Raw genomic sequence first — 72,089 nt, 5'->3', positions numbered from 1 at the left:
CTCCCAAAGCCAAAGGTAGAAAGGGCAAAAAGTTGCCCCCTACCCAACACTCCAGTGAGGATTTTCCCTTTGAGGAGGAGGAGTCCACTCCCTTGGCAGAACCCACACCTGAGGAGCTGAAAGCTGACACAGCTGAGCTCTTAGGTGTAGGGGGTCCTGGGAGGGAAGAATTCAGTATGGCTCAGAAAAACTGTCCCACACTGGAAGGGTTAAGACAGCAAGCTGTCCTTCAGGAAGCCGGGGATGTCAGTGGCACCCACAAGGTGTATTGAGAAGACAACCTCTTATACTCGGAACCAAGGGTAACCAAACCTCGTAAAAAAGGCCACTAAAAACCTTCAGGCCAGCCAAGAACTGCAGAAGCAGTGGCATGACCAGAAGACTGTCCTAACTGTTTACCAGCCAGGGCAGAAATTGTGGGTCCTGGAGCCTGTGGCTCCCAGGGTGCTCCAGCACAAGTGGAGTGGTCCCCGCACTATAGTGGAGAAAAAGGGTGAGGTCACCTATTTAGTTGACCTAGGTACTCCTAGAAGTCCCATCAGGTTGCTTCATGTGAATCACCTTAAGCCCTACTATAACAGGGCTGATATGACCCTGCTCATGGCCACTGATGAGGGACAGAAACAGGGGAGTGGCCCTCTCCCTGACCTCTTCTCCAACACTGCAGCTGATGGATCAGTGGATGGGGTTGTCCTAGCAGATTGCCTTTCTTAATCTCAGAAAGAAGACTGCCGGAACCTCCTAGGGCAGTTCTCAGAACTGCTTTCTCTGACACCTGGTCAGACAATATGGTGTGAACACACCATTAATACAGGGGACAGTTTGCCTATTAAAAGTCAAATTTGCAGGCAACCTGACTATGTTAGAGACTGCATCAAAGCAGGGGTGAACAAGATGCTAGACCTGGGAATCATAGAGCACTCTGACAGCTCCTGGGCTAGCCCACTGGTGCTGGTTCCAAAACCTCACTCTCAAAATGGGAAAAGAGAGATGAGGTTCTGTGTTCATTACAGACGGCTCAACACTGTCACAAAAATCAATGCTCACCCTATTCCTAGGGCAGATGACCTAATAGATACACTGGCATCTGCCAAGTATCTAAGCACATTTGACTTGACTGCAGGATATTGGCAGTTCAAATTGTCAGATGATGCAAAACCAAAGACTGCATTTTCAACCATTGGAGGGCATTATCAATTCACTGTTAAGCCCTTTGGTTTTAAAAATGCACCTGCCACCTTTCAGAGGGTGGTTAAGACAGTCCTCCAATGAATGGAAGCCTATAGTGCAGCCTATCTCAATGACATAGCTGTCTTTAGCTCCACCTGGGTTGACCACCTGGTCCACCTCTGGAATGTTTTGGAAGCCCTGCAAAAAACAGATCTCACTATCAGGACCTCTAAGTGCCAGATAGGGCAGGAGAAGGTTGTGTATCTGGGCCACCTGGTAGGTGGAGGCCAGATTCAACCACTGCAGTGGAAGATCCAAACTCTTTTACATTGGACTCCCCCCACTACACAGACCCAGGTAAGAGCCTTCTTAGGTCTCACTGGGTACTACAGGAGGTTCATCATGAATTATAGCTCCATTGTAGCCCCCTTAATGACCTCACATCTAAAAGAATGCCTACAAAAAGTCTGTGGACAGCTGTCAAAAAGCTTTTGAGGACCTCAAACAGGCCATGTGCTCAGCACCTGTATTGAAAAGCCCTGACTACTTCAAGAATTTTATAGTTCAGACTGATGCTTCAGAGGTAGGGGTTGGGGCAGTTCTTGCACAACTTAACACTGGGGGCCAGGATCAACCAATTGCTTTCATAAGCAGAAGGTTGACCCCCAGAGAGAGGCGCTGGTCAGCTATATAAAGGGAGGCCTTTGCTGTGGTCTAGGCCTTGAAGAAGCTGAGGCCATACCTGTTTGGAACTCACTTCATTTTTCAGACAGACCTCAAGCCCCTTCTATGGTTCAAACAGATAAAGCGAGAACAACCCAAGTTGTTGAGGTGGTCCATATCCCTAGAGGGAATGGACTATACAGTGGAACATAGACCTGGGAGTTACCACTCCAATGCAGATGGACTCCCCAGCTATTTCCACTCAGACAATGAAGACTCATCTGGGCAAGGTTGGTCTTCTTGTCCTTCATTTCTGGGGGTTGCGTAGGAAAGTGCCCTGTTTCTTGGCATGGTTACCCCAATTTTCTGCCTGTTGTCAGTGTGTTTGACTTTGTTCACTGGGATCCTGCTAACCAATCAATCAGTACTTGTATAGTGCGCCTACTCACCCGTGAGTGTCTCAAAGCATTCGGGGTGGGGAGGGACCTCATCTGAAAAGCCACGTCTTGAGGTTCTTCCTGATGATGGTGCGCAACGGGTTGTGTCTGAGGTGCGGGGGAGGTTGTTACAGCTCATTGCTGCAGTGTAGGTGAAGGATCCTCCTCTGGCAGTGGTTTTGCGGATGCGAGGGATGGTGGCCATGCCCATATGGGAGGAGAGGAGGGATCTGGCAGGGTGTGGAAGGAGATGCAGTGGTTTAGGTAGGCCGGTCCTGCATTGTGTATGGCCTTGTATGTGTGGGTGAGAAGCTTGAAGGTGATTCCAGGACCCCAGTGATTATGCTCTCTCCCTTCTAACTTGGTAACTGTACCTTTTTCTTCCCACAATTGGCATACTGTAAGTCCCTAGTATATTGTACCTAGGTACCGATGGCATTGGGGTACCAGAGGATCCCTCTAGGTTGCAGCAGTTACTCTGCCACCCATAGGGAGCCCATGCAAAGGGTTCTGCAGGCCTGCCATTGCAGTCTGCGTGAAACAGGTGCATGCACCTGTTTTCACTACAGGTCACTGCACCAGGTCACTGTGATTCACCCCTATGGAAGGCCCTCTCAGCCTAGAGGGCAGGGTACAGGTACCTGTGTGTGAGGGCACCCAGGTACTAACAAAGGTTTCCCCACAAACTCCAGATCCATTTTCTTGGACTTTGTGAGTGCGGGATGCCATTTTACACGTGTACTGGACATAGGTCACTGCCGCAATAATATTGCAAGTATTGGAATTATGATTCCATGCACTCTTGGGGGTCCTTAGAGGAGCCCCAGCATTGCTACCAAAGGGTGTACAGGGTTTTCCGGGCAGCCCATGCTGCTGCCACCACTCAGAAAGGTTTCGGCCCTCCTGCTGCTTAATCTAATCAAACCCAGGAAGGCAGAGGAAAGGATTTCCTTTGAGGGAGGGAGGTAACACTCTCTCCCTTTGGAAATAGGATAGGATAGGTGTGATTGACTTGGGAGGGGTAGCCTCCCCAAGCCACTGGCATGTATGTGCCCTCTGTGCATAAACCAGTCCACACTGGTACAGGGACCCCCCCAGTCACTGCTCTGGCATGAAACTGGACAATAAAAAGGGGAATGACCACTCCCCTGTCTATCATCACTCCAGGGGTGGCGCTCAGAGCTCCTCCAGAGGGTCCCTGGGTTCTCCCATCTTGTCTCCAAGGTTTACAGGGAGCTCTGGGACCATCTGAGTGGCCAGGCAGGTAACGTCAGAGCCCCCTACTGATACATGCTTAGCTAGCTAGGTGACCAATCCCCCTTTCAGGGCTATTTAGGGTCTCTCTCATGGGTGGGTCCTCAGATTTAGCTTACAAGATTCCAGCAGGACTGCTCTGCAACCTCCACTTCGACTTCTGGCCACTGGAACCGCAACTGGACCCTCCAGGAACTGACAACGCTGCAATCCACGAAGAAGACTCTTCTGCAACTTTGTTTCCACGGCTCCTGTCAGTTTTGAAACATTTCCCCGGCCGTGCATCCTCAGAAGACAGCCTGCACAAGAAGAAGAAGGAATACGCAGGCACCTGCTGCAATGACAATCGGCTGCATGGATCTCTCCTCATCTTGAGCTGTGTGGATCCTGCATCATGTGTTGTGGTCCGGAGTAGTCCTCTTGGTCCTCTCTGCCAGCTCTCCAACTTTGGTGGAGGTAAGCCCTTGCCTATCCACGCAGGACAGTACCCAGTGCACTGCGTCTCTTGCAGCTGCCAAGGCTTGTTTGCATCTCCTCCAAGGGATCTTCAGGCAACGTGTAGCTCCAGTCCTCAGCACTCCTTCCTGCGATGCACAGCCCTCTGTGTGGTTCTCCTGTGGCGTGGGATCCCTTTCTGTAGTGCTGCGCTGGGTCCTTCTGCAACTTCTGTGTCCCCATCTTGTGGAACTCCTGTGGGTGCTGCCTCTGCTCCTGTGGACTCTCTGCAACGCTGAGGGTCCCCTGTGACTTCCCCTCCTGGGTTGAGTCCTCCTGGGCCCACTTTTCCACTAACTGTGAGTTTGCCTTTGGCAAGGTTTGTTGGTGTAATTCCTGCACCGATACCTTTCTGCAATCTTCACTCCTGCATGGCACACACATCTTCTGTATCCATTCAGAACTCTTTTCTGGATCCAGGGCTGCAGTGCTGAACTGTTCTTCATCACTGTCAACCAACTCCTGCAAGTACTGCTGGGTGGGTAGTAGCTCATACTCCTCCTGGACTCCATTGTGACTTTAGGACTTGGTCCCCTCTCTCCACAGGTCTTCTCCAGACATCCACTGCTGGTTTCTTGCAGTTTTGTCTGGGTGTCTTCTTTTCTTCTTTTTTCTCCTTTTGGGTGGTTTGGGGAAATTCCAGTGACTTACTCCTGCTTTCCTGCTCGCTAGGGGGACTGTGTTAATTACCGTTGTGGTTTTCTACTACTCCCAGCTCCCCTCTACACATTTCACTTACCTAGGTGAGGATCCTGTGTTTGCATTCAATTTTTTTAGTATATGGTTTGGGCTCCCCTAGGATCACTATTGGTTATTGCTATTTGCATTGTTTTCTAATATTTTCTATGCCTATTTCTGATTACTAGTGTATATATTTAGAGTATTACTTACCTCCTAAGGGTGGGTCATCTTTCTAGTATTTTGTGGTGATTTGTTCCAAAAATAAAGGTCCTCATTATGAGCTTGGCATTGACAGGCCCGCCATGCCAGCAGTGGCAATCTGACCGCCAACAGGCTATTGCGACTGTAGCAATGAACAAGCTGGAACACACCCAGGTCACCGCCTGTACCGCCGGTGCGGGCCTACTGACGCCGACGGCGGTTTCCATCTTCAGGCCAGCAAATAGGACCTTACCACCCACCGTATTACGGCTCAGCACACCGCCACGATTTCCGGGGCTAACCAACCTCCACCCAAAGCCTGGCGTAAAGGAACAGTACATAAGGAAACACTCACAGTAGGGACACAGAGGAGGCTGCCGACGACATGTAGTGTGAACTGCGGATCTTCCCAATGCTAGTACTTGCAATCCACCTACAGGGCTTGCAGTGCCGACGAAGACAACAGTGAGTACCCCGCCTAACATGTAAGGGAGGAAAGGGGACAATAACACACCCACATGCCACATACACTGCCATCACCGACTGCCACGCCCACACACAAACACACACACAACAACAGCCCTACTAATATACACACCAACGTAAGGTTACCCCCTGTCCAAGCAAGGACCTTCACTCTTAGTCAGGGTAAGTCACACACAATCCAAATTATCCTGTGCCCACCCTCTGGTAGCTTGGCACTGAGCAGTCAGGCTTAACATAGAAGGCAATGTGTAAAGTATTTGTGCAATAACTCATGCAATAACACAGAATAACACAACACAAATACACCACAGTGTTTAGAAAAATATATAATATTTTCTGGTTAAATGCAGGTCAAAACGATCAAGATTCAATAAGTACACTTTGAAATATCACTTAGAAAATGATAAAAAGAGTCTTTAGTCTTTTAAAAGCAACAAGTGTCTCTTGCAAGCACAAAGTACCTGGTTTGCGTTCAAATTCTCTGCAAGGAACCACAGAGGAGGAGGTGCGTGGAAAATGAGGAGGTGTGGGTCGGTTTCTCCAGGCGCACACAGAAGACGCATCGATGATTTTCCACGCAGGAAGGGCTTTACATCGATTTCCAGCACGCTGACTTGGATCCTCTTCGGGTTGTGGGGTTTTTGGATGCCCCAGGGGTGATTCAGAGAAATCCTGGGCGTGCAGGACAAAGTCACAGGAGCTGCGTCAATCTGGTGGGCGATGCGTGGAAATTTCTGTTGCATGGCAGGTGCTACATCAATTCTTCTCACAGGAACTCAGGCTGCATCGTTCCGGCTCAGCTTTGCGTCCATCCAGTGGGCCGTGCATCAAAGTTTCGATCGCAGTGCTAGTACTGTATCGATCTCCTCTTGGGCTTTGTCACTTCGGTTCGGCGTGCGGTGATTTTCTCACCGCGATGCAGGCTTTGCGTCGTTTCTGGCAGGCTGTGTGTCAAATTTTCGCAACACAAGGAGTTCTTTGCTGGATGAGTCGTTTTGGTCTTGAGACTTCAAGGAACAGGAGGCAAGCTCTATCCAAGCTCTTGGAGAGCCCTTCTCAGCAGAGCCAGAGGGAAGCCAGGGAGCAGAGCAACAGCAGGGCAGCAGTCCTTTGCAGAAAAGCAGTCAGGTGAGTCCTTTGGGCAGCCAGGCAGTTCCTCTTGGCAGGTTGCAGGGTCTGGTTCAGAGTTTCTTCACCAGTGATATCTTGTCCAGAAGTGTCTAAGTTGGTAGGGTCAGAGGCCCTGTTTAAAGAACCAAATGTGCCTTTGAAGTGGGGGAGACCTCAAAGAGTGGCTAAGAAGTGCACCAGGTCCCCTTTCAGTTCCATCCTGTCTGCCAGGGTCCCAGTAGGGGGTTTGGCAGTCCATTGTGTGAGGGCAGGCCACTGTCCTTTCAAATGTAAGTGTCAGGCCTTCCACCCTCCCAGCCTAGGAAGACCCATTCAGTATGCAGATGTGTGCAGGTGTGACTGAACATCCTGTGTTTGCGGTTGTCTGAGTGAAATGCATAAGGGAGCTGTCAAGTAACCTAGCCAGATGTGGATTGTAAGGCACAGAAGGATTTAAGTGCAGAGAAATCCTCACTTTCTAAAAAGGGCATTTCTAAAATAGTAATATTAAATCCAACATCACCAGTCAGCAGGACTTTGTATTACCATTCTGGCTGTACTAAATATGACCTTGTTACTCCATTCAGATGATAATCTACCACCCAAACAATATATGAGGGTAGCCCTAATGCTAGCCAAGGAAAGGATCAGGCCTCACAGCAGCGTAAAAACAAATTTAGGAGTTTTACACTAGCAAGACATATAAACTGCACAGGTACATGTCCTGCCTTTTATCTACAGAGTACCCTACCCTAAGGGTTACCAAGGGCCTACCTTAGGGGTGATTTATATGTAGAAAAATGGGAGTTTAAGGCTTGGCAAGTACTTTTAAATGCCAAGTGAAAGTGGCAGTGAAACTGCACACACAGGCCTTGCAATGGCAGGCCTGAGGCATGGTTAAGAGGCTACTTATGTGGGTGGCACAATTAGTGCTGCAGGCCCACTAGTAGCATTTAATCTACAGGCCCTGAGCACATGTAGTGCACTTTACTGGTGTCTTACAAGTAGATTAAATAAGCCAATTGGGTATGAACCAATGTCACCATGTTTTAAGGGAGACAGCATATGCACTTTAGCACTGGTTAGCAGGGGTAAAGTGCGCAGAGTCCTAAAACCAGCAAAAACAGTGTCCAAAAAGTGGAGGGAGGGAGCCAAAAAGTTAGGGGTGACCACCCTAAGGCTGTCAGGTCTAACATGTGTCCCCCCCAGCTGAAAATGGTGAGTGCTACCCAACCTCCTGGAACGTCTCACCACTAAGGCGGAAGTATATGAAGAGACCATCAGCGTTGGCGTGGTCCATCCCCGAGCGATGCTCACCGTAAAGTCCATCCCCTGTAGAGAAATGGACCACTTCAAGAGTTTGGTATTTTCGCCCCTCATCTGATTGAGCCATCTGAGGGGCCTGTGGTCTGTCTGAACCTGGAAGTGAGTCCCAAAAAGGTATGGTCTCAGCTTCTTCAGTGCCCAGACCACAGCAAATGCTTCTCTCTCAATAGCACTCCACCTCTGTTTCCCTGGTAATAGTCTTCTACTAATAGAGACTACTGGTTGTTCTAGGCCCTCCTCATTTAGCTGTGCTAGAACTGCCCCTATGCCATGCTCTGAAGCGTCCGCATGCACAATATATTCCTTGGAGTAGTCAGGTGCCTTGAGCATGGGGGCCGTGCACATGGCTTCCTTCAGGGAGTCAAAGGCTTTCTGACAAGCCTCTGTCCAATTCACCAATCTAGGTTGCTTTTTGGATTCCAGTCCTGTCAAGGGTGATGCAAAGGTTCCATAGCTGTTGACTAACCTAAGGAAATAACCAGTGAGGCCCAAGAAGGCCCTCACCTCAGTTTGGGTTCTAGGTGGTTGCCAGGCCTTGATAGTATCGATCTTGGCCTGGAGGGACTGCACCTTGCCACCAGCTACTAGGTGTCCCAAGTACACCACAGAACCCTGCCCAATCTGGCACTTACTGGCTTTGATGGTCAGGCCTGCCTGTTGCAGGGCCTAAAGTATCTCCTTGAGGTGGAGCAGGTGTTCCCCCCAGCTGGAACTATAGACGGCAATGTCGTCTAGTTAGGCTGCGCGAAAGGTATCCTTGCCAGCTAGGACCCCGTTAACCAACTGTTGGAATGTAGTGGGGTCATTTTTCAATCCAAAGGGCATTACTCTGAACTAGCAATGGCCCTCAGGAGTAAAAAAAGCGGATGTCTCTTGAGCCCCTTTAGTCAAGGCGATCTGTCAGTACACTGACGTGAGGTCAAAAGTACTAAGGAATTTGGCACTGCTGAGCCTGTCTACGAGTTCATCAGTTCTGGGGATAGGGTGAGCATCTGTCTTCGTGACAGAGGTGAGACCTCGATATTCCACGCAGAACCTAAGTTCTGGCTTGGCACCAGGGGCAGCAGCCTTGGGAACAAACACCACAGGACTGGACCAGGGACTGCTGGACTTCTCTATCACCACAAGAGCCAGCATCTTGGAAACTTCATCCTTGATGCTAGACCTCACTTTGTCTGACACCCTGTAAATGTTATTCTTTACAGGTGGACTGTCTCCTGTGTCTATGTCATGGACACACAAGTGTGTGAGTCCAGGAGTGAGGGAGATCAGGGAAGAGAACTGCTCCAACAACTCGTAGCAGTCTCCCCTCTGATCTAGAGTCAGGGAGTCAGAGAGATTAACGCCCTCCACTGACCTATCACCTTCTTTAGTAGAGAGGAGGTCGGGGAGAGGATCACTCCTCCTTTTCCATGCCCTCATCTGTCACAAGGAGCACACTGACATCAGTCCTCTCAAAATAAGGCTTCAGTCTGTTGTGGTGGAGAACCCTCAGGGGGTTTCTAGGGGTCTTGAGGTCCACTTGGTAAGTGGCCTTCCCCTTTCACTCCTTGATTTAAAATGGCCAGTCCAGCGGTCCTGGAGAGCTCTAGGCTCTACTGGCTCCATTACCCATACCTTGTCTCCAGGTGAGAATCCTACCAGAGTTGCCTTCCGGTCATACCACTCCTTCATCACCTCTTGACTGCCCTCGAGGTTGCTCTTGGCCTGTTTCCAGAAACACTGTGTCTGGTTGTGGAGGGCCAGCATGTAAATTACCACATCCTGGGGAAGTTTCTCAGGAGCTTTTTTCCACCCCTCCTTTACTATGCTTAGTGGTCTCTTGACAGGGTGACCATTGAGAAGTTCAAAGGGGCTGAACCCCACCCCTTTCTAGGGCACCTCCCTATAAGCAAAGAGAAGGCATGGCAAGAGGACATCCCACTTATGCCTCATGGCCTCAGGCAGGCGAGTGATAATGCCTTTCAGGGTCTTGTTGAATCTTTCAACAAGCCCATTGGATTGAGGATGGTAAGGGGTGGTAAACCGGTAAGTTACCCCATACTCATCCCACATGGACTTCATGTACGGTGTCATGCAGTTTGTGCCTTTGTAGGGCACAACCTCCTTTGGGAACCCCACACTGGTAAATATCCTCATCAGAGCTCTGGTCACCACTGGTACAGTCACTGTCCTCAGAGGGATTGCTTCTGGGTAGCGGGTGGCATGGTTCACCAAAAGCCAGGATAAACCTATTGCCTAGGGTGGTTTTAGGGTCCATGGGACCAATTACGTTGATGCCCACCCTTTCAATGGGGGTGCCATCAACGGGGAGTGGGATCAGGAGGGCCTTAAGCCATTTCCCTGTCTTCCCACTATCCTGGCAGGTTGGGCAGGCCCTGCAGAACTTATCTGAGGCTACCCACCTTCTAGGTCAATGGAAGTGGGTGACAAGCCTGGCAAAGGTCTTGTCTTGCTCCAAATGTCCTACCGGGGGATGTTGTGAGTCAGGCCCAGGAGGAAGGCCCGGAAACACTGGGGGACCACCAGCACACATACTGCCCAGCAGCCGGTACCTTAGGCTCACTGTAGAGGAGATCATTCTCTCAATATATGTGGTGATCGTCAGAGGTTTCACCTGCTTCTTGGGCTGAGGCCTGTTGCCTCAGACCCTCAAGAGTGGGGCACTCCTTCTGCGCTTTGCAGAACTCCTCCCTGGTTGGCCGCCCTCCACTTGCCAGCCAGCAAGCTCAGGCAGGTTACCCAGGTCGGCAATATCCTCCCCAGTTGGCTTAGGAGCCTCCTCCTCTGGGACCCAGTCAACCACCGCGGGAATATCTGGGGCTGGTTTCCCGCGCCCCTTGCCCTTCTTCTGTGCAGCTGTCTGGGCCGTTGTTCCAGGCTCTAGATGCCCTTGACTACCTTCCCGGGCCGCCATGGACCATGTGGTCATGCAGACCCATTCTGGCAAACCTAACATCTCCAGGTGGGATCTGAGCTCTACCTCTTTCCAGCCAGTGTGCTCAAGATCATTGCCTAACAGACAATCTACAGGCGTGGCAGGACTCACAACTACTTTTAGAGTACCAGAGACCCCCCCCACTCAAAGGGAACCAGTGCTACCGGTAGATGGCTCTCGTGATTGTCAGTGACTATGACCCAGTGGAATGTATTGGGGATGACCTGCTCTGCTGACACCAGCTGACCCCTGACAGTAGTCATACTAGCTCCTATGTCACGGAGAGCCTCCACCCTTTGCCCATCAATGGTGACCCACTGCCTATACTTGGAAGTATTGGCAGGCATGTGGGCTTTGGGCACCATTTCCTTATCTCACAGAGATACTAGCGACACCTCTAGCTGCTCCATAAAAACAAACTGGGACCACCTCCACCTCGAGCGCTACATTAGCCAACCCAGGTGTCTGCCCTCCAGTGGGGTCTGTGCCCTCTTGGGGCACTGGGAGTCACCCTCATAGTGTCCAAACTTGAAGCGCTCTAAGCATTTGGAGATAAACTTCCCTTTCTTCTTGTGAAATTACCCTGGCTTCCTGCCAGATTCAGGTGGGGACTGGTTACCACCCCCCCTTCGGAATTGTTTTGGGGGCCTTTTGAGAACCCGTTATTTTTAAGTTTTTCTTCCCCCTCTTTCTTCTGGTGGGAACCCTTACCACCTTTGTGGGTGTCCCCCCAGGTACCTTTTTGGACATTTTGGTGCTAACCCAGAGGTCCGCCTCCTCAGCAAGCTCTCTAGGATCAGTCAGCTTACTGTCAACTAGGTGCTGGCGCAACTCTGTAAAGCAAACACTGAACATATGCTCTTTCAGGATCAAATTATATAACCCCAAATAGTCATCTACTTTAACGCCCTGCACCCATCCATTCAGTGTCTTACTGGAGAAATCAAAAAAGACTACCTAGTTTTGTGTGGAGAGTTTGGTGCTGTCCCTGAACCTCTGACGGTACTTCTCAGGTGTCAGCCCAAACTTGGCCAGCCAAGCAGTTTTCATGGGTGTGCATGGGTTGGGATCCAATGCAAGGAGTGTGTCCCTCCCCACTGCTGGCACGTAAAACCACAAGGGCGCCCCCCATTGCTCCTCAGAGACCCCATTAGCCTGTAGTGGAACTTCATAAGCAGCCAACCACTTGTCAGTGTCATCTCCCACCATATAACTTGGCACTATATTTTTGGGTATACAAACCTTCCTTTCCCCAGCAGGTCCTGCATGTATGCTGCCACCATCACTGCTGGACTCAGACTGCCTCACCTTGATATCCAGCTCTTTGAGACTCAGTTCATGAGCCAGAAGAATCTTCTCAGCCAAAGCCCTTTCAGCCTCAGCTTGTTTGGCTTCTCTCTCTGCTTTCCTTTCCTATGCTTCTATGTTTATCTTTGCCATTTGTAGTTGAAATTATCTCTTCTGCTCTCTGATTTAGCAGGGGGCACAACTCCAGGGGTAACATCCTCCACTACTGGCAAGAAATCTTCTGAGAGCCCATCCTCTGGACCCTCCTCCTCAACATTTTCATCTGAATGGGCTTCTGCCCAGGCCCTCAGCACCTTTAGGTATTCCTCCTTTCTGGAGGCACCCTGGGTAGGTACTCCCATCCCCATGCAGAACCCCTTCAGCTGTTTAACAGTATATGTCTCCAACTTGGCAAGGTCAAAATCATCATCTCCTGCTTGAGACCCAGCCAGAGACATGTTGAATGAGGATTTAGTTAGAAAATGTCAGGCAGAAAACGAAATTGCAGAAAAAGATTAAAAAAAATAAGTTGACCTTCAACTGTGGGTAGGTAGTGTACACTTAGCTATTGTATGTCACTGCACAAATACAAGTCCTATCCTCGCCACTGTAGGAGGCTGGCCTGGCTTGTAGTGGGTACCTTGGGTACTTACACCTTATACCAGGTCCAGTTATCCCTTAGTAGTGAAATGTAGTAGTGTTCTAGCAGCTTAGGCTGTTAGAGGTAGCTGTAGCAGAGCAGCTTAGGCTGAACTAGGAGACATGCAAAGCTCCTGCAATACCACTATAGTTACACAGTACTTATACACAATTAAAGCCAATACTCAGTGTTACCAAAAATAAAGGTACTTTATTTTAGTGTCACAAGGCCAAAAATATCTTAGAGGCAATACTCCTTCTGGAGGTAAGTATTTTACACAATATATACACTAGAGACCAAAATCAGGTAAGTTAATGGTCACAGGATAGTGCAAACAATAGAAAATACCATAGAATGCAATAGTAAGAAATAGGCCTAGGGGCAACACAAACCATATACTAAGAAAATAAAATGTGAATCACAAATTCCCCCCTAGGCACTTGTAGTGTGTAGAGGGGTGCTGGAAGTGTAAGAAAACCACAAAGGTGAGTAAAATACCCCACCCCAGAGCCCAGGAAAGCATGAGTAAAGTACTTCAAGTTTCCTCAGGACACACTACAGGTCGTGATAAGAGCTATTTTTAGAACCAAGCAAGACTGCAAACAACAAATGGTGGATTCTTGGACCTGAAGACCTATAAAGAGAGGAGACCAAGTCCAGAAGTTGCAGAAGATTCCAGGAAGGACAGGATCCCCTGCCAACCTAGAATATGGTGCAGAAGAGGATTCTCCGGTTGGAAGAAGTCTGCAGAAAATCACCAGAGACGATGGCTCACGAGTTCCCGCATGATGCAAAGGATGTCCCACGTCGAGATGTTGGATGCAGGCAAGTTGCAGCGCTGGCTTCATCCAACAAGCCTTGGTTCAAGCAGTGTCATGGATTGCGTCAAAATGGCGCTTCCTGGACCCAGGAGGAGCCTGGGGCCCTCAACTCGGACTGAGGAGGCAGAGGGGCTCCCAACACTGGAGGGAACCCACAGATGACCAGGCACCGCCCACGGAGGTCCCAGGACACAGGGACAAAGAAGGTGCAAATTGCGGTTGCTGCAGCACTACAAAAGAAGGTCCCACGCCGCCGGAGAACAACTCAGCGAGTTGTGCATCAGAGGATAGAGTGCTGGAGGCCTGGGCCAGGCTGTGCACAAAGGATTCTTGCAAATAGTGCACAGAGGCCTCAGGAGGTAGAGATGACGCGGTGCACAGGGGTACTGTTGCAAACGGGGAAGGCAAGCTCTTATCTCCTCCAAATATGGACAGCTGGACCCTAGGACAGTCTGTGTTGAAAGCAGTCGAGGAACAGACTGGCCAACAAATGTTTGCAGATAAATTCATTAATAACATGCAAAAGGACCTCTGTGACTATTTAAAATATTGAAAATACACGGCCAGCTAAGAGCCCGTCAGAATTCCTATTTATGGCCACATATTAGGAAAATGTGTTCAAAAACAAGAAAGAGGTTTGTGATATGAAAGCAAGGATTTGAAAAAAAAGAGTTAATGCCACAGGCGTTCCTAATCAGGCCCAAGGTACAGGACGAATGGAAAGGGCAAGAGGATGTGGACAGTGGGTTGGCAGAGGACAAACAAATACGCCTGCGCAACAGGGAATGAGAGTCATAGGATATAATACCTGTGATTATTGTAAACAAGAAGCGCATTGGAAAGACACTTGTCCAGAACTACAAAATTCTGGCCAAGGAATGCAGAGAGGAATGGGAAATAGGAGAAAACAGGGAGAAAGAGATGGACTATCTAGACAAGATTTTGCTGTACATTCTCAACAAAAGATGCCCTGGAATTACTTTGATACAACACACATGGACAGATCATATGTGGTAGATAACCAAATAGACAATATGGACTATGGATGCCCACCAGAGGGAGAAGGGAGATTGGCAATTCCAGTAGATCAGCGGGGACTGTATACTGACATACAGGTGTGTGGTGAAGAGCAGCCTTTTTGTTAGACATTCACAGCCATCTTCCTGGGGCTCCCCTATCTGGGTCTATTAATACTTTACTTGGATTTGCTGGAATGCCCGTACCAAGCCCCATATCAAAGCTTTTGGCTGTTACTATTGGACCTTACAGTTTTCCCCATTCATTCATCCTCACTGAAGACTGTGACGAAAATTTGTTAGGGTTGGATTTGTTAAAAAAAGTGCATGCTCATATTCATTGTTCCCCTGATGGAGTATATGTGACAATTGCTAATCCTTCCATTTCAAAAAGTTACCCTGTTCTTTCTGCATCTAATATGCCCCAGGAGTTGTCACATATAGATCCGTCTCTTTGGACTACAGGTAAAAACGATGTGGGTTTCATAAACATGAAACCAGTCAGGATAAGTGTTAAAAAAGGTGCATCCTTACCCCGCATACCACTGGACTGTAGCAGTAGTGGTGACAGCAGTAAAACATAGTGAAGGATATGTGCTTGGACATCCACTAACAGTATTGGTACCCCATGCTGTAGATGTCCTACTGAATAAAACACAGACACAACATTTGACAAATGCTAGGTTGACAGGCTACGAACTCACTTTGTTTTCTCTGCATATCTCGATACGGAGATGTAATGTTTTGAACCCGGCAACTATGTTACCTTTACCTAATGAAGAGTTACCAGAAGAAATACATGGCTGTATTATCAGAACAGAACAAGAGACCAAAGGTAGTGTGGACCTCACTGACAGGCCATTGGAAGAGTGGGATGGCGAATTATATGTTGATGGTTCCTGCTCCAAATTATCTGATGGTGTCGCGTTGGCTCTCATTATCCTAAATGAGACTACTGGATTTCTAGGTAGCAGAGTCGTTCCTGGTGTGGGGGACTAAGTCTGACCCACTAAGAAGGACCCCTGTCACCGTCAAATCCGGTTTTGCTCCAGCTAACTAGCAGTGCCTCATCTCTCCCAAGGGGAAGGGATGATTAGGCAGCCGAGCGCATGGCATCTTTAGAACTTCTCAGGGAAGTCATGGTCGCTCAGATCCCAACCCTCTCTCTCATATACAGTATGATCTCATATACAAATGACAAAGGCAGTGTAAGTTTTATAGATTGGTTTAATAAAACAACTGCATTTTAGATAATAAGGCATGAGCCGCAATAACCAGAACCATACAACACAGTAGGATTGAAATAGTCACGAGGAGAGTGAAACATAAGAATAACGCTATCATAGTGTTAATAGATTACGTTCCCTCTAAGTAAGTTCTATTTCGAGCACAGCATGTTAAGCTCTAAGCTTGCCTTTCAGATTCCCTGGGAAGACACCAACCCTCATACCTGAGCAAAGGCCTGTGATCTGGGTCAGCATCTGCAACAGGGCAGTCAGCGTCTAGTTGTGGTTCCCTGGTCGGAATCTCCCTCTAACTTGTATTAGGACAAGGAAGTGTTTTTATAACTAACATGGCGATGAAGTAACAAAACGTCCCTGCGCAAGAATGTGTATTGTCTACATCCCAAAGACTAAACTCCTACCACGTCTATCGGCAATGTACCAGACTGTATCCTTGACTGAAGCACAGAGTGAGCGAGATTGAGACCTCCAGTGCCGAACTAGGCTAAACAGTGTGATATAAAAAATAAAACAAGACCGTAGAACTGGCTATTGAAAAAATAACAGTACGAAGCTGAATAAAATGCATCTAGAGCAAAGTGCACAGAGACCCAATGCTGCGAGCAAAGGAATAAAATGCATCCAGGGCAAAGTGCACAAAGGCCTAACGCCTGAAGCAAACGCGCAAAGGCTACATAGAAATGGCTACACTACACCCTCCCCTTGTCGGTAGAAAGTGGTTCTAAGCGAAGCCTAAAAAAAAATGCCCTATATATAAAAATCTACAAAACACACATTTCGACAAGTCCAGAGGACACTAAAACACAAAACTGTAAATTTAAAAATAAGCATGTGACTTGAAAGCCAAATTCAAATAACAATGTCAATCTAGAACAAATCCAATTCAAATGGAAGTCACGGAAAGCAGGATATTCTCCACTTCGGCAGATGACAAGACCGGAAAATCCATACCAAACACTATCATGGAGCAGGTGTGTTCTAAAGCCCCAGAACCATCCAAGGCGGCATCCCGTGCAGGGCCTATGAACGAGTCAATACCATCTTCCTCCAGGAAGGGAATCTCGTAAACTGCCTCACGAAGCAAACGCAGTCACAGTGCGCATGCCTGAGAATGAGCCCTGACCGGGAACATCAACAGATCAGCATCAACCACTGAGGAGAGCTGCAGTGAGAGACAGAGAGCTAGTGCATGTTCAAACGAGCACCAAAGGCACCGAAACACGGGCTGCACACAATCCAAAACTGGTCTGAATGACAGGGACCAGTCACACTCCAAATGTCCAAGGAGTGTCGCTCCAAAATGCTGCATCATGCGTTCACGACACAGCTGCACCGATGGGAGCACCCACATTCGCTCTTGTTGCGGCGGGACAGCCATTGCGGAAGAATAACAGCAACAGCAAAACACCAGCCAATAAAGCCAAAGTTATCGGAAATCCTCCAAAAATGCTTCAGAAAATAGAATGAATAGCCGAAGGTATCAAACTGAATATGGAGGAGAAGGTATGAGCAAAACCGACACCAACGGCTTTGAAAAAATGTGCTAGTCCGGTAGTACTGGACGCATTAAATATACGTTCCACGAGTTCACCAAAGTGGCTCGGAAAGTTAGTATTTAACAGGGACTGTATCTCTGCTGATGACCTCGCCACCTGAAGTGCGTAGGTCTCGCGTGCAGATGTAAGGGCCACATGCTTTTGAAACAATAGAGCCTTTAGTCGACTCAACTTGCTGAAATTGACCTTGGAAGTAGCAATGTGAGGCCAGATATCTGCCACCTCCCTTAATTTAGTGGCGGGAAATAACACATTCCCGCAGCAAGTAACGACCTTGGTGACCAAAACCACGTAAACTATTCCGGAACGAATGCCACAACAGTCTTCACTGTTAAGGAGGATGTAGCTGCCGTTTGAAAGCACCTGGAATGTGTTTTTAATCACGGGGACTGGAACTCCCTTCAGATATTAAGCCAAGTTCGCAACCGAGGCATTACATGCCCCATGCAAGGACAGCTGCTTACAAACCATCGAATGGTTGACAGAAGTTTTGCATTCACTACCGCTAAGAAAAACCTCTCTCAGGCCATTAAGACATTTGTATAAAAAGGGAAGCTCCCACACCTCATGTATATAACTGTCACCCAATCTCTCATATCTGCCCACCGGAACATGTTTCAAACAAGAAGTGAAGTGTAATGTGGAAATAGGTAGATTAATAACCCCGTGTATTAACCATTCAGCTAAGGGAATCTCGGCCACGGTAAAAGGCAACCTCTCCAATTTTTCAATATTCAACATAACATATGTCGCTTCCTTTTTCACCATAAGCTGTTGTTGACGTGTCAAATTAAAGGAAAAAAATATATCCCTGGCTCTGATGTGCTGCCACGGAACGCGACCCGCCTTCAGTGTCTGAAGTGTCCAACCCAACTGCATAATGGACCGCGTCTGACTCTGTCCATGATATAAAGAAGATATATCTGATCTAATAATGTCTATAGCAGAGGAAACAATGTTGTCAGTCGTATATATCCGGTCGGACAGGGTGTGTATTCCATTATACACAACAGATAATGCCTGTTTCAAATTTTCCTGATCTATTTGCCTCAACCGGGCCGCTGCCTCCTGTTGTGAAAGTTTCCATATCTCATTGTACACTTCGTACAAAAAACGTTTTTTCCGGGGCACTCTCGGGCCTGACAAAAAATCTTGCAAGTCAGTATAATTAGACAGAAGCGTGAGATGTGTTTTAACTGCATCTAGCGTGGATGATTTTAACCATTGTTTACATAGTTTCCCTACGCTATATGTAGTAATGATATCAGTATGTTCAGGTGATATGTAGCGAGGGTCTACCCTACTTGTCCTGAAACCCCCTGAAGAGGTGACAAAATGGTTATGACACCCATTAGTGTCTATGGGCCACAATAACCAACCTCCTGGACGTGTCAATGAAGTGTTAAACGTACCATTCTGGAGCCACTCTGTAAGCTCACTAAAAGTGGCATTGATATATTGCTGCCAATCTTTCATTTTGGAAGGGACAGGTATGCCAGGCATATTCAATTCTCTAATAGTTGCTAAGCCCAAACAGCTAGTCTGTTGTACAGTGTCATTTAAGAAAATAATTTGGACAGGAATGAGACATGCTCTAAACAATGTTTCTCTACCCTGCGTCTGCCAATGTTTAGTGCCCAAAACACTTTTCAAATCAACATTTTTAGACCAATATTCATACCCCTAAATAGACAGTTGGGAAACAAACGAATTTGAATACAGGAATTTAGTATCAGTCAACAGTATTTGCTTATTTGCATGCGGTGTTAATTTAAAATAATATGACTTAGCACTTGTTTGATGATGCCCAGAAAAATATGCAAATTTGTCGGAATATGTTTTAGAACTCCCTTGCGGAGGATTAGGGCAATGCTCCCATTGCGTATAGTCAAATATCGTTTTAGGACTACTGGCCTTGTGAATAAAGTGGTGCCCATAATAATTGTAACAAAACATGTCACCAGAATTATCCCTAAACTGGTAAGCATCTTCATTTTCACAGACAGTACAATATTGCAACTCTGTTAACATAGAATCAACTGTCTTCCCGTCTCATTCATCAGATACAATGCCCGGTATTACATTATCATTCATTGATAACTTTAGAACATACGGTATCTGTATCATCTCAGTGGGACCATATATATCAAACATTACTCTATCCCACACAATCCCATCCGGAATCGGCACAGCGGATTATGTTCACAAAGGACAAGTCTCTTCGAACCTTATGTGATGAAAAATGTGGCTTCAACACCACTTCCACCTGTTCAACCTCTGATTTCTCAGGAAGAAAATGACCATGTATCACAAGAAAAAAGGTAACGACAAACCCTATCCACAGAAAAAAAGCCATCAGAGTCATGAAAAGCTACGGATAGTTCCAAGGAAAGACAAAATACGTATCTTTAATCCAATACATCAGCTTACGTGGACCCGGGTCAGGTGTTGAAGAGGACAAAGAGTCTGTTAGACCATCGCCAGTGGTATTAAAGCATCCGGTGGCAGTTCTCACAAAACGTGCCACCGAAAACAAAGGAGTAGCAGGTGTCTCTCGACGTGGTACACTGTAGACAACACCTTCAGCAACATCAGCAGTCACAGCGACGTGATCAAAAGATTCCAAATTATTAGTCGTCAGTGGAACAATCGTAAGATCATCTTCCACCCTTCCCAAGCTTGGAGAGGAAACAGCGTTGGTGCAAATCACCTGCAGCGGAACATCTTCCCCAGTAGTGAGAGGGATTCGGGAACTACTGGGCGTTCCTCTTGGTCTGCTGTGCAGAATCGGCCACATGTTGTAACTTGACATTGTCAAAGGATTCCCAGTACAGGGACTGGCGCTCGATACGAGGGGCCAAATTCTTTTTTCACTGTGACCTTTTCACGCACAAGATCCCCAACCCTGGGAATCCAACCAGTAGTCGTTACTGGCTCATCCTTAATTCCAGTGGAGGCAGCATTTGCGGAAGAGTTATCCTCACGGAATTGTTGTAAATCCTGCAAAACAGTGACACGATCATTTATGTAAAAAGGCGTTTCCGCCGCCTCCACACCAGGACCATCTAGATCTGGAACAAACATTCATGTTCCAAACAGGCACTCATATGAAGTACGACCCCCCAGGGACCTTCTAGGCAAGTTATTCAGTGCTCTCTGTACCTCATACAGGTGGGCTAGGCAACTACGACCCGTACCTATAACTCTAGCCGTTATGGATTGCTTTAAATCGCAATTTAAACGCTCCACGACAGAATTTCCCTCTGGATGAAATGGAGACGAGAACTGGAGCTGGACCCCCAACGAAGCCATGGCGTCCCTGAATGCCTTAGAGGCAAAAGCAGGGCCTTGGTCCGCATGGAAAGCCACAACTGCATATATATCGACAAAGATACGCAAATCTTTAATAACAGTTCGAGCATCAGCCGAGCGCTGTGGCCACACCCACACAAATCTGGAGCAAGAATCTACAGCCACCAGAATATATTTGTATGCACTATCTGGTGTTAGCGGACCACAATGGTCCAAGTACACACACTGTAATGGTTTATTTGATATTAGAAGGGGCGTCTGCTGCGGGCGTTTAGCCGTCGAAACTTTAATTTGTTGACGGACGTCACAACAAAGGACATACTGCTTTGTCTCTTTATAGAGACCAGGCCACCAGTAGCGGGCCTGCAACAGTGAAATTGTGGCGGCCATGCCAGCATGAGCAGATGCCACCCCCTCATGCGATGCAGTAATTAATTGAGGTCGCACTATTCTATTGGGCATTTCGCGTACACCTACGCCTGGAATCTTAACCACAGCGTTCAGCATACCACCCAATGAGTAATGATATTTAGATGGAAATCCCCTAGGATAAGGTGTGCCATCAGCCGTAGCTTTTATGGCTGCCAAAATCTCTGTGTCTGGTTTGGAACGTGAACGAGTAACTGCGGCCACAGTGGCATCTGCCACTGCCGATTTCGCGGCTTTCATCAGCTAAAGTATTTCCAGCAACGTGTATTCGAACGCGCTGGTGTCCAAGAGTATGTACAACATGGACTTTAGGAAGCGTCTCTTTCAGATCCACTACCTTCCCCCACAGTAATCTGTGTTTTATGGTGTTACCCTTGGAATCTCTGAACCCATTTAACCTCCAGTAATGCAAATATTCATTGAAAGACTGAACACAGTAATAGGAATCACAAACAAGCAGTGTAAACTGTGCCAGATCCGTATGTACCAAGGCCAACAATAGAGCTTTCAGCTCAGCCAACTGTGCCGTACAGCCCCCCAATGTCTATGTGTAAGTTTGTTGGGGGCAGAACATCTCCCCCTCCATATAGCCGCTCACCACCGCACATGCAGCAGAATATTGGTGCTTCGTTCCCACCACAGGTTGTGCAGAGCCATCGGTGTACATGACTACTTGATATTGATCAATAGGCAACGTGCCAGCAGGAACAGGGTATTCAATTTCATACTGGAGAAATTCCTGTGTCTGTGGCTTTGGGTCAAAAACGTAATCTACATCAGTGGCTGTCAAAGACGTAGCCCATTGTATCCATCGCGGTGTAATGCTTTCGCATTAGGAACACTCGCCTTCGTGACAGCCTCAAGGGCCGGAATCGGGGAAACGACTATGATGCGTTTGCCCTGGGCAAGAAGTCTTTCTTTAATAACAGCCATCTGTACAGCAGTGAGAATCTTCTCTGTTGGTGCAAATCGTTGTTCTGCAGTAGAATACAAGTGAGACTTGTACCCTATCGGGACTGTTTCACCTTCATTAAAGGTGACATACGTAAACCCAACGGACCCAGCTACAACCCTGATGACCAGATGTGTTTTATTGTCCTGTGTATGTAAATGCTTTGCAGCTAAGAGATCAGTTTGCAAGTTTTGAAGAGTATGTGTATGCTCAATCGTCCAAACCCTACTCGAGAAATCCGGACGAATCAAGTCGTACATTGGTTTTATACGTGTAGCATAATCAGGAATGTAAGTTCTGCCAAAATTTAGAAATCCCAACAATGACTGGAGTTTCTTAATCGTATTAGGAGGTTGCAATTGTGCAAATTTTTCTAAGAAGTGTGGCGTTAGGCTCTTACCCTCATTCGACAGCTCATATCCCAAGAAAATGACGCTGAGAAAGGCAATTTTCGATTTTTTGAAGTTACATTTGTAGCCAATATCTGCAAATCCCACAACAATGCGGGCTACCCGCCTTAAATGTTGTAGTAACTCATCATCTGTGAGATATATATCATCAACATATGACAATGCTTCAGGGTCCAGCTCGTGCAATATTTCAGTCACACGAGCCGAAAACAGTCCTGGGCTATTCTTGTACCCCTGAGGCAAACGACAAAAAATGTTCTGAGAGCCAAACGCACTGAAGCTTGTAAAATCCCTGCTTTCGATCGCTATCTTCTGGCAGAAGAAACCATGCGAGATATCTAAAGTGGTTTTGTTACATAGAAATGGCTACACTACAATGGGACCACAGTTGCAGCCTATGCTGTTACTACGTGACAGACTAAAGTTGAGAACAATAAGATACTTTACAACTCTGTGCAGGCAGCAGAATTGATAGCCTTGATGCAAGCAGGTGAATTGAGTGATGGTTTAAAGGTTAATGTGTACACTGACAGTATGCTTTTGGCGTAGTACATTCTTTTGGCAGATTGTGAAAGAAGAGAGGGTTAATGACATTTCATGGAACACAAATACGTCATGGTTAACGCATTTTAAGGTTGTTAAATGCTTTAGCGCTACCTGAGAAATTGTGTCTGTAAAATGTTCAGTGCACAAGAAAATTGAGAATGATGTAGAAAAAGGAAATGCATTTGCAGACAGGACAGCGGAAAATACTGCACAAGCTGAGTACATTATCATGTATATGACAGGGACAGTTAGATGGTTACCAGAAGTAGGCATGATGAACTAGACAAGAGATTGCATAAAGGATATTCAGGACGCAGCTACTCCAGAGGAAATATAGTGAAGGATGTTGGATAGACAAGACAAAGAAAAGGAGATGGATGTTACCTAATGCACATGTACATGCACACATTAGCTCTCAAGGAATAGTGGATACATTGGATCAAGTATGGCATAACAAGAACATACCAAAATATGCACATTCTCATGTACAAAGGTGCATCATATGCCAAGACATACAGGGGGTCATTCTGACCCTGGCGGTCAGTGTTAAAGCGGCGGCCAACCAGCCAACAGGCTGGCGGTCCAAAAAATGGAATTCTGACCCTGGCGGGAACCGCCAACTCAGGCCGCCGCTTTAACACTCCGACCGCCACGGCGGCACAAACAAACAGCGCGGCGGTCACTGCCAACAGCCAGGTGGCAGACAATGTACCGCCCACCCTATCACAACTCACCAATCCGCCACCTTTTCCGGGGCGGGAGCCCCGCCGATAAAAACACGGCGGAAACAGACATTTCCAATGGAAAACGCTCACCTCGACACACTCCACGCGGAATCGGGACAGCATGGAACCGGAACTCCACATCCTCCCAGCCATTGCCTTCCTGCTCTTCTTCCAGGATCACGAACGTCGCCGCAGACGACAACGGTGAGTACTGCACCTACGACACAGGGGAGGGGGGAGGAGGAAAGGTTACGGGCACACACATACGCCACACACCCACTCCCACCCTCACCCCCACCGAAATACCTACACACCAATGCAGATTGAAAAGTCAGAGTGACACCCCCCAACCCCCAAAACAAAAATGCAAAGACAAAAGGCAATGATTGTAAAAATAGAACTATATTATATCAATAATTAAGTATAGCGAACTTACCAATATATAAAGAATTAATACACATCTAGAACTATATATATACAAGTAGCAAAAGTCCGGCACAGTTTTGCAAAGTCCAAATGTCCGTGGGCCAATGTGCAGCAACACATGGGCAAAGCCCACACACGAGATCGAGTCCATTGGAGAGAACACTGCTGGGGCATCACAAAAATAAAATACTGGCACCTCAGGGGGAAGGGAAGGGGGGGCACCTCAGCCACATGAGTCCACGACGCCAGATCCACGAAGGGCCTCCATGCCCACTGTGCCATCCTGGGGAGTGCAAAGCCACAGTCTCTCAAGTCTCTACAGTGGGTGGATTGCCCACTGGGCCATCCTGGGGGGTGCAAAGACACAGTCCATCAGGTGGATTACAGAGTCCACTGGTCATGGAGGAGGCATGGTGGGCAGAGTGCCTCATGAAGCCCTGCCCGACACAGAACCGGGCCTGCCAATGGGCCAGCGGTGCTTGACAGGAGGGCCCAGCGGAGCGATGCTTGACAGGAGGGCCCAGCGGAGCGATGCTTGACAGGAGGGCCCAGCGGAGCGATGCTTGACAGGAGGGCCCAGCGGAGCGGTGCTTGACAGGAGGGCCCAGCGGAGTGGTGCTTGAGATGAGGGCCCAGCGGAGCGGTGCTTGAGATGATGGCCCAGCGGAGCGGTGCTTGACAGGAGGGCCCAGCGGAGCGGTGCTTGACAGGAGGGCCCAGCGGAGCGGTGCTTGAGATGATGGCCCAGCGGAGCGGTGCTTGACAGGAGGGCCCAGCGGAGCGGTGCTTGACAGGAGGGCCCAGCAGAGCGGTGCTTGACAGGAGGGCCCAGCGGAGCGGTGCTTGAGATGAGGGCCCAGCGGAGCGGTGCTTGAGATGAGGGCCCAGCGGAGCGGTGCTTGACAGGAGGGCCCAGCGGAGCGGTGCTTGACAGGAGGGCCCAGCGGAGCGGTGCTTGACAGGAGGGCCCTGTTCAGCGGTGCCTGTCTTGGCGGGGCCCTGTTCAGCGGTGCTTCTCACGGCGGGGCCCTGTTCAGCGGTGCTCCTCACGGCGGGGCCCTGTTCAGCGGTGCTCCTCACGGCGGGGCCCTGTTCAGCGGTGCTCCTCACGGCGGGGCCCTGTTCAGCGGTGCTTCTCACGGCGGGGCCCTGTTCAGCGGGGCCCTGTTCAGCGGTGCTCCTCACGGCGGGGCCCTGTTCAGCGGTGCTCCTCACGGCGGGGCCCTGTTCAGCGGTGCTTCTCACGGCGGGGCCCTGTTCAGCGGTGCCCTTCACGGCGGGGCCCTGTTCAGCGGAGCAGTGCTTGACAGGAAGGCCCAGCGGAGCGGTGCTTGACAGGAGGGCCCAGCGGAGCGGTGCTTGACAGGAGGGCCCTGTTCAGCGGTGCCTGTCTTGGCGGGGCCCTGTTCAGCGGTGCTTCTCACGGCGGTGAACGATCACTGATGGGCAGCCTGACCCGAATGAAGGCCCTCCAGGTATGCATTGCTTTGATGCACCTCCCTCTCCACACCCTGGATGGCATTCAAAAGGGTAGACTGCCCAACAATGATGGTCCTCAGGAGGTCAATGACCTCCTCACTGAGGGCAGCAGGGGTGACTGGGGCAGGGCCTGAGGTGCCTGGGGCGAAGGAGATGGCCGCCTTCCTGGCCGTGCGGGCACGGGCCGAAGGCCGAGGGGCTGCTGGGAGGGCGGAGCTGGTGCGCTGGGTGGCGGCTGTACCTGTAGTATCGGTGGGCACGGATGTTGCCGCCACCGCAAGGGAGCTCCCATCCGAGGACGTGTCGGTGTCACTGATGTCTGCACGGGTCCCCGTGGTAGAGCCCCCCTCGCCCTCCGTCTCACTGGTCATGCCGGAGTCCGTTGCATGGCCCTCCGGGGCCATGTGAGATGCAGCTCCCTCTTGCGCCGATGCCACTTCTCCTCCGCCTGATGATGCTAATGCACACATTCACCAAAAAACAAAGAAAATAGGGGGGGATGGAGAAATAAAGACAAGTTGAGTGCATGCATTGGGGACACCGTTGGCGGAGAGGACAGACACAGAAGCCCCCTGCACTACGCTGCGCACTTGGGGTACACTACTCATTCCCTGGGACATGCCCTACAAGCCTATGGGCGACAACTGCCCACACAGAATACACAGGTCCATGAATAGCGTTACTAGGCACCCTACAGAGGTGGGGGGCGGGGGCACAGGACCATACCTCACGGAGGGGCCTAGCCTACAGAAATCAGCCAGGCCTAGGGATACCCACAGCCCTCCTCCCCCACCCAGGCACCTCCACTGCGCGCATATTTAGCTGAATGTGCTGGTACTCACCCCCTTGTGTCTGCTGTGATGTCCTCAAGCGCCCATCTAAATCGGGGTAGGCCACCGCCAGGATCCGGGACATCAGGGGGGTCAAGGTACGACTGGCACCCCTCCTAGGTTGGGAGGCCATCCCCAGCAGAGCCTCGGCGGTCTTCCTGCTCCCGCGGCGGATGTCCTCCCACCTCTTGCGGCAGTGGGTGCCCCGTCTGTTGTGGACCCCCAGGGCCCGGACGTCCTTGGCGATGGCACGCCAAATATCGATCTTTTGATGGGCGCTGACCTATGTGACATGTACAGGGGGGGAAAAGAAACATCATCACTTTTCTGCATGCTCGATGTGAGTGGCCCCCCTCCCCAAACTTGCCAGGTGGCACATGCTCTCATCTGTCGTGCCATGCATTCGTAATTCGCTCCCCTCCCCTCCATCGTACATCCACCCCACTCATCACAGGCATTGCCCACTATGCATTGGCCCCCGTGTACTCACCTGTTGGTCTGGAGGACCGTAGAGTAGCGCATACTGGGGGAGGACCCCGTCCACGAGCTTCTCCAACTCTTCGGAACTGAAGGCGGGGGCCCTTCCCCGGTCGCAGCAGCCATTGTCACTTCCAGACTGAGGTCACAGCAGCACTTGCAGTATAGGTCCTCTCCTGTGGATGGTCAGGTCTCGTGTGATTAAGCAGAGAGAAAATGGCGGTCACGGCCGCGGCGGTGCGTACCGCGGCGGTGCGTACCGCGACCGCCGGCGCACATCGTCATTGGCTCCTGAAACCCATAGGGTTCAATGTTAACCAATGCTGCTTTGCGCCGCGGTCTTCGACCGCCTACCGCCACGGCGTGCCACGCCAGCGCAATGACCTCACTTCACATTGTCACACTTCACAGGTCAGGCAGCCACCATTTCAAGGGCCCACATGGCTTAATTCCTACTGCGTCACACATGGCTAGGCCTTGCATCAACACTCATACAAACTATTCAATCCAGAGAGATTCGTGTACTGTGCAGGCTGTGGGAACTTACCTGTGGGTTGATTGACTCTGTGCTCCATGTTGTCCTTCCTAGGCACCGTCCGCTGGGACTTGCGAGTAGACGGAGGAATGTTCCCGTGTACAGACCGCTGGTGGACCTGTCGACAATGGAAGAACGACATGTCATACTCACCTACAGACTCAACAGTGCCACTATACAGGAACTGTTTGCCCAGCTGGAGCCAGACCTGATGTCACCCATCCGCCAACCCACAGGGATTCCGCCTCTAGTGCAGGTGCTGTCAGTACTCCATTTTTTGGCTTGTGGATCATTTCAAACTACAGTGGCCATTTCATCTGGGATGTCTCAGCCTATGTTTTCAAGGGTGTTGTCCAGAGTGTTGTCTGCCCCGTGAAATACATGCGGAGCTACATCATTTTCCCTGAGGTGGGTGACTTGCCTACAGTGAAGGGTGATTTCTATGCCCTTGGACACATTCCCAATATCATTGGTGCCATTGATGGTACCCATGTGGCTTTGGTCCCCCCAAAAGACAATGAACAGGTGTACAGGAACCGAAAAAGTTATCATTCCATGAATGTCCAGGTGGTCTGTTTGGCTGACCAGTACATCTCCCATGTAAATGCCAAGTTCCCAGGGTCAGTGCATGACGCGTACGTCATGCGAAATAGCAGCATCCCTTATGTGATGGAACAGCTACAGAGACAGCGTGTGTGGCTAATTGGTGACTCTGGTTACCCCAACCTGCCTTGGCTATTGACCCCAGTGAGGAATCCCAGGACAAGGGCAGAGGAACGGTACAATGAGGCCCATGGGCGAACTAGGAGGATTATAGAAAGAACCTTCGGCCTCCTGAAGGCCAGGTTTAGGTGCCTGCATATGACAGGTGGATCCCTAATGTACTCACTAAAGAAGGTGTGTCATATCATCGTGGCCTGCTGCATGCTTCACAACCTGGCGTTGTGACGCCAGGTGCCTTTCCTGCAGGAGGATGGTCCAGATGGTGGTGTTGTGGCCGCTGTGGAGCCTGCGGAGAGTGAAGAGGAGGAAGACAAAGAGGACGACACAGACAACAGGGACAGAGTGATACTGCAGTATTTCCAGTAACACACAGGTAAGAATCTACTCCTGCATTTTATTATATCTGTAACAGTACTGGCTCTCTACTATCTGACCTTTCACCCCAATGTATGGTAACTTAGTTGTGAATTTGCCTTCCTATTTCAGTGATGTGGTCCCCACGGAGTGCCCTCTGGTTTATTTCCCCATGGACTACCGCTGTGTGACACTGGTATGTTGTCATCACAATGTATTTGGACATTTTTGGTTGGTTATATCGAATACATTTGGTTTAAAAAAATAAATAGCAGACTCCAGATGGTTTTTGTGCAATAATTGTGTTTATTGAAGTGCAAAAATTGGTGTATAGTTCAAAAAGGGTGATGGGTGATGGTGGAGGCATGTCCATGGCAGAGTCCAGACTCACGTTCGCACAGGTGCATTGTCCATATGCCTGTGGAAGGTGGAGCAGGGGCAGTTCAAGGTTGGACAGGGTGAACAAGTGAGACAGTGGGATGACATCCGGGGGGATCCGTGCATGGCGGGGGTCTTGACATCCTACTCTGTCTTCTTCCTCGATCTCAGGCCTTTCTTGCAGGGTGGTTCATGTTCTGCAGGGGGTGGGGTCCGGGTGGGCCGTTGCTGTTGTGTCGGGGCCTCCTGACCACTAGCGCCGGTGGAGGTGGTGGGCTGTTCTTCCTCCATGCTAGTGGCAGGGGCCCTTTGGGGGGCCACATGGTCCCGCAAAGTTGTGACAATCTGGTTGAGTGCCACCACGATTGTACCCATTGCGGAACTGATGCTGCGCAGTTCTTCCCGGAACCCCATGTACTGGCCCTCCTGCATGGCCTGGATCTCCTGGAACCTGGCCAGGACCGTCGCCATCGTCTCTTGGGAGTGGTGGTACGCTCCCATGATGGTGGTGAGGGCCTCTTGGACAGTGGGTTCCCCAGGCCTGTCCTCCCTCTGTCGCACAGCAGCCCTCCCAGTTCCCCTTTGTTCCTGGGCCTCTGTCCCCTGGACGGTGTGCCCACTACCACTGCCCCCAGGTCCCTGTTGTTGTTGGGGTGGTGGGTTGCCATGGGTGCCCTGTAGTGGTAGACACACCGCTGCTTGACCTGTCCTGGAGACAGAGGCATGGGCCCGCTGGGTGGGTGCTGTGCTGGGGTTTCCAGAGGGGGGTAGGTCTGCTGGGGCCTGTGGCTGCCTGAGGGGAACCGACTGTCTAGAGGTCCCCGATGGTCCGGGCTGGTCATCAGGTTCTAGGTCAACAGAGCTGCTGTCATCACTGGGGGCCTGTTCTGGGGGTGGGATGGACATTTCTGGACCCTCCGGGCCGGTGTCTTGGCATTCGGGCCCTGCAGGGTTAAAAGAGTATGGTTATTGCTTCTGTGTGTGCCATGGCGTGCGAATTGTGGGTGCCCTTGTCCCCCAGTGCTGGCATTCCCTTGTGGGAGGAGTTGTGAGGGTGGTTTGGGGGGGGGGGATGGGTATGTGCAGTGGTCATGCTTAGGTGATGGGTGTCCATGGTTTGCGTTGGCATTCAGGGGTTGGTGTTGGTTTGGGTGGGTTGTGCTGGTGAGACATTAGCAGGGAGGATATGTGCTGGGGGGTTGCGGGTGAGGGTGGGGGTGTGGGTTGGCATGCTGGTGGTTGGGGGGGTGAAGTAGTTGAGATTAGACTTACCAGAGTACATTCCTCCGCCTACTCCAGCGAGGCCCTCAGGATGCAGGATGTTCAAGACCTCTTGCTCCCATGCTGTGAATTCAGGTGGAGTGGGTGGGGGTCTGCCGCCAGTCTTCTTCACAGCGATGTTGTGTCTTGACACCATCACCCGCACCTTCCCCCGTAGGTCGTTCCAGCGCTTTTGGATGTCTTCCCGATTTCTGGGATGCTGTCCCACAGCGTTGACCCTGTCGACGATCCTTTGCCATAGCTCCGCCTTCCTGGCTATTGTGGTGTGCTGCACCTGTGTGCCGAAGAGCTGGGGCTCTACCCTAATTATTTCCTCCACCATGACCCTGAGTTCTTGGTCCGAGAACCTGGGGTGTCTTTGGGGTGCCATGGGGTGGTGTGGATGAGGTGTGGGGTGGTGTTTGTGGTGATGAGTGTAGTGGTGTGTGTGGTGTTTTGTGCGTAGATGTAGTGTGGGGGATGATGTTGGGTTCCTGTGTGTGTTGTGGTCTGCGTTCCCTGTGCTCTCTCTCTGTGTATTGCGCCTTGTCTCTGAATTTCGATTTGTGGGGGTTTGTGGGTGATGTGGGTGTGTGTTTTATATCGTATTGATTGTATGGGAGTGGTGTTTGTATGTGTATCAGGTGTGTGTATTTTGAATTATCAAATGTGGCTGTGTTTTGTAAAGGTGTGTGTATTTTGACCGCGGCGGTGTGTACCGCCAATGGGATACCGCGGTTGAAAGACCGCCACGAGGATTGGTGGGTCGTAATGGCATGGGCGTATTTCTGTTGGCGTGACGGTGGAGGTTTGGTCATCTCCAGTTTATCGCTGACCGCTGATGTGGCGGCCTTCAGTGGAGGTCGGGTTTTTGGCGGTTTGCAGTTGTGGGTCAGAATGACCGTGGTGGGATACCGCGGCCGCGGCGGTGTTATGGCGGTCTTCTGACTGGCGGTAACTGCCTTTTACCGTCAGGGTCAGAATGACCCCCACAATGTAGGAAAAGGCACTCTGGTCCCTAAAGGAAATTTTGCACCACTGGACTTGCCATTCGAAGTCCTGTGAATGGATTTTGTAGAAATGGAACCAGTGAACAAGAAAAGTTATATTCTGGCGGTAACATGTACCTTGTGTAGTTAATTGAACAATTGGGTTCTATCCATGAACAGGTCAAAGAGACACTCCCCAGGAGACTTGAGGGCTCTGGACACTCCATCAAGGCAGGAGATTGGATCTTTGTAAGGAATGTCCAAAAGAAAAGAAGCCTTGAACCCAGGTGGGAGGGGCCCCTGCAAGTTCTCCTGGTCACCCAGATTGCTGTGAAATGTGATGGGAAGATGAACTGGATTCATGACTGGGTGAAGACAGGGAGTCCCCAGAGCAAGCACACTTTGGAAACTGTTGCAGTCGCTGGCTGGAGCTGAGGTCACAGTAGCCTTTCTGGATACTTTGTTGAAGTTACAGCGGTTCCTGGAGCAGTCTGCGGATGATCAGACGGTCAGAGGATGAAGCAGGAGTTGCAGAGGATTTCTGGTAGAAACTTGCAAGCTGAATCTGAAGAGCAACCAACAGGAGAGACCCTAAATAGCCCTGAGAGGGGCATTGGCTACCTAAACAGGTATGCACCTATCAGGAGGGTTCTCTGATGTCACCTGCTGGCACTGGCCACTCAGAGATCTCCAGAGTGTCCCCAAACCTTGGAAAACAAGATGGCTAACACCAGGGACATACTGGAGGAGCTCTGGGCACCACCCCTGGGGTGCTGATGGACAGGGGAGTGGGCACTCCCCTTTCCTTTATCCAGTTTCATGCCAGAGCAGAGACTGGGGGTCCCTGAACCGGTGTAGACTGGCTTATGCAAGGAGGGCACCATCTGTACCCTTCAAAGCATTTCCAGAGGCTCTGGGAGGCTACTCCTCCCAAGCCTGTAACACCTATATCCAAAGGGAGAGGGTGTAACACCCTCCTCTCAAAGGATATGCTTTGTTCTGCCTTCCTGGGACTGAGCTGCTTGGACCCCAGGAGGGCAGAACCCTGTCTGTGAGGTGGCAGCAGCTGTAGCTGCAGTGCAAGCCTCAGAGAGCTGTTTTGGCAGTACTGGGGGTCCACAGTGGAGCTCCCAGGATGCATGGGATTGCCCCCCCAATACCAATACCAGATTTGGAATGGGGGGACAATGCCATGATCTTAGACACCTTACATGGCCATATTCGGAGTTACCATTGTGACGCTACATATAGGTATTGACCTATATATAGTGCACACGTGTGATGGTGTCCCCCACACTCACAAAGTCTGGATAATTGGCCCTAGACAGCATGGGGGCACCTTTGCTAGTGCAAGGGAGCCCTCACACTTAGTAACTTTGCACCTAGCCTTCAGTAAATGAAGGTTAGACACATAGATGACTTACAAGTTACTTAAGTGCAGTGAAAATGGCTGTTAAATAGTGTGTACACTATTTCACACAGGCTGCAATGGCAGTCCTGTGAAAGGGTTTGTCTGAGCTCCTTATGGGTGGCAAAAGAAATGCTGCAGCCCATAAGGATCTCCTGGAACCCCAATACCCTGAGTACCTAGGTACCATATACTAGGGACGTATAAGGGGGGGTCCAGTGTGTCAATTGGAATTGGTATATGAAGTCACTAAACTATAGTGACTAATTTGGAAGCAGAGAGAGCATAAGCACTGCAGTTCTGGTTAGCAGAACTTCAGTGACACAGTTAAGCACTACTGACAACACACAAATTAGGCCACAAACTATGAGCACTGGGGTCCTGGCCAGCAGGGTCCCAGTGAGACAGGGAAAACACACTGACAAATAGGGTTTTCAGTATGAGCACTGGGTCCTGGCTAGCAGGATCCCAGTTAGACAGTAAAAACACACTGACACACACTCACGAACAGGCCAAAAGCGAGGGTAACCATGCTAGAAAGAGGCTACTTTCTCACAACCGCTGATCACCAATGTTAGAAATGGGGTCTTTGGTTGGCAGTCAGGTTACCCCCAAGTCCAAGCAAGGACCCTCACTCTTAGTCAGGGTAAGTCACACACAATTCAAATTATCCTGTGTCCACCCTCTGGTACCTTGGCACTGAGCAGTCAGGTTTAACTTAGAAGGCAATGTGTAAAGTATTTGTGCAATAACTCATGCAATAACACAGTATAACAATAACAAAAATACACCACACAGTGTTTAGAAAAATATATAATATTTATCTGGTTAAATGCAGGTCAAAACGATCAAGATTCAATAAGTACATGTTGAAATATCACTTAGAAAATGATAAAAAAGAGTCTTTAGTCTTTAAAAAGCAACAAGTGCCTCTTGCAAGCACAAAGTACCTGGTTTGCGTTCAAATTCTCCGCAAGGGACCGCGAGGAGGAGATGCGTGGAAAATGGGGAGGTGTGCCTCGGTTTCTCCGGGTGCACGCAGATGATGCGTCAATAATTTTCCACGCAGGGAAGGCTTTGCGTCGACTTCCGGCACGCTGACTTGGATCCTCTTCGGGTTGTGAGGTTTTTGGACACCCTGGGGACGATGCAGAGAAATCCTGGGTGTGCAGGACAAAGTCACAGGAGCTGCGTCGATCCTGTGGGCGATGAGTGGAAATTTCTGTCGCACGGCAGGTGCTACGTCTATTCTTCTAGCAGGAAGTCAGGCTGCGTCGTTCCGGCTCAGCTTTGTGTCGATCCAGTAGGCCATGCGTCAAAGTTATGGTCGCAATGCTGGTGCTGCAGTGATCTCCTCTCGGGGAGCCGGGCTGTGTCGTTCCAGTTCGGCGTGCAGTGATTTTCTCACCGTGATGCGGGCTGTGTGTCATTTCTGGCCAGCTGTGCATCTAATTTACGCTGCACAAGGAGTTCAGGAGGAACAGGAGGAAAGATCTATCCAAGCCCTTGGAGAGCACTTCTCAGGAGAGCCAGAGGGCAGCCAGGCAGCAGAGCAACAGCAGGGCAGCAGTCCTTTGCAGAAAAGCAGTCAGATGAGTCCTTTTGGGAGCCAGGCAGTTCCTCTTGGCAGATTGCAGGGAATGGTTCAGAGTTTCTTCATCAGTGGTATCTTGTCCAGACGTGTCTGAGTTGGTAGGGTCAGAGGCCCTGTTGAAATACCCAAATGTGCCTTTGAAGTGGGGGAGACTTCAAAGAGTGGCTTAGAAGTGCTCCAGGTCCCTTTTCAATTCCATCCTGTCTGCCAGGGTCAAAGTAGGGGGTTTGACAGTCCATTGTGTGAGGGCAGGCCACTGTCCTTTCAAATGTAAGTTTCAGGCCCTTGAGGAAATTCGATTTTTAATACGATCGTATCGACCCGCCATTTTGTGGCCCGCCGCCATTTTATGTTGCCTTCACTCAGGCAGCACAGCGAACGAAGTCCATTCTGCCTTTTCTGCTTATTCTGCAACATGGTGTTCAAAACAGTCTTCTGCCTCTATCTTTACAAGGCTGGTATTAAGGTCTGACCGAGTACACTAATCCCTGTCTGGTTTTCTAATCCTTGTTTCAACTATCTGTAGGCTCACACTATTCTCCGCCGATCTTATCTTATCGTCTGGCCTTCGCTGTCCTTTGCTAGTATTCTCTCATTTCACAACTGTCCTCCAAACGCACACAAACTTATCGCACCACATGCAACTTCGTTGTGGATCGGTTAATGAATTAGTTCAAGGGAGGGGTGACAAACACAGCTGGAGGGGAGGCAACCTTAAGTCACTTGATACTTTGTTTTCCAATTCCTTCTATTGGTGCTGTCTTGTTTTCCGACATTTCTATTGGCTCTGTTCTATCTTTACGTTATTCTTACTAGCTCCTTTCTATGTGTTCTGGGAGTGTATGTAGTTAATAAATGGTTTTTATACGGTATATAAGATTGTGCGCCACAAAGTAAAGTGGCAGTCTCCTGAGAACATACCTTGTGTACTTCTTGGACAACTGTACTAGCTGCAGCTAATAAAATCTGATCTTTTACGCCTGACAGAGTGTCCCGTGTCTCTGTTAGTTGAGGCAGGTGAATCCAAGGAGATTTCAGGCGTACCCTGCGCCGCCAGGCCCATAAGGTTCTGGTTCTTCAACTGGCGCCCAACGTGGGGCGGCTTCAGCGGTACCGGTTCTGCCTGAAGGTCGTGAGGAACCCCGCAAGAAAATTCTGGAGGAATCGCGAGCCACGTCAAGCGACCCCTGTATGTCGAAGTGGTCCGAAGGTCTTTTTCAGCGCGGTTACTCCTTCCTGACGGCTACTGACGACTGCTGCCCTGACTGCCGCCCTGCCTTGGCCCTTTCTTTGATGATGTATGGTAAAGCGAGACGATAGACGGGCCTCTGTTGGTGTAAGAAGACATCCTTAGTTAAGTATTTGGTGGGTCGCGCCCACAAATTTTGGTCTTTGTTTTGTCCTTAGGTCCTTAGATTTGGCCATTGCAGTGGCCAAAGCCGAGGGGTAAGTGCATTTGTGCTGTGTAAACTGAAAGTTTTACCCCCTTGATGTTTGTGAACAGCCAGTAAAATCGTGAGATGTCTGGTCTGACTAAGTTTGGAAAACTTTGTTGCTTTGGTTGTAATAGGGACTCCCAGCTTGAGGACTCCTGTCCGATTCCTTCGGTTGGAACTCCCACATATGAGCTCTATTCTAAACATGGTGTTGGTCCTATTGCCTTTAATAAGACATGGACCCGATATACAAAGAAAGATGGTGTTTTAAAATGGCCAAAAAATGGTAGTTTCGAAACTGATGTGCTAGACAATTTAGAAGCAACGTTATTTAAAAGAAAAGCCCGGCCGGCAATGTTTGACTCTTTTCGCCTTTGGCGTAAGGAAGCCAAACAGAGAGAAATTAAACAAGCGAAACGAGATAGGAAAACACAGGGAATGACGATTATACAGGCTGCTCAGCAATTCAAAGATGATGAAATAGATAATGCAATGGAAATTTCAGACAGACAGCATCGAATGGCAATAGATAAATGCTATCCGACGTTGCCTATCTCTTCCCTTGATAAAAGAAAAGATTTTGAGGAAGATTCCTTAATGTCCCACTTATTGAAATTGCCTTCGCCCTATGTACAAGGTGCTAATGCACCCCCGATGTTACAGCCTGTTCAGCCGCCAGTTGTGCTTCCGGCTGCTCCAGCTTTTCCACATTTGCCTCCTCAAGTATTGCCTATGCCAGCTTTGCCTTTAACTCCTTTGCCTTCTGCTCCTTTGGCAATTCCTAATGCTCCTTTAGTTAATTCACCTAATACCTTGTCCCCTATCCTTATGTCAAATTCTCCATCTATGCGTAAGCGATTTACCGATACTGTCTCTGGTCTCTTATCACCTTTCTTTGAAGCTTTAAATGTGTCTCCAGCTTTTTCTCGAAGACAGTCTCGTAGTCAATTCCCAGACTCCGAAGAGCGAGAAAAATTGGACTCACTTGCTTGTAGATGGATCAAGAAGGGTCCTCAATATAGTACGTCTGATATTATGTCCACCTTTCTGCAATGGAATGCACCTACGCAGAGATATGTTTTTAAAGTTATGTGCGATACTCTCGCTAAAGAATGGGAGGATATGAATTTGGGTTCGGTCCCACAGGATCTGTTAGATGTTCAGGCTGACTTTGACAAAGGACTTATTGTGGGTCCTAAGGTTGAAAACGCTGTCAGAACACTTATTTCTTTCAGATCCCTATTGTTCTCACAGACTTTTCCTGATTCTGATCCTTCAGTTAGGACAGCACTGAAAAACTATCCCATGAGAGAGGTTTCTCCAATTTGGAAGGAAGAAGTTGCAGCAGCAGGTGCTAATCCAGCTATTCCTGCGCATTTTCAGCGCATATGGATACATGTCCCCTGGAAAAGGTCTGAAGTTTTAGCACTTAAACAGTCACTACCAGATCCACGCAAAAATCCTGCTGGTTACTATAAAGAGTTGTCGCAAACAGTTGATGCATGTACTATGAATCTAGCAGATATTGACATGTTGATGGGAAATGTAGTTCCACAGACAATATGGGCTAAAATTCGTAGAGAGGATCACGCTCAAGAATTAGGCGGCGAATGGAACGCTATTATTGCCGCAGATAGAGGTCAAGTAGGTGGTGCAAAGCCCGATGCTTTGATCTCAGAACTCCCTGGTAGGATTATTACATTAATGAAAACAATGATGCCTGCTTTGAGAGTTAATTGGGATAAGCTAGCAGCATGTAAACAAAAGAAAGATGAAAGTGTTTCCGATTTCTTTACCCGATTCGAGGAGACATTCATTGATCACAGTGGTCAAGATATGGCTACAGAAGGGGGACAGCGATTATTTGTGGATAAGTTCGTATATAACTTGCTTTCTGAACTATCACACAAGCTAAAAGACTCCGAGAGTTCATGGGCAGTTTCTTCTTCCGCCCAGATATTGGCTACTGCACAATATTATGAAAATAGAGACAAAGAAGAAAGGGAAAAACAAGAGAAAAAGACGAAAGAATTAAAAACTAAAGTTCTCTTGCAACAGGCTTATCCTCCTCGTTATGTTCAGCCTCAGTTTCAACAGCCTCCGCAGTTTCAGAGGTTGTATCAAAAGCCTGAACCATTCATTCCAAGACCTTTGCTAGGTCCCAATCAATGTGCTTATTGTAGGGAGGAAGGTCATTTTAAGAACAGTTGTCCGGCATTGTTGCAGCGTAATGGAGCAACATCTGCTTCACGAGGTCGTGGTGGTCTTCAGTCAGCAAATAGAGGTAGAGGTCGAGGTGTGTTAACCCAAGAGCAGCGTTCTTTTGTTCCTCCAAATTCCGGAAATTACTTTGACCAGCAAAATGTTAGGTCTACACAGTATTACAGTGAGGATCAGTATATTGAAGGAGGGAATGAAAGTCTTCATTTTGAATAGGACAGCCATGGACAAAGTAAGGGGGTTACGTCAATTCCAGTGGATCAGAATGGACCTTATGTTAATGTCACTACAATGGGTGTTTCAGAGCCATTTCTTTTAGATACTGGTGCCATGAGAAGCTCTATCATTCATTCTAAACTCCCTGGCGCACCTTTGTCTGGCTTAACGAATGTATCTGTAGGATTTTCTGGCGCCCCTGTTCGCAATCCAGTTTCTTGCCCTTTGCCTGTTTCAATAGGCCCTTATGATTTAGAAGCTTCGCTTCTTCTGACGAATGGTTGTGGTGAAAATCTGTTGGGTTTAGATCTATTAAAAAGAATGCATGCTACGATATATTGTTCACCTTCTGGTGTATACCTCACTCTAGGACAGAAAATGACTAGTCCAATGTACTTATCAAAAGATCAATTCCCACCTGAATTGCTTTCTCTTCCCGAAACGCTTTGGGCTACGGGTCCGAATGACGTTGGTTGTCTTGAGATCCCACCTTATGTTGTTACTCTTAAGCCCAATGCTGAAATGCCAAGTATTCCGCAATACAGAATCTCTACTGAAGGTGAGAAAGCACTTCTGGAAATTGTCCATGATTTGATTCAGAAGGGTGTGGTTGAGGAAACGAGAGGAAATACATGTAACAGTCCTGTTCTTCCGGTTCTTAAACGCACTGATCCTTCTCAGCCTCCTGTTTATCGTTTTGTAATTGATCTTCGGGAGGTAAACAAGATTGTCGTACCGCAGTTTCCTGTAGTCCCAGATATCACTGCTCTGTTGACGATGATACCTTCTACAGCGACTTGGTTTTCAGTTATCGATTTAAAGAATGCTTTCTTTAGTATTCCCATCGCCGAAGAGAGTAGAGATATTTTTGGTTTTTCCCTCGGAGGCCGAAGCTTCCGGTTTAAACGCGCACCTCAAGGTTATTGTGAAAGTCCCTCTGTTTACAGTCAAGCTCTAAAATGTCATCTTGATGCCTTTTCCTTACCGTCCGGTGCCGCTCTCATTCAGTACATGGATGACTTATTAGTTGCCGCTGATTCAGAGGAGATTTGCAAAAACGTGACCGTTGCACTGTTGCGTCATTTGTTTGATCTGAATCACAAGGTTTCTCCTTCTAAATTACAATATGTCTGTCGCGAGGTGACTTATTTGGGTCATCTCTTGTCAAAGGAGGGACGACGATTGACCCCGAACGAATTCAGGCAATTGCACAAATGTCAGTGCCATCCACACAAAGAGAGGTACGTGCCTTTTTGGGCATTACTTCTTATTGTAGACAGTGGATTCCGAGTTTCTCTTTATTGGCTAAACCGCTGTTGGCGCTAACTTTAAAAGATACGCCTCAGCCTCTTCCGTGGACTGACGAATGTCAGAAGAGTTTTACTGATTTGCGTATTGCTTTGTGTTCTGCTCCTGTATTGGGTACTCCTGATTACAGTAAGCCCTTTACGCTCTATGTCCACGAAAGAGAGGGTTGTGCATTGTCAGTCTTAACGCAGCGTTTTGGAGATCAACAGCGACCATGCGCATATTTCTCAGCTACGTTAGATCCAGTAGCTAAAGCATTGCCTAGTTGTCTTAAGGCAACAGCGGCAGCAGCAATTTCTATTCGACAGTCTGCTGGAGTAGTGCTAGATAATACTCTCATTGTTATGGTGCCACATGCAGTGGATATTTTACTAAATAGGACAAAAATGCAGCATCTTACGAGTGCTCGGTTGTCCGGATATGAGCTGACGCTTTTGGCTAGTCACATACACATCAAACGATGTAATACCCTGAATCCAGCTACTTTGTTGCCTCTTCCAGAAGAGAGAGATGTTTCTGAACAGCATGATTGTTTTCTCCGTACTGAAGAAGAGACTAAGGGTAGAATTGACCTAAAAGACACGCCATTAGTGAATCCAGATGGAACACTATGGGTAGATGGTTCTTGTTTCAAGCTCCCGAATGGAGATACAGTTTCAGCCTACGCTATTACCACTTTGCATACGATTGTGGAGACAGCACGCATTAGACATAATTCAGCTCAGGCAGCTGAATTGATAGCCTTAACTAGAGTGTGTGTGTTATCCAAAGGAAAAAGAGTAAACGTGTACACTGATAGCCAATACGCTTTTGGTGTAGCGTTTAACTTTGGGCGTTTATGGAAGGAAAGAGGATTCTTTACTTCCCATGGTACTAAGATACAACATGGTCAATTAGTGACTGAACTTCTTGAGTCACTTACAATGCCTACTCAGATAGCGATCGTGAAGTGTAGTGCACACAAAAAGATTGTGGACGATGTTGGTCGAGGAAATGCATTTGCAGATGAGGTAGCGAAAAAGACAGCCAGAGACAACACAAGTCGAATGTATGTTGCAGGTCCCGCAAACTGCGTAAGAGAAAAGGGAATGTGTGAAGATACAGTAGAGAGTGTGAAATCAATTCAAGGAGAGGCTACGGAGAATGAGTTGAGAAAGTGGAAGGAAAGTACAGGAATGTTAGATGAGATGGGATGTTGGGTTGAATTATCAGAACATCAACGTTGGCTGTTACCAGATGCTTATGTACTACCTGTAGTTACTATGGCACATGGTCCAGCTCACCTGAGTGCAAAAGGAATATGTAAACTTCTGGCTCCAGTGTGGCAAAATGAGGGGATCCCAAAGTGTGCAAATAATGTAGTAAAACATTGTATTGTTTGCTTGATGTACAATCCGGGAAAGGGAACCCCAACTCCAGCAGGTCATTTTGCTCCTCCGACATATCCATTTGAGGTGTTGCAGATCGATTATATTCACATGGAACGATGCAACAACCTCAAATATGTTCTGGTGGTAGTATGTGCTTTTTCTAGATGGGTAGAAGCCTACCCTCTGAAGGACAATACTGCTTTATCCACTGCCAAAATACTTTTGAAAGAATTCTTCCCTAGGTTTGGTTTGCCGCGCATTGTCTGGAGTGACAATGGGAGCGAATTTGTGGGTCAAGTCATGCAAAAAGTTTGTGCAGGCCTTGGCATAAAACAGAAGTTCCACGCGGCGAATCACCCACAGTCGGCTGGTTTAGTAGAATGCTACAATGGAACCTTGAAGCTTAAAATTGCTAAGGTGCAAGCTAGCACAGGACTTAATTGGCCTGATGCTTTACCATTGGCTCTTCTGTCCACCAGAACAGCAGTACACTCTCGTTTGGGGCTTAGCCCTTACGAAGTGATATTTGGTCGCCCAGCTAATGTATGGGGAGTTCCTCGCCCTAAGAAATACTCAGACTTGCCATACCCGATGTTGATTGACTACTTGCATGACCTTACAACTAAATTGCGTGTTCTTCATCAACAGGTTCAGAGTGCTCTACCAGAGGCTTCCACAGACCCAGGTCATTCCATCCGACCAGGTGACTGGGTCTGCACGAAAAATTTCCAACGACAGAGAAATTTGGAGCCCAGATGGAGAGAGCCACGCCTGGTTCTTTTGACCACAAGAACAGCAGTTAAAGTCGAAGGAAAGAAAAACTGGGTGCATGCCGTGCACTGCAAGAAAGTGCCTTTGCCCTTGCCTTTCGATCAGTGGGTCCGTAGAGGCATCAGTGACTCTGAAAGTGAGAAAGTTCCGCAATTTGTACCATTCAGTGATGCGCGTCTAATTGGAACACTTTCTGAGAAAGAGGACGACGACATCCTTCAAGAAGCAATACCATCGCATCGTCGCTTGAACACGACAAATCCAGGAACATTGTTTCAAAACCAGACTGCCTCTGGACAGGAACGCTATAATTTGAGACCAAGACCAAAGAACTTGTAAATTTCTCTCCTATGTAGTACTCTATCCCGGTTGCAGGGTCACGGTAGGAGTCTTAGTTACGACCTGAGTAAGTGGCAATAGGCCTGCAGGACCTCACAGTGTCATAGGACGGTAGATAATCGTGACTACAGTGATTGAGGAAGATTGCCGTGAGCATCCACTTAGAAAGATGGAGGCTACATTAGATAAAAGAGAAAGTAAAAATGTAAAGAATAATTGTAAAGAAATATATAGTCGTTGTAGTATTGCTCTATGCGTCATTATATTGTCGTGTATTCTTTTGGCATCTGTAAACTGGATCATTATTACTCTGCAGCAAAAAGTTGTCTCTTCTCCTACCTCTACATCTTCTTCTACTATCTCTCCGCACCTATTTCACACTCTTCCCCAGCATGAACTCATCAGAAGAACTGAATACTTTAACAATTCCTTCGTCCAGTTGTTACATCAACATCAGTTAGTGATCAATACAACTGACTGTTGGGTGTGTGGACTCATACCACATACGGTAGAAAAAGGAATGCCATATTTAGTTCTTCCATTCTCCTATGAAGGTTCCGCTTGGGCTTATTTTGTCATTTTCAATAATGCATATCAAAGTAAAATTAAACAACCTGTCAGTTCACATAGTGTTGGTTCAGATTTTAGTCATAGTTTATTGATAAAGGGAATGGTAGCTATGGCTAAAATCATGGAAAAAAGTGAAGCTTCCATAGATGAAAGAAAAGCATATACCAATTGGAACATAACTAATTACATTTCCAGCCTCAATGATAAGGTTGAGCAAGGAAAATCTCCTCCGATACGGGTCATACCCCAACAAGGAAATTTCTGTCTGCAAATAAATGGTAGAACTCCAAACACCGGACAAAGAGAAAGTTTATGTTCCCATACATATGTTTATTCAGCCCTGAATTCACCGCCGTTAGTACCATCTCAAGGTACATACTTCATTTGCCACGATAGGGCTTATACATGGTTGCCAGCTGATTTCTCTGGTACTTGTTATATAGCCTTTCTTCTTCCCCCTACATACACCGCTCCTGCGAACCATCATAAAAATAGATATGGCAGAGGGATTGTGGATTCGAAAGACACAGCAGGACAAGAGGGAGGAGATTTCCTCAAAGGATTTCTTCCCTTCTGGGGTCCAATGGCCAACAGCAGAAATATAAGGCAATTGGTTTGTGTCGTAGAAACCACCATAGACATCACTGTAGGAGCTTTAAGTAACATTACAGCTGAACTACAGGCTGATCGTCTTATGACCTTGCAGAACCGTGTTGCCTTAGACTTTGTTCTTGCGGACCGTGGTGGAGTATACAAATTGATCGGATCAAGTTGCTGTATTTTCATACCTAATGACGCTCCGACAGTATACCAAGCTATCTCTAAGTTACACATAATCTCCGAGTCGATTCATCAGGACGAAGGAGATTGGTCCTTTTCAGAGTGGTTTTGGGGATTACTGTCCAAATGGGGTTGGAAGGTATTGACATTCTTTGGAGTAATTTTAGCTTTTATATTCTCTTGTTGTCTTTGTATGCACTGCGGTCCTGCCATCTGCAACCTATGTGCTACTGCATGTATTCCCAAACCCAAGTCACAAAGAGCAGAGAATATCAAAATGATGGTACAGCAACAGCTTGATGACCTCATGGCCATAGACATCGACTCAGATTAACATGAGTTTGTGTATCTTGCCTGAGTTCTGGCAAAAGGAGGGTCTGAGGAAATTCGATTTTTAATACGATCGTATCGACCCGCCATTTTGTGGCCCGCCGCCATTTTATGTTGCCTTCACTCAGGCAGCACAGCGAACGAAGTCCATTCTGCCTTTTCTGCTTATTCTGCAACATGGTGTTCAAAACAGTCTTCTGCCTCTATCTTTACAAGGCTGGTATTAAGGTCTGACCGAGTACACTAATCCCTGTCTGGTTTTCTAATCCTTGTTTCAACTATCTGTAGGCTCACACTATTCTCCGCCGATCTTATCTTATCGTCTGGCCTTCGCTGTCCTTTGCTAGTATTCTCTCATTTCACAACTGTCCTCCAAACGCACACAAACTTATCGCACCACATGCAACTTCGTTGTGGATCGGTTAATGAATTAGTTCAAGGGAGGGGTGACAAACACAGCTGGAAGGGAGGCAACCTTAAGTCACTTGATACTTTGTTTTCCAATTCCTTCTATTGGTGCTGTCTTGTTTTCCGACATTTCTATTGGCTCTGTTCTATCTTTACGTTATTCTTACTAGCTCCTTTCTATGTGTTCTGGCAGTGTATGTAGTTAATAAATGGTTTTTATACGGTATATAAGATTGTGCGCCACAAAGTAAAGTGGCAGTCTCCTGAGAACATACCTTGTGTACTTCTTGGACAACTGTACTAGCTGCAGCTAATAAAATCTGATCTTTTACGCCTGACAGAGTGTCCCGTGTCTCTGTTAGTTGAGGCAGGTGAATCCAAGGAGATTTCAGGCGTACCCTGCGCCGCCAGGCCCATAAGGTTCTGGTTCTTCACCCTCAACCCTCCCAGCCCCATTCAGTATGCAGATGCGTGCAGGTGTGACTGAGCATCATGTGTTTGGGGATGTCTGAGTGAAATTCACAAGGGAGCTGTCAAGTAACCTAGCCAGACATGGATTGTAAGGCACAGAAGGATTTAAGTGCAGAGAAATGCTCACTTTCTAAAGGTGGCATTTCTAAAATAGTAATATTAAATCTAACTTCACCAGTCAGCAGGACTTTGTATTACCATTCTGGCCATACTAAATATGACCTTGTTACTCCATTCAGATCAGAATCTACCACTCAAACAGTATATCAGGGTAGCCTTAATGTTAGCCAATGAAAGGAACAGGCCGCACAGCAATGTAAAAACAAATTAAGGAGTTTTACCAGGACATTTAGGGGGTCATTCTGACCTCGGCGGTAAAAGGCTCTTACCGCCGGTCAGAAGTCCGCCATTCTACCGCCGCGGCAAACCGCCATGGTCATTCTGACCCACAACTTCCAAACCGCCAAAAACCCGACATCCACGGAAGGCCGCCTCATCAGCGGTCAGCGATAAACTGGAGATGACCAAACCTCCACCGTCACGCCAACACGAACACGCCCATGCCATTACGACCCACGAATCCACGCGGCGGTCTTTCAACCGCGGTATTCCATTGGCGGTACACACCGCTGCGGTCAAAATACACACACCTTTACAAAACACAGCCACATTGGACAATTCGAAATACACACACCTGATACACATACACACACCACACCCACACATCCAATCAACTATAAAACACACACCCACATCACGCACAAACCCCCACTACTAGAAATTCGGAGAGAAGGCGAGAGAGAGAGATAGAGAGAGAGAGAGAGAGCACAGCTATCGCAAACCCCAACACACAGAGGAACACAACATCATCACCCACACCACATCCACGCACAAAACACCACACACCACCACACACACCACACTCATCACCACAAACACCACCCCACACCACCCCATGGCACCCCAAAGACACCCCAGGTTCTCGGACCAAGAACTCAGGGTAATGGTGGAGGAAATAATCAGGGTAGAGCCCCAGCTATTCGGCACACAGGTGCAGCACACCACAATAGCCAGGAAGGCGGAGCTATGGCAAAGGATCGTCGACAGGGTCAACGCTGTGGGACAGCATCCCAGAAACCGGGAAGACATCCGAAAGCGGTGGAACGACCTACGGGGGAAGGTGCGGTCGATGGTGTCAAGACACAACATTGCTGTGCAGAAGACTGGCGGCGGACCCCCACCCACTCCACCCGAATTCACATCATGGGAGCAAGAGGTCTTGAACATCCTGCATCCTGCGGGCCTCGCTGGAGTAGGCGGAGGAATGGACTCTGGTAAGTCTAATCCCAAATACTTCACCCCCCCCAACCACCAGCATGCCAACCCGCACCCCCACCCTCACCCCCAACCCCCCAGCACACTTCCACCCTGCCAATGTCTCACCAGCACAACCCACCCAACACAACACCAATCCCTGAATGCCAACACAAACCATGGACACCCATCACCCAAGCATGACCACTGCACATACCCAACCCCCCCCCCCCAAACCACCCTCACAACTCCTCCCACAAGGGAATGCCAGCACTGGGGGACAAGGGCACCCACAAATCGCACGCCATGGCACACACAGAAGCAATAACCATACTCTTTTACCCCTGCAGGGCCCGAACGCCAACACACCGGCCAGGAGGGTCCAGATTTGTCCATCCCGCCCCCAGAACAGGCCCCCAGTGATGACAGCAGCTCTGTCGACCTGGAACCTAATGACCAGCCCGGACCATCGGGGACCTCTGGACAGTCGGTTCCCCACACACAGACACAGGCCGCAGCAGACCGAACCCCCTCTGGGAATACCAGCACCGCTCCCACCCAGCGGGCCCATGCCACTGTCTCCAGGACGCGTCAATCAGCGGTGTGTCCGCCACTACAGGGCACCCAGGCTGACCCACCACCCCAACAACAACAGGGACCTGGGGGCAGTGGTAGTGGGCACACCGTCCAGGGGACAGAGGCCCGGGGAAACAGGGCAACTGGGAGGGCTGCTGTGCCAGAGGGGGTTGACCGGCCCAGGGAACCCACTCTCCAAGAGGCCCTCACCACCATCATGGGAGCATACCACCGCTCCCAGGAGACGATGGCGACGGTACTGGCCAGGTTCCAGGAGATCCAGGCACAGCAGGAGGAACGGTACATGGGGTTCAGAGACGAACTCCGGCACATCGGGACCGCAATGGGGACCATCGTCCTGGCCCTCAACCAGATAGTCACCACATTGCGGGACCATGTGGCACCCCAAAGGGCCCCTGTCACCAGCCCGGACGACGAACAGCCTACCACCTCCGCCGGCGCAAGTGGACAGGAGGCCCCCACATCCCGACAGGCCACCAGAACCCCACCTCCTGCTGAAGATCAACCACCCCGCAAGCGGGACCTGAGATCACACAAGAAGACAGAGTAGGATGCCAAGACACCCGCCAGCCTAAGATACCCCCTGATGTCATCCCACTGTCCCACATTGTCACCCTGTCCAACCTTGAACTGCCCCTGCTCCATCCTTCCACAGGCATATGGACATTTCACCTGTGCTACTGAGAACTGGACTCTGCCATGGACATTACTCCACCCCCACCCATCACCGTTTTACTATCACGGACCTATACGCAGCACTTAAAATAAATCACCAATTGCACTTCAAATGTCAAGAGTCTGCTTGTATTCTTTACAAATGTATTACACATAACGGTGCAATAATGTTCAATTACATTGTGATGACAACATACCAGTGTCAAGAAGCATTAGTCCATGGGAAAACAAAGCAGAAGTCACGCTGTGGGTCATACAGCTCTGAAAAGGGAAGGTAAAGTCAAAAATCAGTGAAAAGGAACTGGGGGGAAACACAGAAAGTAGAGATGCAGGAGGCCAGAAGTAAATGTAAAATGGCGTGGGTGATTCTTACCTGGATGCTACTGAAAATACTGTTGTATAACTGTGTCCCTGTTGTCCGTGTCGTCCCCGTCGTCTTCCTCCTCTTCACTCTCCACAGGCTCCACAGCTGCTACAACACCACCATCTGGACCATCCTCCTGCAGGAAAGGCACCTGGCGTCGCAAAGCCAGGTTGTGAAGCATACAGCAGGCCACGATGATATGACACACCTTCTTTGGTGAGTACATGAGGGATCCCCCTGTCATATGCAGGCACCGAAACCTGGCCTTCAGGACCCCGAGGGTCCGTTCTATAATCCTCCTAGTTCGCCCATGGGCCTCATTGTACCGTTCCTCTGCCCTGGTCCGGGGATTCCTCACTGGGGTCAATAGCCAAGGCAGGTTGGGGTAACCAGAGTCACCTATTAGCCACACACGGTGTCTCTGTAGCTGTTCCATCACATAAGGGATGCTGCTATTTCGCATGACATACGCGTCATGCACTGACCCAGGGAACTTGGCATTTACATGGGAGATGTACTGGTCAGCCAAACAGACCACCTGGACATTCATGGAATGATAACTTTTTCGGTTCCTGTACACCTGTTCATTGTCTTTTGGGGGGACCAAAGCCACATGGGTACCATCAATGGCACCAATGATATTGGGAATGTGTCCAAGGGCATAGAAATCACCCTTCACTGTAGGCAAGTCACCCACCTCAGGGAAAATGATGTAGCTCCGCATGTATTTCATCAGGGCAGACAACACTCTGGACAACACCCTTGAAAACATAGGCTGAGACATCCCAGATGAAATGGCCACTGTAGTTTGAAATGATCCACAAGCCAAAAAATGGAGTACTGACAGCACCTGCACTAGAGGCGGAATCCCTGTGGGTTGGCGGATGGGTGACATCAGGTCTGGCTCCAGCTGGGCAAACAGTTCCTGTATAGTGGCACTGTTGAGTCTGTAGGTGAGTATGACATGTCGTTCTTCCATTGTCGACAGGTCCACCAGCGGTCTGTACACGGGAACATTCCTCCGTCTCCTCGCAAGTCCCAGCGGACGGTAACTTTTTCTATTTCTGTACACCTGCTCATTGTCTTTTGGGGGTACTAAAGCCACATGGGTCCCATCAATGGCACCAATGATGTTGGGGATATGTCCAAGGGCATAGAAATCACCCTTCACAGTGGCCAAATCACCCTCCTCAGGGAAAACAATGTATCTCCGCATGTATTTCATCAGGGCAGACAACACTCTGGACAAAACCTTAGAAAACATAGGCTGAGACATCCCTGATGACATGGCCACTGTTGTCTGAAAAGACCCACTTGCCAAAAAATGGAGTACTGACAGCACCTGCACCAGAGGGGGAATCCCTGTGGGTTGGCGGATGGGGGACATCAGGTCTGGCTCCAGCTGGGCACACAGTTCATGTATAGTGGCTCTATCAAGTCGGTATCGAAGTATAATATGTCGTTCTTCCATTGTCGACTGGTCCACCAGCGGTCGGTACACGGGAGGATTCATCCTTCTCCTCGCAAGTCCCAGCGGACGGTGCCTAGGAAGGACAACATGGAGCACAGAGTCAAGCAACCCTCAGGTTCGTTCCCACAGCTTGCACATTACACGATTCGCTATGCATTGAATGGCTTGTATGAGTGGCAATGCAAGGCCTAGGCCTGTGTGACGCAGTAGAGATCAGGCCATGTGGGCCCTTGAAATGGCGGCTGCCTGACCTGTGAAGTGTGACAGTGGGATGTGAGGTCACTGCGCTGGCGTGGCTCACCGTGGCGGTAGGCGGTCGAAGACCGCGGCGCAAAGCAGCATTGGTTAACATTGAACCCTATGGGTCTCAGGAGCCAATGACGATGTGCGCCGGCGGTCGCGGTACGCACCGCCGCGGTACGCACCGCCGCAGGCGTGACCGCCATTTTCTATCTGCTTAATCACTCGAGACCTGATCATCCACAGGAGAGGACCTATACTGCAAGTGCTGCTGTGACCTCGGTCTGGAAGAGACAATGGCTGCTGCGACTGGGGAAAGGGCCCCTGCCTTCACTTCAGAAGAGTTGGAGAAACTTGTGGATGGGGTCCTACCCCAGTATGCGCTACTCTACGGTCCTCCAGACCACCAGGTAAGTCCACTGGGTGCACGTTGAATGGGCTATGCCTGGGTTGTGTATGGTGGATGTAAGATGGTGGGGTGGGGAGCGAATGAGGAGTGCAAGGCACGACAGATGAGAGCATGTGCCACATGGCAGGGTTGGGGGGGGGGCAATCACATCTAACATGCAGAAAAATGTTGAAATTTCCTTTCCCACCCTGTACATGTCAAATAGGTCAGCGCCCATCAGAAAGTCGACATTTGGCGTGCCATCGCCAACGAAGTCCGGGCCCTGGGGGTCCACACAAGACGGGGCACCCACAGCCGAAAGAGGTGGGAGGACATCCGCCGCGGGACCAGGAAGACCGCCGAGTCACTGCTGGGGATGGTGCTATCTTTACGTGCAGTGGAGGTGCCTGGGTGGGGGAGGAGGGCTGTGGGTGACATTAGGCCAGGGCGCTTTCTGTAGTGTAGTCCCCTCCTTTATGCATGGCCCTGTGCCCCCGCCCCCACCTCTGTAGGGTGCCAAGTACAGCAATCCATGGTCCTGCATCACCCATGTGCGCATATGTTGTCCATAGACCTGTTGGCCTAGTCACAAGTACTGAGTAGTGTACCCCGATTGCGCGGCGTAGTGCATGAGGCTCCTGTGTCTGTCCTCTCCGCCAACGGTGTTGACAATGCATGCACTCAACCTGTTTTTATTTCTCCCCCCACCCTTTTTCTTTGTCTTCTTGTGCATGTGTGCATTAGCATCATCAGGCGGAGGAGAATTGGCATCGGAGCACGAGGGAGCTGCAACTCACAAGGCCCCGGTGGGCCATGCTACAGACACCGAGGTCACCAGTGATACGGAGGGCGAGGGGAGCACCACAACGGGGACCCGTGGTGACACCAGCGACACCGACACGTCCTCGGAAGGGAGCTCCCTAGCGGTGGCGGCAACATCCGGGCCCCCCGCCTCTACAGGTACAGCTGCCACCCAGCGCACCAGCTCCGCCCTCCCAGCAGCCCCTCAGCCTTCGCTCCGTGCCCGCTCGCCCAAGAAGGCGGGCATCTCCTTCGCCCCAGGCACCTCAGGCCCTGCCCCTGTTACCCCTGCTGCCCTCAGTGCGGAGGTCATTGACCTCCTACAGACCATCATTGTTGGGCAGTCTACCCTTTTGAATGCCATCCAGGGGGTAGAGAGGGAGGTGCATCGGAGCAATGCATACCTGGAGGGCATTAATTCGGGTCAGGCTGCCCATCAACGATCGTTCAATGCTCTGGCCTCAGCACTGACGGCAGCCATTGTCCCTGTTTCCAGCCTCTCTCTTCTATCTGCCTCCACCCTGTCTCTGTCTCCTGTTCCTCTGCCTATCCCATCCACACCATCAGACCAGCCTGCACACACCTCAACACCCAAGGGCAGCTCATCCAGACATAAGCACCACAGATCACACAAGCATTCACCCAAGCAACACCCAGATGCAGACATGCCAACAGTCACTACCACCCCTGTGTCCCCCACCTCCTCGTCTCCCTCCTCCCTCCCTGTGACGTCTCCACTCACACCTGCATGCACACCACCATCAGCCAGTACTTCCATCACCAGCACACCCTCCAGTACAGTCCGCACACGTGCAGTCACCACCCCCACTGCCATTTACACGTCCCCTGTGTTCTCTCCCACTGTGTCTGTCACCCCCTCTTCCAAGACACACAAACGCAGACAGCCCCCCACCCAACAGCCAACCACCTCACGACAGCCTACGTCACAAGCACCTGCACCCAAAGACAGCACACCTGACTCTCCTACAACCACATCCTCTTCCTCCACTCCCATACCCACTACACCTACCCTTTACATTGGTCCTAAAAACCTTTACCTCTCCAAACTTAACCTCTTTGCCCCACCTGACCCACCCCCTCCATCTGCTAAGAGTCCCAAGAGCACCTCAGCCACCACCAGCCCTGCTTCAAGTGTCACCATTGCGCAGGGGTTTTGGAGTCCACCCTTTCCCAGCACAAATACATCGGCCAGCAGCAAGGGAACAGCCAGCCCCCCCCCCCTGGGAAGAGGACCCGTAAAATCAGGGGCCGCCGCGAGAAGACTGACACGGCTGCCCCCAAGGAGCGAAGTCCTGGGCCCTCACCTGCCACAACATCCAGGTGAGGCAAGGGCCAGAGAGCCTCATCGAAGGAGGGCAAGGGCAGCAGGGCGGAGAAGTCAGCCAGCAGGGGCGCGGACCAGGAGGGCCCCACAAGCCCCATCCCGGGTGTGAGGGAGGATACCCACGGGCCCAGGACTCCGTCACAGAAGGGTCCAGCAACTGCACGGTCGGAGGGCGACTAAGCAGGGAGTCCTGGCCAGGTCTGGCTCCCTTGGATGACTGGACAAGCACCGCTGAAGAGGGCCCCGCCGTGCTGAAAGACACCGCTGAAGAGGGCCCCGCCGTGCAGAAAGACACCGCTGAAGAGGGCCCCGCCGTGCAGAGAGGCACCGCTGAAGAGGGCCCCGCCGTGCAGAAAGACACCGCTGAAGAGGGCCCCGCCGTGCAGAAAGACACCGCTGAAGAGGGCCCCGCCGTGCAGAGAGGCACCGCTGAAGAGGGCCCCGCCGTGCAGTAAGACACCGCTGAAGAGGGCCCCGCCGTGCAGAAAGACACCGCTGCAGAGGGCCCCGCCGTGCAGAAAGACACCGCTGAAGAGGGCCCCGCCGTCTCAAGCACCGCTCCGCTGGGCCCCGGCGTCTCAAGCACCACTCCGCTGGGCCCTTCCTGTCAAGCACCGCTCCGCTGGGCCCTTCCTGTCAAGCACCGCTGGGCCCCGCCGTCTCAAGCACCGCTCCGTTGGGCCCTTCCTGTCAAGCACCGCTCCGCTAGGCCCTGCCGTCTCAAGCACCGCTCCGCTGGGCCCTTCCTGTCAAGCACCGCTCCGCTGGGCCCCGCCGTCTCAAGCACCGCTCCGCTGGGCCCCGCCGTCTCAAGCACCGCTCCGCTGGGCCCTTCCTGTCAAGCAACGCTCCGCTGGGCCCTTCCTGTCAAGCACCGCTGGGGCCCGCCGTCTCAAGCACCGCTCCGCTGGGCCCTTCCTGTCAAGCACCGCTCCGCTGGGCCCTGCCGTCTCAAGCACCGCTCCGCTGGGCCCTTCCTGTCAAGCACCGCTCCGCTGGGCCCTTCCTGTCAAGCACCGCTCCGCTGGGCCCCGCCGTCTCAAGCACCGCTCCGCTGGGCCCCGCCGTCTCAAGCACCGCTCCGCTGGGCCCTTCCTGTCAAGCAATGCTCCGCTGGGCCCTTCCTGTCAAGCACCGCTCTGCTGGGCCCTGCCGTCTCAAGCACTGCTCCGCTGGGCCCTTCCTGTCAAGCACCGCTCCGCTGGGCCCTTCCTGTCAAGCACCGCTCCGCTGGGCCCCGCCGTCTCAAGCACCGCTCCGCTGGGCCCTTCCTGTCAAGCACCGCCGGCCCATTGGCAGTCCCGGTTCTGTGTCGGGCAGGCCTTCACAACGCACTCTGCCCACCATGCCTCCTCCATGACCAGTGGTCTCTGTAATCCACCTGATGGACTGTGGCTTTGCACTCCCCAGGATGTAACAGTGGGCAATCCACCCACTGTAGAGACTTGTGAGACTGTGGCTTTGCACTCCCCAGGATGGCACGGTGGGCAACCCACCCACTGTAGAGACTTGTGAGACTGTGGCTTTGCACTCCCCAGGATGGCACGGTGGGCAACCCACCCAATGTAGAGACTTGTGAGACTGTGGCTTTGCACTCCCCAGGATGGCACGGTGGGCAACCCACCCACTGTAGAGACTTGTGAGACTGTGGCTTTGCACTCCCCAGGATGGCACAGTGGGCATGGTGGACCCTTCGTGGATCTGGCGTCGTGGACTCATGTGGCTGAGGTGCCCCCCCTTCCCTTCCCCCTGAGGTGCCTGTAGTTTTGTCATCTGATGCCCCAGCAGTGTTCTCTCCAACGGACTCAGGTCTCCTGTGTGGGCTTTGCCCATGTGTTGATCCACTTTGGCCCACGGACAGTGGAAATTTAGGTGACTGTGCAGGACTTATTGCCTATGTTTATCGGTTTCGTTATTTTCGTACTTGTTTTTTTACTATTCATATTGCTATTTTACCATGACTTCAAAGAACCTCTTATATACATAAATGTTGTTTCTCACTTTAATTATGTCTTTGCATTATTACGGGGGGTTTGGGTGGTGTCACTGTGACTTGGTGCTCTGCATTGGTGTGTAGATAGTTGGGGGGGGGTCGCATATGTGTGTGCCCGTAAGCTTTCCTCCTCCCCCCTCCCCTGTGTCGTAGGTGCAGTACTTACCGTTGTCGTCTGCGCCGGCGTTCGTACTCGTGGTAGATGAGCAGGTAGACAATAGCCGGTAGGATGTGTAATTCGGGCTCCATGCTGTCCTCCTTCCTCGTGGAGTGTGTATAGGTGAGCGTTTTCCCGTTCGTAGTCTGTTTCCGCCGTGTTTTTATCGGCGGGGCTCCCGCCCCGGAAAAGGTGGCGGATTCGTGAGTTGTGATAGGGTGGGCGGTACATTGTCTGCCGCCTGGCTGTTGGCGGTGACCGCCGAGCTGTTTGTCTGTTCCGCCGTGGCGGGCGGAGTGTTAAAGTGGCGGCCTGTGTTGGCGGTTCCCGCCAGGGTCAGAATACCTTTTTTTTGACCGCCTGCCTGTTGGCGGGTTGGCCGCCGCTTTATCACCGGCCGCCAAGGTCAGAATGACCCCCTTAAACTGCACAGGTACATGTCCTGCCTTTTATCTACATAGCACCCTGCCCTAGGGGTTTCCTAGGGCCTACCTTAGTGGTGATTTAAATGTAGAAGACGGGGAGTTTAAGACTTGGCAAGTACTTTTAAATGGCAAGTCGAGGTGGCAGTGAAACTGCACACACAGGCCTTGCAATGGCAACCCTGAGGCATGGTTAAGAGGCTACTTATGTTGGTGGCCCAATTAGTGCTGCAGACCCACTAATAGCATCATTTAATCTACAGGCCCTGGGCACATGTAGTGCATTTTACTGGGGTCTTACAAGTAGATTAAGTATGCCAATTGGGTATGAACCAATGGCACTAAGGGAGAGAGCAAATGCACTTTAGCACTGGTTAGCAGGGGTGTCCAAAAACAGTGTCCAAAAAGTGGAGGGAGGCAGGCAAAAAGTTATAGGTGACCATCCTAAGGTTGTCAGGTCTAACACATACATATACACACACACAGGTGCACTCACACTACACTCACGCACAACCAGAACACTCACCACGTCCAACACACGTCACTCACACACCAATCAATACGACACGTAAACATGCCGCAAAACACATACCCAGCCACACACAAACTGATCACAAAACCATGCCCAACACAGATAGAAGACACACATATGGTGCAGACCACAAGTGCTAACCGCACATACACTGCTACCATATTATGACACCATCCTCAATACCACTCACTCCACCCACACCATGCACAACTGAACACAAATCACAATCAATCACACACACCATACACACCAACTCCCAAACCCACCACCACAAATACACTGTTTTACACACAAATACAGACGGGGCAAAGCTAGGAACAGAAGTGATGTTGCCACACAATCACTGTACACATGCACAGATTAGGAAAACTAGCCACATACCTGTGTACGCGAGGCAGCCACAGTCGAACACAGGACAACTTAATCAAATTGCACCAACTGGGCAGATTGGGTAGATATATTATTTACACAAACAAAAGGGGAAACAGCATCTATATACAAAGCGGACCATTTGGCAGTTCATTGGTCCATGTGGGACAACAGTGCTAACAAGGCCCCAACTTCACTCCTTACACAACTGTGGTCTCCACAGGGCAGGGTCATCAATGGGGCAGGCACCTCAGGGTGCAGGGGGAGGGGTTGGTCGTGTGGACTCAGGTTTGGAGGGGGGGCTTTGGCTTTGGGGGGGCTTGGCCTTAGCTGTTGATAGCGGGCGAGTGGGTTTAGCCCGTGGGTGGGAGCAGGATCAGGCCTCTTCACAGCTGTCTTCTTGGAGGGGAAGGGATATGGGAACCGGAAGGAAGGTCTAGAGAGGATTGTGAAGTGGAGGTACTGGGTTTAGGGAGGCCACTGTAGAAATGTATTTCTTAACTTGGCGTAAGGGCTCCATTTTGTCTAACATTTCAGTTCCATTTGTTCTGTGCTACGAGCAAAATTGTATGTCTCATTCCTGCTCAATTTTCCTCCTTGCAAATGTGCTGGTTTCTTAGAGTTGCTTTCAAAACTTTGCAGATGGGCTAACCGCCCTATGTTCTTAGAAATGTTATCTCTGTGTTTGAACATCCTATTCTTGTGGTTCAAGGGTGTTAAAGGAAATGTTTGCTTGAACGTGTTTGGAAATGATGACGCATGTATAGTCTGGTAAAGTGTTTTTTTTTTTTAATAAAAGACATCAAAGGCTGAGGGAAAGGTCAGTTGCTTTGGCCAGAGTGTGTCACTTTTTACACTCTTTGGAGGTGACCCGCTGCAGTGAATAAAATGCTATCTTGAAGCATAATCCGAATCCTTGCATTCTATCTCTTCAGCCTCTTACAAGAAATGTATTTCACACAGGAATACGCAGGGACGAGACGGGGTGGGCCAGGAGGTTCCAACAGGTCAACGCAGGAAAGGAAACATTTTTTAGGAGGAACACCTGGAGGGACTATGGAAACAGGTGTGGGAGTTGAGGTAGAGGGAGTGGTTGTAGGACGTGTAGGTGTGCTGGATGTGGACGCAGATGGGTGCTTGTGTGTGGTAGATGAATGTGGGGTGTCTGAGTGAGTGTGTTCATGTGTTTTGGGAAGAGGTGGGGAGAAAGGGTGGGAGAGGACAAACAGGTTGTGTGAATGGAAGTTGTGGTGGTATCTGCATGTCTGGTGTGTGTGCTGCAGGTGTTTGTAATGGTTGTTGTGGTGAGTGTGGGTGTGGTATCTGGGGTGTGTGTCTGGGTGACAGCTGTTGGGATGACTGTGTCAATGGGGCAGGATCTGAGAGTGAGGATGCAGAGCTTGCTGGTGCGTGTGGTGAGGTCACTGTAAGCAAGGACAGGGTGGGGGAGACAGTGAAGGACGTGGCAGTTGTTGTGTTTGCATCTGTCTGTGGAGTTTGTGCATGGCTGCGGTGTGACTTGTGGTGCCTGTGTGTGTCCTTGTGTGGCGTATGTGTTGTTCTGTGTGCATGCTGTTTGGCTTGTGTGCTTTGGATGGGTGAGGAGAGAGGGGTGCTGGATGGGGCACAGATGGTTGGAGGGCAGATGGAGGTACTAGGGACACTAGCTGTTGTCAAAGAGGAGGCCAGAGCCTGAAACGATCTCTGGAGGCCAGACAAGGCACCATGAATGTTTTCCAGGTAGGCATTGGTTAGCTACATCTGGGATGCCAGTCCCTGGATGGCATTCACAATGGTTGTCTGTCCCACAGAGATTGTTCTCAGGAGGTCAATAGCCTCCTCATTGAGGGCAGCAGGGCTGACTGGGGTAGGGGCTGTGGTGCCTGCGGTGAAGGAGATGCTCACCCTCCTGCGTGAGCGAGCACGGGCAACTCAGTGGGGAGCTACTAGGAGGGCAGTGCTGGTAGGGGGGTGGTGGGCGAAGATGTCGTTGTGGTGGTCCCAGAGGGGTCCGCCACCACTAGGGAACTGCCATCGGAGGAGGAATCAGAGTCTGATGTTGCAGTTATAGTAGGCTCCCCTGTGGTGCTCCCTCACCCTCCAACCCACTGGTTCCTTCGGTGTCAGTGGACTGTGCCTCCTGGGTCCCGTGGGATGTAGTATCCCCACTCGCCAGTGCTTCTGCTCCTTCGCCTGATGATGCTGATGCACACAAGAACACGAAAAACAGAGAGGTAAGGGGAGAGTCAAAGAAAGGTATGCAGGCTGTGAGTAACTCAACTACAATGCAGGAAGGCACACATGCAGTACACCTCAGTCTAAAACCTCACCTTCCCATAGCCTTTGCAGTACAGGAATGTGCCATAGATAGGGATTACATCTGCCTCTTTGGAGTACACTGCACTGACAGTGGTTGCCTACATATTCACTGAACATGTCCTGCAAATCCAACTGATTGTGTAACCCAGTCACTGCTTAGATGTATTGAGTACCACTGCATCACTTTTCTAGACAACAGGAATGCTGCCTGACTGGTCTACCCAATTCCCAACTTACCTGGGTACACATGCCACCTGCACAGCATAGTAACAAAAGCCGGTCAGAAAGCTGAACACCTGCATATCCTGACATCTATGAATCACTGTAACAGCATCCTTCCTTCCCATTACCTACCATCCCCCCAATATAGTTGGCATGAAGGACAGTGTGAGAACTCACCCCCTTGTGGCTGCTGTGGTGCTTTCAAGTGCCCATCAAATGCTGGGTAGGCCACTGCCAGTATGTAGCCCATTAGGGGGTTCAGGGTCCGACATGCACCCCTCTCTCGTTGGGAGGACATCCCCAGCTGGGTGTCTGCGGTCTTCCGGGCCCAGCGTCTCAGGTCCTCTCACCGTTTCCTGCAGTGGGTTGACCCCCAGGGTCCACATGTCCTTGGTGATGGCTCACCATAAACCCTTCTGATGGGTGCTGATCTGCATGGGAGACACATAGGAAAACACATGTATGTAGACTTACCACACGCCTGCTCATATAGCGTACAACCGTCCTGACATTAGTCCACCATACATTCCATCATCTTCCTACAGGTTCACATTAATGGCCTTTTTCACTACTCCTATATGCTTGGTGATCCTACACACACACACACATGCACCCACAGCAATCGCACTCACTGCAAGGACACTGTTGATCCTCTCACCTGCTCCTCTGGTTGCCCATACAACTTGCCAAACAGGGGTAGGACCCTGTCCACAAGCTTGGTCATCTCCTCCTGGGTGAAGTCTGGGGCCCTCTCCCCTGTTGCACGTGCCATCTTCGCAACCAGATGCAGAACACAGCAGCACACGCAGTGGAGTTGTGGTCGTGTTGAGTGCAGAAGTCAAGTGGAAAAGGAAAATCAAAATGGCGGTGACGACCGCGGCGGTTCACACCATCACTGCCAGCGGCGATCATGATTGGCCCCTGTTCCCCATAGACGCCAATGTTAACCAATGAGGAATTGCATGGTGGTACAGCCCACCTAACGGCATGACGACTAACGACAGCAGAGTCATGTCACTTCCATCTGTCCTCTGATTGTAGGACAGGAGACTACCATTTTAAGTGCAAAATGTGTTAGGGTTCAGTCTCTATGCACCGTGCATGCTGTTATATTTGATTGTAAATGTTAGGTACATAAGTCATACACAGCTATACATGCCATATGGGATGTGTGGCACTAGTTGGATGCATATGTAGGTTGAATACCAATGTGAACACTCATCGATTGTCACAATGTAAGCAGTTTAAAACCCTTCCATGATTGGAAGGCTAAGTTAGTGCAATTGTGTGTGCGTAGACATCATTCATAATGTGTGATCATAGTGACATATGTGTGTTGGCCCTCCCTAGGTACCGACCCATGTGGAGACTGAGGAATGCACTGGTGTACCGGCCCCTAGTTGATCTGGTAACCATGGAGGAACAACACATTTTACTGACCTACCGTCTGACCTGGATGACTATACGTGAACTGTGTGCCCAATTGGAGCCAGAGCTACAGCCAGCTCTTTGTAATCCCTATGTTATTTTCCCTACTGTGCAGGTACTATCTGTGCTACATTTTCTGACCACTGGTCATTTGAAATGACAGTGGGCTTGGCAGCAGGTGTGTCACAGCCAATGTTCAGCAACATCTTAAAGGATGTCCTGACTGCCTTGCTGAAACACCTCCACAGCTACATTAAGTTTCCCCAAACTTCTGACTTGCCCACTGTGAAATCTGCTTACTATGCCATTGTACATTACACACATTCCTCATGTGATTTGGGGCCATAGATGACACCCATATTCCCTTCATTCCTCCCAGGGTAAATGATCAAGCATACAGGAATAGAAATTATCACTCCATTAATGTACAGGTGGTGTGTCTTGCAGACCAGCGTCTCCCAAGTGATTGCAAAATTCCCTGGATCTGTGCTTGACTCTTTCATTTTGAGGAACAGTAGTGTCCCACACCTGAAGGCACAAGTACAAAGAGAGAGAGCCTGTGAGTGAGTGAGATGTGAGAGTGCTGCAGCTAGAACCTGCCTTTCCTACTCTTTCCCCTCTACACAATGGTGATATGTGCTGTGTACCCACTCTACCCATGTGATTCTGGCTATCCTCCCCTGTCCTGGCTGTTGACACCAGTGAGATATCCCAGGACAGGAGGTGACAATCGCTACAATGAGGCACGTGGCAGGACAAGAAAAGTAATCGAGAGGACCTTTGGCCTACTGAAAGCACGATTCTGGTGCCTGCATTTTTCAGACGGATCCCTGTGCTAATCCCCAAACAAGGTGTGCCAGATCATTGTGGCCTACTGTATGCTGCACAATTTGGCATTCAGAAGGCATGTACCTCTACTGGAAGAGGAAGAACGACCTGATCCACTGGTGGAAGCCGAGGGGACAGAGGACAGCGATGAAGAAGGGGAGGAGAGTGATGTCGACACGAGAACTCACCTCATTCAGCTGCACTTCCAATGAGGACAAAGTAGATTTTGCCTACTGTATCCCACAACATTGCCTACGTAAATTTGTGTTCCATTGACAGATTGTACTAGTAGTGCTGGAGACACAGCAGTGTGTGTGTGGTGCAATGTGTGTACTGTCACATACCCCTTACTGCTTCAAGTGTTTGAGCACTCCCAAAGGTAGTTCACATACAGAAGTCATGTTTTCCTGAATGTGTTTCCTACCTTCACATGTATGGACTGCTTAGACATGCTGCGTCAAAAGAGGGTGTGGGCCAGTTTTGCTGTCAGCATTTGTCAATCAACATTGTAGTGAATCCTAGTTGGTTTTAATGGGATAGCAGGAGTTAGCTTAGCCGTAGGCTTGTAAACTTGTGCCCCCCTTCACCTAGTGACTTTTAACCTACTTAGCTTGCTCTGTCTTAGCTCATTTAATTATTTATTTCCTCTAAGATGGCTGCCTTGTTTATAGTTAAGCCACTTGTTATGAGTTTTATTATCAGTGTCACTGCGCCAAGATCAAGCGCGAAAGACAAACAAACAGTAGGTGTTCACACTTAGGGATTTTCCCTCTCTATACTTTCGAGGTATTGTTGATATTAATTGCTGTCCCAAGCATGCCTGTTATCTATTGTTTTAGAAAACACCTACGTCAGGAGACCTTGTAGATCTGTATAAATACATCACACTTTAGACAGATAATCAGAGGGATTCCGACCAGAGGGCATCGCCACCATCGCTGATACCGATGCTGCAGTCATCTTGACGCTGACCCAGTCTTCGTGTCCCTGCGGAGTCTGAGATAGAGACCTTGTCCAAGGTAACGAGGGTTGGGGGCTCTTCTCATGGACACAGCTTTGGCAGATTAGGTTTAACAAACCCAGCACTCCTTTAGGTAGGAGGTTAGGCATATTCTCATTAGGGTATTAGGGTATATTCCATCTTATATATACATACATATATTTCTGTCATATATTGCAAAATGGTGGGGGTCTTCATAACAATGACTCTCTTCTTCACAATACTGTTGCTTGGTATATTCATTATCCTAATCATTGCAGCTCATGCAACTTATCGCAAATTGCAGTTATGTTAAATAAAAACTATTATAACTTCACTGCATCTGTGTTATTGCCTTTTGTTTGTATGAGACATAATATATCTGTGAGAAAAGGGTAATTTCCGTTTAACCACGACAGCCCTGAGATATCTTACTTTGAGTCCATGCGTAAGCGACTGCCACAAATCACCTTTTACTATTGTGTTTCTGGTGAGGTACTGCTAGTGAGCCGGTAAGGTTTGGACAACAGTCGCAACTAGTTGTGGGAAAAGACTTAGGGGGTCATTCTAACTTTGGTGGGCGGCGGAGGCCGCCCGCCAAAGTAACCCTGTCGAAAGACCGCACCGCGGTCAAAAGACCGCGGGGGTCATTTCGACTTTCCCGCTGGGCCGGCAGGCGACGGCCAAAAGGGCGCCCGCCGGCCCAGCTGGAAAGACCCTGCAACAATGAAGCCGGCTCCGAATGGAGCCGGCGGAGTTTCAGGGGTGCGACGGGTGCAGTAGCACCCGTCGCGATTTTCACTGTCTGCAAAGCAGACAGTGAAAATCTTAATGGGGCCCTGTTAGGGGGCCCCTGCACTGCCCATGCCAGTGGCATGGGCAGTGCAGGGGCCCCCACAACACCCATTCCCGCCATCCTGTTCCTGGCGGTAACAACCGCCAGGAACAGGCTGGCGGGAAGGGGGTCGGAATCCCCATGGCGGCGCTGCATGCAGCGCCGCCATGGAGGATTCTCCGGGCCAGGGGAAATCCGGCGGGAAACCGCCGGATCCCCTTTTCTGACCGCGGCTTTACCGCCGGGTCAGAATGGCCCTGGAAGCACCGCCAGCCTGTTGGTGGTGCTTCCGTTGCCCTCCACCCTGGCGGTCATAGACCGCCAGGGTTGGAATGAGGGCCTTAGTCACCTACAAACGAAAGTACTGTCATCCTGAGACCAGCAGTCTTGCTCAGAGCAAGAGTCCAAACTATGATATGGCGCCACCAACAATGGTGTTTAGGCACTAATTTACGGATATCCTGACTATCACTGTCTCACAGACAACGGGCACCCTAAGTACCATTATACGGAGACGTCCGGGGTCTTTGGGAGAATCCTCCTCAGCTAAACAGGTAACACCTAATTAAGCTGTAGGTTGTTCGAGCTCGAACTCATAAAAAGGAAAAAAATTCCCCTATTGGTGTTCCGTTTCCCTAAACAACTATGGCTAATACCGTAGACATTCCAGCAAATGCTAGAAATGCACTTACACAACATTTATTAGCGCATGGCCTTACAGAAGAGGGCGGGGATGTTACTTTAATTATAGAAGCGACTGAAGCATACCAAACAGAGACTTTTTACTGTTGGGTCACCTTTCCTGAGGCTGACCAAAGAACACATACATTTCACACATATGAAATTGCAAACATACCTGTAAGATACGAAGCATACCAGTATCATGAAATATCGCTCACATATCAAGAGCATCAGAACTGGTTTGAAGACGCCCTACCACATGTACTACGACGAGTGAGGGTAGGTCCTTTAGGTAATGAGGGACCTACATGGCCTATGATTGCCACATATACACCTCACCCAGGCATACAGAATATGCCGATCGCAGATTTACGAGTATTATATAATAAATTAGTGGCATTATATAGACGATTGGTTCAGTTCGTTATGCGAACATTGAACACAACACCAGCGCGTCCAGCACCGCCAGTAGCTGGTGGTTATCAATTGGCTACTGGGATTAATCCACAAACAGTTCATACTATTATGGGTAAAGTGCCCACGGAACGGGAAAAAATACCGTTCTGGATAGCCCAGAAAACTAATCAGCTGGAAGCTGTGTTTCCCCATACGGGACCACAGGAAAAACATAGACTGCTCACGATGTGCTTGCCGTTTGGAATGGTTCCTTCAGTGGATGACTGCGCCACATGGGGTACAGTCTTCGCTGCCATGTATACTCCCACACATGGTACCCCGACACTTGCCAATTTACCGGAAGCGCTAAAACAAATTCAAAATGAACATGGGGCTGCACCGGCCCTGGATCTGGGGATGAAATTGATGCGTAACTTTGACGCCGTCTCCTCAAGAATACTAAGTAATATTAAAGGGGAAGCGGTGGCACAGGCAATACGCCAGCGTCTCCGGGAAACTCCAAATATGGAACAAGAGAGACAGCTACCGAAAATAATTTCCAATACCTATACTAGTATAGGACGGGATAGTTTGGGAGCCAAACCTAAAAAATTGGAATTACCAAGTACCACCCATAAGGAAGGTACAAAGCAGGCACAAGAGGGCTCTAAAAAGCGCTGGGACAAAGAAAAAGATTTCAAAGACATGAGAAATAAGAGAGCAGATTCTCCACATCCGGAGTACTCCGAAAGGAGGTATAATCTCAGAAATAGGGAGAACATTAGAACTCCAGACAGATATACTGATTCACGTCCCTCTCGTTCCTTTCAGGACGCACCGGATAAACGTAGCGAGAGAGGGGGCCGTCAAGATCGACGTCCGGAATACGTGAAAGAGAAGAAAGACCCACCACAGTCTACCATTAAAAAAGAAGAAAAGACTCCTCAGCAAAAGCCGCAGTTTAAAAAGAAGAAGGTGGCAGCACTGACAGTTAAAAATGCCAGTGATATTGAGAACACTGTTGAGGAACAAGAAGTGGGCCGTGACTCTGTTGGACAGCGCGGCAGAGGTCACGATATGTCGCCAGAGTCTGAAAGATCATCTGGATGCGACACCAACTAGCGATTACATCGCGGTTGAGACAGCGGATGGCCGCGTTCTCCCACCCGATAGGGTTTATGATTTAACAATTCAGATAGAGGGAGACGTGGAACGCATTATTAGTGTAATATTTTGGGATGAACTTACTAGTGATATCCTGTTGGCCGAAAGAGACTGGCCACCTGAACATGTCCGCAAGCTCCCACATGGGGAAGATGCCATTTTGCCTTCTTTTTCCGATCTTGTTCCGGAAGCAGACAAAAAAGCCTATGCTGCGGAATGGGCTTTAGCACAGGCACCTGCGCTATACCGTAATCATGTAGGGTGGGACAAGGGCTCTCCTTGTCATGTTATTCCCGTTAGGTCTACACCCCACCCGCAGCCACAATACCCTGTTAAACATGAAGCGAATACTGTCACAACTTGAGTACCAGGGAGTGATTGAGCTCTGTACATCGGCAATGAATAATCCATTATTTCCCGTTGCAAAACCAGATCATTCATATAGAATAGTGGTTGATTATAGACACTTAAATAGTCATACACGCACATATGCTATACAAAATTCGCACAGCACAGCACTGATAAACAATATAGTGCGTAAAAAACATAAAACTACATTGGATATATCTAATGGGTTTTTCTGCCAGAATTTAGCACATGAAAGTAGGGACCTAAGTGCATTTTCATTTGGCTCTCAGAAACGCTTTTGTTGTTTACCTCAAGGCTATAAAAATAGCCCAGGACTGTTTTCAGCCCGTGTGACATCAATTTTGCACGAGCTTGATTCCGAAGCATTGTCCTATGTGGATGATATCTATCTCACTGACGACGCCCTCGACATTCATCTTGCAAGGGTCGATCGAATCATTTTGGGATTTGCAGACCTCGGTTATAAATTTAATTTTAAGAAAAGCAAGATAGCCTTTCTTAGTGTATTGTTCCTCGGATATGAGCTATCAAACGAGGGGAAGAGCCTGGCCCCGCACTTCCTAGAAAAGTGTGCTCAACTACAGCCTCCGAACACACTTAAGAAAATACAGTCATTACTGGGTTTCTTAAATTTTGGCAGAACATACATTCCGGATTATGCAGAACGCATCAAACCACTTTATGATTTAATTCAGCCCAATTTTTCAAGCAGACGATGGACGATAGAAAACACACACATCCTTAGGGACATGCAACGGGACATGCTAGAAGCTAAACACTTACACACACAAGACAATCAGACAAATTTAGTCCTCAGAATAATTGCTGGTGCTCTTGGGTTTACCTATGTCACCTTTAATGAGGGTGACACAGTACCGATAGCATACAAATCACACTTATACTCCAATGCTGAAAAACGTTTTGCACCTGCAGAAAAGATTCTGACAGCAGTTCAGATGGCCGTCATAAAAGAAAGGCCACTTGCCCAGGGGAAACGCATTATTGTTGTCTCCCCGGTGCCGGCCTTAGAGGCTGTCACTAAAGCAAGCGTTCCGAACGCTAAGGCATTACATCCACGCTGGATTCAATGGGCAACGTCTCTGACCGCCACAGATGTTGATTATGTATTTGACCCCAGACTTCAGACACAAGAATTTCTCCAGTATGAACAGGAGTACCCCACTCCTCTAAATATCTTGCCTCTAGACAGTTATAATACTATCATTTATACTGACCGGTCAGCACAACCGGCTGTAGGTACTAAACATCAATACTCGGCAGCTTGCGCAGCCGTCTGCAGAGTGATGGAAGATGGAGTTTTCCACCCTCACAATACCTACACGCAGACCTTAGGGGACTGCACAGCCCAGTTGGCTGAGCTTAAGGCTCTTCTCCTGGCACTCGAAATACTGAGGCAGGGAGCCAGACTTTGATAGTCTGTGATTCATATTACTGCGTCCAGTCATACAATGAATATCTCAATCATTGGAAACTGAACGGGTTTAGGGATTCTAAAGGGAACACCATTAAACACAAAATGTTGTGGGGGAGGGTGGCTGATCTTAAGGATAAGCTACCATGTGTCCATGTAGTTCATACATTGGGACACCAACGTGTAGGGATACATGTTGCCGGCAATACATTGGCTGATGAAGCGGCCAAAGCATCAGTAGCTACGGCTTCTGTGGCTGCAGTGACTCGTTCTCGGACGAGGTTGGATAATGAAATACTGATTGCCGTTAAAGCTTCGGCTGCAGGCAAGGCCCTTCCGAAAGGTTACCCTACAAACTATACTTACCATATCAGTGCACAGAATGTTGCTTATACAACAATTCCTGGGGTTGGGGATCGAGTGATCCCCAATGAAGACCAAAGATTGGAGCTGATTACAGCCGCACATGAGGGTGTCGCTTCTGCACATGCTGGTATACAGGCCACGATAACAATTCTACAGCAACGATACTGGTGGCCTGGTCTATGCAGACAAACTAAACAGTATGTCCTTTGCTGTGACATTTGTCAGCAGATTAAGGGCTCTTATATCAAACGCCCTCCGCAGACATCCCTCTTAGTGTCAGACAAGCCACTCCAGTGTGTGTACCTAGACCATTGTGGTCCCTTACAGCCTGATGGTGCATACAAATACCTTTTAGTGGCTTTGGATTCCTGTTCTATATTCCTGTGGGTATGGCCACAACGGTCGGCTGACGCCCAGACTGTTATAAAAGATTTGCTGATCTTTATCGGTACATATGCGGTTGCAGCATTCCATTTGGACCAGGGCCCTGCATTTGCCTCTAAGGCATTCAGGGACACCATGAGGACGATGGGTGTTGAACTCCATTACTCCTCACCATACCATCCCGAGGGAAATTCGGTCGTGGAGAGGCGGTATCGTGATCTAAAGAAGTCCTTAACAGCTCGAGTATTAGGTTCAGGCCGCAGTTGGTTACACCACCTATATGGAGTCCAGAGAGCACTGAATAATCTGCCTATGGTCTGTCTTGCTGTTGCACCGACATCTCCTGTGGACCCCGTACTGCTGATGTCCCCGATGAGGGTTCATACATGGTCATGCCGCTTGAGACTAAGGTTGCTCCGCGAGGCCACCTATGAGCCTTCTGTTATAAGACCTAACATGGATGAGGACACTGCAGCAAGTATGGATGCACCGGTGAATATGGCTCACTTCTGCTCTGTGGATCCATTTGTCCGCCCAGCACTAGACTTCACTTCGGACGATGTTGACTCATTTTTGAGGTCCTTGACTGGTTACTTCGATGACATTCTTCAAGATCCTGCGTATAACACATAAATTTGATGAATTTGCTTACCATTCCCGATTCCAAATTACGCAATTATAATAAACGTTTGCTGTACTTGTCATGGTTGATATTACCATCTCTGTATGCGTTTTTTAGACAACGTTGTTTTAAAGTGTTTTCACACACAGCGATTTTTGTTATTAGCTTCTTTTATTGGCTTGTTTTTGCCTTTGGGTTTTTAGTTCAGAAGCAGCTTTTTTAGCATTTTGGGTTCCTGTACCTTCATCATACCTGTTACGGCAATGGGGAGGGTGTAGTGAATCCTAGTTTGTTTTAATGGGATAGCAGGAGTTAGCTTAGCCATAGGCTTGTAAACTTGTGCCCCCGTCACCTAGTGACTTTTAACCTACTTAGCTTGCTCTGTCTTAGCTCATTTAATTATTTATTTCCTCTAAGATGGCTGCCTTGTTTATAGTTAAGCCACTTGTTATGAGTTTTATTATCAGTGTCACTGCCCCAAGGCGTCAAGATCAAGCGCGAAAGACAAACAAACAGTAGGTGTTCACACTTAGGGATTTTCCCTCTCTATACTTTCGAGGGATTGTTGATATTAATTGCCGTCCCAAGCATGCCTGTTATCTATTGTTTTAGAAAACACCTACGTCAGGAGACCTTGTAGATCTGTATAAATACATCACACTTTAGAAAGATAATCAGAGGGATTCCGACCAGAGGGCATCGCCACCATCGCTGATACCGATGCTGCAGTCATCTTGACGCTGACCCAGTCTTCGTGTCCCTGCGGAGTCTGAGATAGAGACCTCATTCCAAGGTAACGAGGGTTGGGGGCTCCTCTCATGGACACGGCTTTGGCAGATTAGGTTTAACAAACCAAGCTCTCCCTTAGTTAGGAGGTTAGGCATATGCTCATTAGGGATATTAGGGCATATTCCATTTTATATATACATATATATATTTCTTTCATATATTGCAAAATGGTGGGGGTCATCATAACAATGACTCTCTTCTTCACAATACTGTTGCTTGGTATATTCATTATCCTAATCATTGCAGCTCATGCAACTTATCGCAAATTGCAGTTATGTTAAATAAAAACTATTATAACATCACTGCATCTGTGTTATTGCCTTTTGTTTGTATGAGACATAATATATCTGTGAGAAAAGGGTAATTTCCGTTTAACCACGACAACCCTGAGATATCTTACTTTGAGTCCATGCGTAAGCGACTGCCACAAATCACCTTTTACTATTGTGTTTCTGGTGAGGTACTGCTAGTGAGCCGGTAAGGTTTGGACAACAGTCGCAACTAGTTGTGGGAAAAGACTTAGGGGGTCATTCCGACTTTGGCGGGCGGCGGAGGCCGCCCGCCAAAATAACCCCGTCGGAAGACCGCTCCGCGGTCAACAGACCGCCCCGGTCATTCCGACTTTCCCGCTGGGCCGGCGGGCGACCGCCAGAAGGCCGCCCGCCGGCCCAGCGGGAAAGCCCCTTCAACAATGAAGCCGGCTCCGAATGGAGCCGGCGGAGTTGAAGGGGTGCGACGGGTGCAGTGGCACCCGTCGCGATTTTCAGTGTCTGCAAGGCAGACACTGAAAATCTTAATGGGGCCCTGTTAGGGGGCCCCTGCACTGCCCATGCCAGTGGCATGGGCAGTGCAGGGGCCCCACAACACCAGTTCCCGCCATCCTGTTCCTGGCGGTAACAACCGCCAGGAACAGGATGGCAGGAAGGGGGTCGGAATCCCCATGGCAGCGCCGCCATGGAGGATTCCCTTGGGCAGAATTGCCCATGTAGCACCGCCAGCCTGTTGGCGGTGCTACCTCCGGCCTCCACCCTGGCAGTCTATGACCGCCAGGGTCGGAATGAGGCCCTTAGTCACCTACAAACTAAAGTACTGTCATCCTGAGACCAGCAGTCTTGCTCAGAGCAAGAGTCCAAACTATGACAACATCTCCTCATTACTTGCACGCCAACCTAGAGTCCCTCACAAAATAGGTGGAGGTAACCTCAGCTGATTTGGGTGGCCCTCCAGGTTTACATATGTACAAAGCTGCATTTTAGAGTCACTTTCTGGTGTGTAGTAAAGCTGACATATGATAATACTGGTCAGTCAAGAAGTGACAGTACTCTGGCAATGATGTACAACTTTGGACACAAAGCAGGTATATGTGTCATGTAACAAACTGTACCTCAATGTGTGCTGCATATCTGTTTCTCACAAGTTTTTCTATGGTGTGATTCCCTTTGCCATGCCTTGTACATGGAAGATTTGGACATTCCTGGTGCAAGTGTTTGGAAGCCATTTCACAGATTTGGAATGATACATACCTGCTAACTATCAGGCTAGCCAATTTCAGTTACTGTTTCAACATATGACATTGAAAAAGTTGTTCATCACATGCATGCATAGTGAATAAAGCACAAATTCATTGGGTATGATTGTACAGTGTTTATTAAGTGAATTAAAATTAGGGATATGGAAATGCAAGGGAGTGGGCAGCTAGTGGACGAATTTGTCAGTTTGGTGTTCACAGCTATTGGTGGCACAGGTTCAGAGTCCATGGGGCCATTGGAAAATGGAGCAATGACAGTAGAAAGTCAACAAGGTGTGTCAGTGGCACACAAGGGAGAGAGTTCAGGAGAGGATCACTTCCTGGCGGTGGGTTTGGTCTTGGCTACAGTCTCTGAGGGATGTCTTGGTTGCTGACCACATTTGCGAGAGGGTTCGTGGGCTACAGGGGAAGGGGTGCTGGTGTCCTGTGAGTCCCCTGGCAGGGCCACCATTCTACTACGAGCAGCAGATGTGGAGGGCTGGGGTGTCTCGTGGCTTGTGGAAGGGGTCTGCATGCAGGTGGAGATCTCATGCAGGACTGCTGTCATGTCTTGCAGCACCCTTTTGATGGAGGCCATGGTGGCATTGTGGGCCTGCCATTGCTCCATGGCCTCCTGATGGTGTTCACTCTGCAGCCTCTCCATCTTCTGCAACATGGGCAAGATCTGGCCCATCCTGTCCTGGGATTGGTGGTATGCTGCTAGGGTTTGGCCCACAGTGTGCCCACTCCCACTAGCACCAGGACCTTCATCGTCTTGCTTGGTGACTCCAGTCTCTGTACAGGTGAGCACACAGTAGCTAAGCCAGGGACACTGGTTTGGGGGCGTTGGGCCACAGCTGTAGGTAGTGGCTGAGTGGTGGGGGTCTGTCTGGTGGACTGGGTGGGGTTTCTGGAAGATGACTGACCAGGGGTTCCCGTTGGGCCAGGGTGGTCATCCAGATCCAGACATCCCGCTGGACTGTCATCACTGGGGCCTTCTTCTGCTGGGGGACTGGCACTTCCTGGTACCTCCTGGCGGCCGCCATTAGCAGTAGTACCTGAAGTAGAAATACATTTTATTGTGTGTCCTGCAGGGTATTTAACTGTGTCAGCTGGGTGGCAGTAGTGTTCACATGCTGCAGAGGATATGGCATTGACAGTCAGTTGTTGATGGTGGACATTTCATATGTGTTATGGTTTCAGACATTAGCAGTGGCATGTGTATCCTTCGGTTCATGTCCTCTGTCATGTCATTCCCATGTCCCTGTCAGCATCTACCACCTGTTTCTTGTGCTTACATCCCTATTCATCTGCATGCAGAAATCCCTCTGGAAGGGTGCACTACATAGTTATTAGTGGGATGGGTGATGCATTGTGGGACTTGTAGTGTTTCTAGCGTTACATGCAGGGACTGGTGGTTGTGTGCACATTGTTTGGGTAGGTGTTAGTGGGGTGCCTGGGCATGCAGGGGTTTGGTGTGGGTTGTTGATGGGGTGGGATGAATATGGGATAGAATATTGTGAGCTAGTTATAAGGGGAGAGAGACACATGCTTTTCAGGTGCAGGTTGTAGGAGGGGTGTGTCAGTGACTTTCCAGAGTCCATTCCTCCAGTGAGGCCCTCCAGATGAAGGATAGCCAAGACCTTCTTCCTCCACTTGTAGGAAAGTACCATCTTGCCTGGCATGTTACCCCCATTTTTCACTGTATGTATGTTGTTTCAGCCCTTGTGTCACTGGGATCCTGTTAGGCAAAACCCCAGTGCTCATAGTATGTGCCCTGTATGTGTTCCCTGTGTGGTGCCTAACTGTATCACTGAGGCTCTGCTAACCAGAACCTCAGTGTTTATGCTCTCTCTGCTTTCTGAATTTGTCACTGCAGGCTAGTGACTAAATTTACCAATTCTCATTGGCACACTGGTACACCCATAGAATTCCCTTGTATATGGTACTTAGGTACCCAGGTTATTGGGGTTCCCGGAGATCCCTATGGGCTGCATCATTTCTTTTGCCACCCATAGGGAGCTCAGGCAATTCTTGCACAGGTGTGCCACTGCAGCCTGAGTGAGATAACGTCCACGTTATTTCACAGCCACTTATCACTGCACATAAGTAACTTATAAGTCATCTATATGCCTAACCCTCACTTGGTGAAGGTTGGGTTACTTAATGTGTGGGCACCCTGGCACTAGCCAAGGTGCCCCCACATCGTTCAGGGCAAATTCCCCAGACTTTGTGAGTGCGGGGACACCATTACACGTGTACACTATACATAGGTCACTATCTATGTATGGCGTCACAATGGTAGCTCTGAACATGGCCATGTAACATGTCTAAGATCATGGAATTGTCACCCCAATACCATTCTGGTATGGGGGGACAAAACCATGATCCCCCGGGTCTCTAGCACAGAACCCGGGTACTGCCAAACTGCCTTTCCAGGGCTTCCACTGCAGCTGCTGCTGCTGCCAACCCCTCAGGCAGGATTCTGCCCTCCTGAGGCCTGGGCAGCCCTGGCCAAGGAAGGCAGAACATAGGATTTCCTCTGAGAGAGGGTGTTACACCCTCTCCCTTTGGAAATAGATGTGAAGGGCTGGGGAGGAGTAGCCTCCCCCATCCTCTGGAAATGCTTTGATGGGCACAGATGGTGCCCATCTCTGCATAAGCCAGTCTACACTGGTTCAGGGATCCCCCAGCCCTGGTCTGGCGTAAAACTGAACAAAGGAAAGGAG

This window comes from Pleurodeles waltl, chromosome 2_1 (assembly GCF_031143425.1).
Source record: "Pleurodeles waltl isolate 20211129_DDA chromosome 2_1, aPleWal1.hap1.20221129, whole genome shotgun sequence".
In the NCBI taxonomy this organism is placed as follows: Eukaryota; Metazoa; Chordata; class Amphibia; order Caudata; family Salamandridae; genus Pleurodeles; species Pleurodeles waltl.
The sequence above is the reverse complement of the archived record's forward strand: the minus strand, read 5'-3'. Positions refer to the sequence as shown.